Below are 72,089 nucleotides of genomic sequence, written 5' to 3'. Positions count from 1 at the left end.
AATTGATTGACAAACTAGACTCGTCACATCACCTCACGACCCTCAGTTGTATGACCATGCACAATTACTATCGAGTACCGAGGGTGATACCTCATAATGTACTCCTGATGTTAAATCTGTATTGTAGTTAACCGGAGGTGGATTAAGGAGGGTGATTCCTCCTTCGCCACTTTCGATAACGACTTTTTCGTGCAACCCCTCAAGCATGAACCATCAAGGGTGATTCCTCGATGGTCACATTGACGGTTACATCAATTGGAATCCGTTGAGGGTGATACCTTGGATTCCTCTGATGTTCTAGACACACGGTTACTTTAACTTCACTACTGGAACACGATTAGATGTGTGTAGCAGGTGGATTCCTGTGTGCTTGTGATGAGGCATGGTCGGGCATTCTTGGCCCTTCCCACACATCCTCGAGACGAGACGACGGGACCTGATATCGTGGATCATTGATCGCACCACATTTGGAAAAACATTAATGGGTTTGTATATGTGAACTTAGAAGGCCTCTAGCTGTTTCGCACTAACCTTCACGTGAGAATAGTTGTGGGTACTCAGCGTTGTTGTATGAGCCGGAACTGAGTGGTTCGCGTAAGCATTGCGCTTGTATAAGAGGTGCCAGGACTGATCTCGGCGGCCCATGCAACATGCAGGAGCGCAAAGGGCGATGGGCCCAAGACCCCTGCTCGCATAGGATTTAGTCCTGAAGGCTGGCCTCTCTACTGAGTCTAGGTAGTGGTATGAAGTGTCGATCGACCGAGCTCGGGCATGACCCAGGAAAGTGTGTCCAGCTAGAATTGATCGAGCGTTTTGGGAAATGTGGTACAAACTTGCAGGGAAGTATATCTATTCAAATAGCTTTGTCCATGATAACATACGCTCAAAGAGTATCATGATCTTCCATAACTAGAACTGGATATTTCTGATGTTAAATTGAAATGATGGCTCCAGGATTGCTTTCTTGCAGGGAGTCGAGGAAGGATCTTTGGGCATTTTTAAATAAATTTGCTGAAACATAACTATTACATATGTGTTACTGATCTACACTCTTCCAATGCTGCAAGACCCTGAAGATGTTAGTCTTTGATAGGACTAGGTCTTCCTCCTCTATGCTGGCATTTCTTGAGTTCAATCCTAGATATAGCCCTTTTGCTTTGATACTGATGCATATTTAGCATAATTATGATATCAGTCTTGTGAGTACTTTGGATGAGTACTCACCGTTTCTTTGCTCCCCTTTTTCCTCTTGATACGATTGTCGCAACCAGATGATGGAGCCCAGGAGCCAGCGGATCCCGCTGACGACTACTACTACCCCGATGGATCATGCTACTACATGGAGGCTGTTGAGTAGTTAGGGGTCTCCCAGGTAGGAGGCTTTGCCTTTTTGATCTGTTGTTTATGTTTGTGCTAGCTTTCTTAAGACAAAATTTGTTTACTTATGTATGTACTCATATATTATTTGCTTCCTCTCATTCGTGTGTATTCGAACTTTTGTATTCAAGCCCTCGAGGCTTGTGGCTTGTAATATGAAGCTGGTATGACTTTAACAAAGTCTAAAGTTGTGTTGTGATATCTTCCCATGAGTCCCTAATCTTGGTCATACGCATTTGTGTGTATGATTAGCGTACGATCAAAATGGGGGCGTCACAAGTTGGTATCAGAGTCGACTGCCTGTAGGTAGCCCCCTTCACAACTCCTTGGCCGAAGTGGAGTCTAGTACTTGAAAGTTTTTACTAGCATTGTTGTGTGGCTTATGAGCCCACATCTCAGTCGTGTGGTATTAGGATCTTTTACTCCACTTCTATACTCTGGGTTCTATTATCTCTTCTCTTTCAGGTTAAATTTTTTGCTAACTCTAACTCTAGGTTGTCATAACTACTTCCTCCCGGAGATCCCATCATTCCAGATGATGGCTTGGTTCATCAGAAGACTTCGAAGACATTCTTCAAAGTTATCCCGAGAACTTGTGCTCATTGCTTTTGTGATTTCCTTCCTCCGTCAACCCCTATGGATGGCTACATACAATTGTCGTTCATACTTTATTTTTCCAGTTGCTCTTGTTTTTACAATGTACAATGAATTATCTTACCAAGGATTCGTTCGTCCTCAGTTGTCATGGGTTTCGCAAGTCCTTGGAATTGCTATTCCATCTTCCAAAATCATCAGTAGCCTATTGCTCTTAACCTTTCTCACATGCTTGCATTATGGTTAATTCCATATGTCTAGCAGCATTCACTAAATCATTTGTGGTTGCCCTTTGATCTTATTGATTTAACCTGTGTGTGAATGTATGCAATCATCAGTTGATCCTCATAAATTATCTATCTGACTCAGACGTCTTTCCAAACAGGAGTTGGTTTTTGGCAAATTAACCTTGTTTGATTGTCCATCTAAGTCCATTCAACTTACTTGTATTTGTTCGGAGCATCTGATTCTGATACACCAATCTAGAAATCATAATTCCTTTGGTATTTAAGCATCAAAATATTCAAATGTTCTATAATCCGATGCCTTGCATTCTTTCTTCTTCTGATTGAGTATGGATAGTCACATCAAGTCCTTTGTGGATCGCCAGACCCATTGTTGGGTTATTATCCGATGGCCTCCTTCACATTAAAAATTCTTGTGATAGTCTTCCCCTGATACATGAAGCCATTGGTAAATTATGTGTTCTCCCTCTCGTAAGTTGTATCCTATGCTTTTGTGTGTCATGCTCTTCAAGCATGTGTTAATTATTCTTGAAGTTTGTGGTATATGTTCCTAAGTTGCCCCAATGGGTTGAACCTATGCCTTCCCTAATCCATGTGAACCCAAGAGTTTTCACGAGTCTAACTCTTCTGATGTTTTGCCAGATAATCATTCAAAGCAACTACTTTATCAAAGGCGAGGAGTAAATGGCAGGTGATGCATTGATAAAGTGGGAGTCGACTTTGAACCTTCTGTTCATGCCCATGGACCCGATGTATGTCTTATCATGGAAGCTCCTCCTACTAGTAAATTCCCTTGGTATAATTTGATCTGGCATCTGTGATCTTGTCCTTTGCAATCATGGTTCTCACCATGGTGTTCTGCTTTGATTTCACTCTCAGACAAGTTAAAGTGCTTGTCTTCCATAGGTCAATACACTAGTTTAACCTCTATTCTGATCTACCTCTGAGAACCAACCCTGGTATCTCAAGAATATCACGGAGCTATGTAACTTCTTATGAGCTCCTTTTCAACTATGATATTTCTTTGATTCCTTTTTCCTCTTGTTCAGAGTTGTTGGACACTCAAGGACACGGGTAACTGAATCAAGTACGCTTTGCGAATCAACAACTCTTAGTAATCTTCTTTGCTTACGAGTTTGTACTCGCTCATGTCATTCCAAGTTGTTAGGCTACATCTTCACCATCATTCTAGAGCTTGACCATGCTATTTGTGTCCTTCATCCCTAGAACACAATTCCCATGGTGCAGTAAGCTTGTGTCGAGCTTTCAACGTCATGTTGGTTGTCTTGAAAGGCAATTTCGATTCCGAGCTAGCAATATTATCTGTGGTTCCAACAACCTTTCGCTTAACCATTCCTTTGATTGATATAGTTGCTGAATGATTACATCTTAATAAAACTTCTCGACAAGTGTGTTTTGATCATCATCAGCATTATCAGCTCTTCGAGGGTATCAGTCGAATACATGATGAGGATTACCATCATTGCCCCTCGGTGATTTGTGTTATTATCGACAACCTTTCTGCCTTCCCTCGAACACAAACTTGTTCATGTTTTGTGTTGGGCCTTGAGTTCCTTGATATCCAGCTTATGATTGTGTTCTACCTTGGAGTATTACCATCTTTTATGTCAAGAATGTTGTGAGCATTGATGCACCTCTTAAGAATTCTTGATATAGTGATACTTCTCGCCATCACCATTCATTTGTTAGTCCCCGTGTTGATTCTAACCAGAATAACGCCAGATGAACCGTGATGTGTAAATTCAACACTTATGGCATAACAACTCTTTTACCATGGAGTTAATGACCAATAAGTCCATTCTTAGTGTGTTGGTTGTTGAATCAACATTCTAACATTGGTTGTGTTACTTAGTCCGGATTTTGGGTGCACCTTTCAATTAATGTTTAATTGTCGATGTTTCCTCGAGCTTATGTCAATATACCAATTGATCTGAAAATACTATATCCTTGTTCTTATAATTTTCGTAATTCTTCCCTATCAAAATCTTGAGGGATTGTTGCTGAGCCCATCGACCACACCCTCAAATTCTCCATGTTTCATGATGAAGCTCTTGGAAGCATTATCATTGTGCCTAGCTCATGAAGAATATGTTTGATATAAGGATTGTTTTCCTAAGGATCATGTGCATTCTTTCTGTCGTTAATATGAGAAATTTTTGTTTCACTTCCTCTGGGATCATCCCAAATCCTTCACGCATGTGCAAAGTATTATATGTTTTGAAGAATTGATATCTTCACTTCATATAACTTTCTTAGCACCCCAAGCTACTGACTTATTTGATCAAGGAAAAGAAGTTCCTTTGTAAGAGCTAATCCAGGCATACACAAGGACTTTGATACCCTCGATGATGGTTCCCAAATAATACTCGATTGCATTTCGTTGTAAGAATTCAATGTGAGCATGAATGTATTGACATTGTGTTCATGTGTCTTAAGATACAACTCATGATTAAAGATCCAAAGTTCATATCCCAAGAATCTTGCATCATCATCTCGTCAATTTTTGATGCCCATATTCTTCTCAAGCATCCCGAGTCTGAGGTACCCTGACACCAATCAGATCTGAATATTGGGCAGACATTATGGTTGGAATATTTTTTCCAATAAGTGTAACTTTGGTCTTAAGTAACCCAGTGTCGGGACCCCGAACCTAAGCCATAGGAATCCAGCCTGTAACACATCGCATCCCTTTGCGGTCTCACGCACGGTTAACTCCACGGCTGCAGGCTTACCTTAGCCGGGACCATTTGCGTCTTTTGGCTCACGTATGCAATAGTGTCGCTAGCATTCCGATGTCAAAGAACCCGGATCGACAAGTCTAGTCATAAACCAAAGAGGCAGTACCGCACAAGGACAGGCATACATGACCCAACAAAGCAGGTGTCGGTCATCAGCGAGTGTAGACGAGTCGTAGTAAGATACAAGGACTCCATTACATCGCGTGACATTTCCCCAAAGGGGACAGACACAGCAGCTAAGAAGGACACATGCCGATCGACCAATGTGTCCGGAGCAGTAGTGAACTACCAAGGCTCGTTGGATCACAAAGGGGCATTTCCTTGTAAGGAGTGCTACTAAAGTTCACGACTAGGTAATCGAACCCCATACATATCAAGTACGACACACGTATGCATGGCATACCGGTATGTATAGATACATCGATGGCATCACAACATAACCATAAACATACAAACTTTATTTAAGAGGCTCGGAAGACCCACACACATAATATTACACATTAAGGGTCTCACGACCCATAATAGCAGTCATTCAGTTACAAGCCAGCGGAAGAGTTTAAAACAGTTTGAGTACAGACAGGTGCACCTAGAAGGCACATGGCCTGACTATACTACAGACCCAACGTAGGGCCAGATCGTAGCTGGGACACCAGCTACTCGTCGTCGTCGATGTCTATGAAGAACCCTCCATTAGGGTCATTAACAACCTCTGCAACATTTATTAAACAAACATGAGTACGAAGGTACTCAGCAAGACTTTAGGATAACTAACTACTCATGCAAAGTATCAATAAGGTATTGTGGGGTTTCATGCGGAAAGCCAGCATTTGACTCGTGGCTAGACAACTTGCATTTTTAAATAATTTTTGACAACTTGATTTCTCACACACGAGTCGACTAACACCACAATAATACACCATCGTGGAATCATTCCGTCTCCATACGGAAATGCCGTCCATGACACTCACGCTTATCTTGACAATTTTATGAGTAGCCATTGAAGTTATCTATGAACAACATATGTCTCCAAGTAGTCCATATCCGCGGACGCGGCTATTCGAATAGATCATAACCCTGCAGGGGGGTACTTCGTCACACACGCTCTCGCCACTTATCGCCATGTGCACGTCATGCACCTCGGCAACCTTCAAGCGGAAGCCCAGCGAGGGAGTCGGCCACGACCATTAACCACACTGGTACCTAGTCCAGGTTTGTCGCCTATCTGAGGGTAACCCGCACGGAAGTCCGGCCGAGGTTTCCGCCACGGCCCCAAACGATGTGCGCAGGGTTCCCAAGCCCACCATCCGGGTGCCACTTGGTACACCGTGCCACTGCCTACCGCATCACAGCCCACCTCTCAGGTCAGCGCTATGCATGGCCTCCAGCATGACTACTTGCAACTCCTGGACCGAGCACTAAGCGATTAATAAGTCGAGAGGGTCAATTAAGTATCCCAACGTGTGGTAGTATCTAGTCTTGGATTACATACACGGAACTCAGTTCCTAAGGACGGTTCCAATGAAACAACCCGCCATGTACTCCTACACAGCCTTTCACCGGTACCTTTACCAAATCAGGTTCGACACACAACCTTTGCTTACCGAACACATTCTCACAATTTTGTTCATCTCCTAGATGATAGACCATACACAACTCTAAGCATAGCATGCATAGCAGGATAAGGCACATCATGGCTCAAGCAACTACCAGGTATGCTAGGTTGCAAGGTTCGGCTATTTACTGTGACAAGGATAGGTCATGCAAAGGAAGTGGGTTCAACTAACGTGGCAAAAGCATTTGAAGCATTTGATCCTAATGCAATAAGTAAGTGCAGGAGCAAGAACATGGGATTTATCGGGATGATCAAAATGGTTGCTTGCCTTGTTGCTCAGAGGAGTGACAATATCCGTCAGACAGATATTCGGTGGAATCCGGAGGAGCGGAGCCTACCGGAAGGAATGACAACAATCAATATCAAGCATATGCAATCAAGATGATGCATGAGCATGGCATGAGAATTCAAGGTGATATACTATTATAACTAACATGTATTAGGTTTGAAGTTGATTTGAATCACATTCAAATATCACTTCAAACGAGGTATTCTCGGATACCATTTTAATTGATTCGACCTGATGCTCAGATCAACTTGATGTTAACAGGCATGGGATGACATGTTAAGTTGCTGGTTTGTAATTAAGACAGTATTTGATCATGTCAATCATAGTGAAAATCAAATATTTTCCATATTCCATTTATAAAGTATTTATAAGAATTGACTTATTCATTAATCCACATGTTTGGGTTCTGTAACATTTTCAAACATGTTTGAAAATGAGATATTCAGATTCCTTGAATTTTTCTGATACTTTTTCATATATAAATTATTTCCATTGGAGTTACAGATTAATTTCTATGAATTTTTGAAGTTTTAAACATTTCTGGAATTATTTTTATACTGGAAAATCCCTTTACTACATCAGCATGACATCAGCAGGTCCAACTGGCCGTTGAAAGTCAAACCTGACCAGTGGGACCCACTGGTCAGTGTCTCTGGTCAGTTTTAGATTAAAATTGAACTTAATTTGCTGATTAATCTTACTGGACCCACATGTCAGTGTCTTATAAACTTATTTGATTTTATTTTTATTATTCTTAATCTTCCAGAGGCTGGCCCCACACGTCAGTGGCTTAGGCCAGCTGAGATCCACCGGCGGCGAGGTCGTCCTCGCCGGCGGGGAGCCTCCGGCGACCACCCGTACGGTGGAGGGCATCGGAAACTCGCCTCCGACGGCCAAACTCACGGTAGAGACCACGGGGAGAACGGTCACTCGACGACGCGCACGATGGAACAGGCCCCAGGGGCTGGGGTGGCCGGAATCAACGCCGGCGACGAGCTTGGTGGCGACCAAGTTCGGCCATCGTCGAAACCATCGAATACAGGGTCAAAACGCGCGGGGCTGGGCACCTAAAGCATCTACGTGATGTCCTGAGGCTGCTGGTGGCCTCAGACGGACCAACCCTTCACCGGAGGGCTACCGGCGACGAGCTGTAGCGGCGGTCCTCATCGGGCTCCGATGGAACTAAGCCTAAAGGAGGGGATCGACGGGGAGAGCTTAGGGAAAAGATGCGCAAGCTCACGAGGAGTGCAGAGGAGCGCTTAGACGGCTCGGGGAAGCACCGAGGGCGACGAATCGAGCAGAGCTCGCCGGCGCCCGAAGGTTGAAGACGACGGTGCCGAGGGCGTTGCAGGGCTCGGGAAGGCTTCGGCTTCTGCAGGGAGGACCAGATCGACGAGGCGGAGCTAACGGCACACTCAGAATGAGGATCCTATGGCTAGGGGCACGGGCAGCTCGAGCTCGAGCTCCTGTCAATGGCGGCACAGGGGATCGAGGGAACCGAGAGGAGAGGGGGAGGAATGAGATGGGGAATGGATAGCTACGAGCTCGGGGAGCTTATCCCCGTGCTTGCCAGCGCGAAGCGGCGGCCAGGCAGGCGCACAGGTGCGTGGCCGTGCCGGAGTACGCGGCGGCCACCTCCTGCTGTCCACTGGCGGGGGAGGAAGACGACAGAAGAAGATGGGCCGGGCCAGGTGAGCGTCAGGTAAGGTTTTCTCATATTCTTTCTGTTTTCTTTCTGTTTTAAATACTGAAATTGATTTGCTATTTATTTCAGCTCCCAAATAGTTTGTAAAAACTATGTTGAGCACCTTAGAATATTTGTTGGAATATTTCCAATCATTCCTAAAGTTTTCAACATTTTTGAAAGTTTAAAGTTTCTGATTTCAAATTTAAAACTTGAAACATGTAGCTTTTTGCATTTATTTAAAATGCTTAAAGTGTCAAGAAAAAGGTTTTCTTCATAGCTTATATACTTTCATGATTTATCAGAAAGTTTGAACTTTTCTTGAGGCCATTTTGGGTTCATTGATTTTAACTAGTTTGAGATTTCCTTTATTTAAAGAAGTGGCTAGGGTTTTGAGTTTTCCTTCACTACTTACTTCATTCTTGTTGAAATTCGTAGATGCAATGCAAAGAAAACATGAGCACAAAGCTAACTTGCTTAAAGTGTCAGGGATGTGACACCCAGTGCGGTGATGTCTTGTCTAGCACACCTGGCTGGAGGAGCTATTGTTATATTACCTTCCTTAGTAAGGTTAGAAATTCTTCCATGAGGAAATTGTATGACTTATTTTATAAGTTGTTCCTCATGGATCTTTTGTGTACCCAAAGTCCGACCTTTATCTGATAACCATGTCGATGCTACCCTCGAAGCACGAATGTGGTACTTCAAATGTCAACAGGAACATTGGAAGCACAATGCTAATATGTTCTTGATCAATTATCCAAATATTATTGTATGGGTAAACATCATGATTCTCCTTGCCCCTTTATCTAAATAGTTATGTACTTGATGACCTATCGTGTGTACCACACTATATTTTCCTTGGGAAAGGTACACTCTAATACTTGTGTGTGAACACATTTCCCTTCCCATTGGTCTGTTTAACCTTTCTTATAGTCTAACTTGTCTGAGGAGTGGTAATTCCCTGCTTTGGTAAAAACCATGGTGTAGGACTTTGTCAGTAATACCGTGTTACTATTGTGGATAACATTCCGATAGCCGCCGGTGGACGAGAACTTTGCCTATTGGCCCGCCTCGTTTCAACAAGCAGGAAAATGGTTCTATTCGTCCCCCGCCCTTGGTACTGACAATGTTGCCAACATACGTGACATCATATCCTTTGACATGATTAGCTACCAAGATAGTACAAGATGTCACCACTCTGCCTACTCTTGACCCACATGGTGGGCTCATAACCCACAGTTCCACACAATCGAAACCTGACTCTCTTGTACATCTTTGGTTCCAATGTATCCTTTGCGCTTGGCTTTATATGTAATTCCTGACCTGTCGTCCAAGCGATGATCTATCCTAGCATCAGACACATTATTCATTCTCGTTGCTCTGTACCCCCCTTTTCAACTTCTGATCAGGCATAGAATGATTGCCTCCCCTTTTGAAAAATGTGTACCATCACATCTCGCACTCAATGAATTCCCTAAGTTACAACTCAAGAGTTAATTCATGTCTTCTTCTCTGAGTTCACCGTCACATGCCCAAATTTATGTAGCTACGATCTTTGCAGAGTTTTCCGTCTTATCGCATTCGTAGGACGATGAAGATCCTGAAGGACTCATGACGACTTCATCAGGTTGACCTGAATGAGAGTAATGAATACATTAACAAGAAGGACCAACCTCTTCCATGAGAGCAACAAAGACAAGAAGACTCGTTAGAATTTCGTAACCAAACGTTCCCCCCTTACCTCTACCTCTTAATTCTTGGGACGAGAATTTCTTTTAGTGATGGAGAGTTGTAACACCCCTGATTGGCACCTACAGTAACCTAGATGACCAAGCTACACTCATTACCAGATTGAGCTAATTCTTTTTTCTAAACCATGTTTGATCATTTTGGAATCATATCTCTTTTCAAATTTCTTTTGAAATTCAAAATTCAGTTAGTGGTTTAAATATTTTGGCAAACCTAAAAACTAAAATCATGTTTGGGTTACTAATATAACCTAAGTATTTATAAAATATGAACCAACATTTGTCAAGTATTTTAATGCCTCAAAACAATTATAAGAGAGGCCAAATATATACCTACTAATAAAAGAAATAGGTATTCTTAGTCCATCATGCTATTTTATGGAAAAAAACTGATGGTTTTGACATTAAACCCGTAATACATATTGAATATATTTTTAAATACTCAGATCTTCTAAACCGCAACTCCAAATTTAACATATTATATATGGATTTTGATTAGAAAAATATTCAGAATTTGAATATGCATATTAAATATATGTTTTAAATACTCATACCTTCTAAACCGCAACTCCAAATTTAACATGTTATATATGGATTTTGATTAAAAAATATGTAGAATTTGAATACGATGTTATTTTATCTATTAACCATTTTAAAAATATTATCTAGGATGCAATCTTAATCAATAATGCATTACCCGTCTTTCTTTCATACCGGTATTGATTTGGATTGTGGATAAACATATCAGCAAAATCATGATTAGAGACGAAATTGAAGATCATTTGACCGTTTCTTTCTACGTATTAAATCTACATGCAAGCTTATTTAAATAGAAGACCTGTGAAATCTTGAACTACATTTTTAGGCTAAGATCGTCTTTGTTCGGGTCGTGGCTATAAATACTTCAATTTTGGACCACTTTTTATAAATTAAGAGAGTGTGGCATTGCTTTTTCCCGTTGCAATGCACGGGTCCTTTTCCTAGTCATTATTTAAATGACTTTTGCTTTATCAAAATTCCAAACTAATGGCTACCAAACTTTTTGTGACAGTGCTATATATTGCAAGTTGATTTATCGGCCAGGTTCCATATTTTTGCAAGAGTCAAATAGTGCAACTTTAATGTAAAGAGGAATTAACTAATAAATATAGATCAAACATTTGAAACAAAGAGAGAAAGCCCCATGATCCCCTCGGCCTTAGCCACCCAGTAGGCCCAAGCCATTCCCCACATCTCCCTCGTCTCGCTAAAGTGGCCAAAGTAGGGATGGCTGCCACGGTGACCCCCAGTCGCGCGTCGGCCTCCGGTGGCTAGCCCTCCCCTTAAAACGCTGGCGGTCGACCCCCCCCCCCACCCTCAACCCTAGCTCTGTCCCCATTCCCCTCACATCTCCCTCGCCCGCTCTCTGTTGTCACGGCCGAGTCGTCGCCATCGACACTGTGTCATCGTCCCTGGACCTTTGTCCCCGTCCTCCTCCCCAATGGCTTCCCCGTGCCTCATCTCCCATCTCCCGTGCACCACCAGTGAGCACCAACCATCTCTCTCCCAGCTTCTCTGCCCCACCCACTCGTCAGCTCGCCGCGTCCCGCCGCGCCCGCTGCTTCTGTCGGCCGTGCTCACCACATTCTGGCCTCGACATTACCTCCAGATCTCCCGCCCGTTGTTGCTGCTGATGAGCTGCTCGCCGCACACGCACCACATCCTGACCTCGTTGTTACCTCCAGATCTGCCGCCCGCTGCTATTGTTGATAAGTTGCACGTCGTGCGCGCATCGCCCCGTCGTTGCTACTGTGTTGTTGCCGCTACATCCGGCCACGCCCGCGCCATACCTCGTGTGTGTCGTGGACCCAACCGTTCCCCGCTCACCACTCGCGCATGTCCAGCCATGCATGCTCCGCTCGCTTGCCGCCGCTCACTTCACATGCCCCACCATGCCTTGGCCGCACCCTCCGCTCGACCCTGCCAGCTGCTGCTCCTTGCCATGGTTGGCCAAGGCCGAGTGGGTGTAACGCTCCCTTTGTGTGTGGCCAGTAGGCCACCAACATGTGGGGTCGACCCCCTTTTGTTTTAAAAAAACAAACAAAACAAAAGGAGTTAAAAATATATAAAAAATTACATTAAGGGAATTAATTAATTAGTAAATTAATTAATTAACACTTGCATTAACCTTAGGTCTATGACAAGAGGGCCCCACCCCCATTACGAGCCAACTTTGACTGGTCAACTCCTCACTGTAACTCGTGACTCGACCCCGTGGTCCCACTGTCATACATTGTGGTTAGAGTTGCACTAGGCGATAAAAGTATATTATGTTTTTATTTGAATTAATATGAATTTCAGAATTCCTAAATGTTATTAAAATTATGAAAATTCATATAAAATAATTTGTAACTCGGATGAAAATATTTTATACATGAAAGTTGATCACAAAAATCCCACAAATTCGAATATGTTATTCGTCCATCTGTCACATGCTCCAAGCATGATGAACATGGAAAGTTGGCATTAGGATCATATGTCCGGTATGTCACATCCCTGAAACCTCTAGTAGAGCCTAGCAAGTTTGAGCTCATGTTTTATTTCTTTGCATTCTAAGAAAATGAATTGAACTCAAGAAAGAAGTGAAATCAAAGCAGAACGCCAACAACTCTATAATAAAAAACAATTCAAACTTGTGACAAATCAATGAACCCAAAATGGCCTTCATAAAAGTCCATCATTTTTGATAAATCTTGGAAAACACAATTCAGGGTTGGTTTTATTTTAAAAGATACTTTTGGCATTTTATTTCAAACTCAAAAGCCACTGAAATCAATTAAATAATTGATTTCAAATATTTCTTAGTTTTATAAAATGTTGAAAACAATATATGGGATTGGAAATATTCCAAATATACCCCACATTTATTATCAGGGTTTTATAAAATATCTAAACATTTTATTTTAACCCTAAACTTAAATGTCAGAAAACAAACAAAGTAGAAAAAGAAAAAAAAACATAGGGGAGACTTACGTGGCGCTCACCCGGTTGGCCCAGCCCACCACGGGCACCCATGTCTTCTACCTCTTGCCAGAAGGCAGAGGAGAAGCAGGGGGCGGCGAGCTCGCGAGAGCGCCACGCCTCCTGCCTACATGGCCTCCCCGCCGAATTGGTGAGTGGGATAGGCTCAGAAGAGCCGTCCCGATCTCCTCCTCCTTCTCTCCATTTCTCCCTCTCTTCTCTGTTCCCTCTCTTCTCTCCCTGCCATGGCCGAGCTCGGTTGAGCAGGTCGTCGCCGTCCTCGCAGCTCCGGCCACCCCTCGCCTCCCTGACGTGCTCTTCACCTCCGCCTCTACGAGCAACCCCTGTTGACCAAGAGAATCGAGCTGAAGCCCTTGAATCGAGTAGCCACCGCCGTCTTCCCCATCTCCGGTCACCGAGATCCGCTGTCGTCGATCCGCTGCCAGAGAGCCCCTCCAACCTCGCTGATGCCAGGAATGGAACCCCTGTGAGCCTCCGATGCTTTCCCCTCTCTCTCCCGCTCGAAAACCCCCTCCAGAGCATCTCCCCGGCGAGTTCCACTTCCGGCCACCGCGCACGCTCGTCAACGGCACCTCTTTCAGCCACCCTAGCCCTCTTGCTACCCCCTACGAGAACGGTCGCTTCGCCAGCGTCCCGTAGCCGCAAGCCGCCTCGCAAATGGACCCCTGTAGCGCGTTCTAGCACAACTCCGGCGAGCCTCCGCCGCGCCCGTGGTCGCCGCCGGCCAGGCTCCGGCAACCCCTGACGTGGCCAGCCTAATTAACCTACTAACCCCCCCCCAGAGCCACTCAGAGAGGGCTCCACTGATGAGTCAAACCTCACTTAGTGCGGGTCAGCGCGGGATTAGCACCTGGGTCACTGACCAGTGGACTCCACTGGTCAGGTTTCACCTGGCCCAGGCGTTGTTGATTGTTGACGCAGTGACGACATCACAGTGATGCAGTAATAGCTTTTCTGACTTAATTTAAATCCAGGAAATTGCTAAAACTTGTAAAAATCATAGAAATTAAAATATAACTCGGATGAAAATATTTATATATGAAAAAATATGAGAAAAATCCAAATAATCTGATTATGGCATTTTCATGCTGGTTTGAGAAAGTTAACAACACCAAATAGGAAAAATGATGAATAGGGTAAATTTAATAAATAGTTTGTAGTTGGAATTTGATTCCTATTTGAATTCCACTTCAATTACTATGACCAAACAATGATCTACGAAACTCAGCACCCCAAAATGCCATCCTCATGCATGTTAAAAACAAGTTATACCTGAGCATTAGGTCGAATCAATTAAAAGGGTATCCGGAAAATACCTTGTTGAAGTGATGTTTGAATCCTGATTCAAACCCAGCTTCAACCTAAGAAATGGTAGCTATATTGGCCCTGCCACATTTCATCTCCATTTCTTGATCATGCATCATAGTGTTGCATTTCCGTGAAGTAATTGTTGTTCTTTTCTTGTTTGTCGGTGTTGTTTCCTCTCGGTAGACGATGGTTCCGACGATGTGATCGTTGACATTGATGAAGACTCATTGCTATCTTCAGACGTGTCAGGCAAGCAACCCCCCCCCCTTGAGCATATTGATATAAACCCACTCTCTCGCTCCTGCTCTCTTTTACTGCATTAGGACAAACACGATTCAACTGTACATGTTATCGGTTGTTGAACCCATTCCTCTGCATGACCTGATTTTGTCACAGTAAATAGTTGAAACCACTTAGCATGAGTAGCAACTACTTGATCCTTGTTGTGCTTACTCATCCATGTTTTTTTACAATGCCTTCTATGCTTAGAGTCGTGTCGGGTCTGATCCATCTGGGTGATGAATCGGAATGGTTGTGTTCATGTCCTACAGTGTGAGAGTAAAAGTGTGAATCCGATTTGGTAAAGGTAGCGATGAGAGGCCATGTAGGAGTACATGGTGGGTTGTCTCATTGGGACCGTCCTTAAGAACTAAGTTCTGTGTATGTTATCCAAGACAAGATACTACCACACATTGGGATACTTCATTGACCCTCTTGGCTTACTAATCGCCTAGATCTCTGTCCAGGAGTTGCAACTAGTTTCTGGTGTTTGTAGGAAAAGTGTTGGCGGCCGAGTTTAGCTCTGCCCGACAGGGTAGGCTTCTCTGCGGTAGATACACAGTGGCACGGTGTACCAAGTGGCACATCGTTTGGGGTCGTAGAGGAAACCTCGGCCAGACTTCCTTGCGGGTTCAGTCTCAAATAGGCGATAAACCTGGACTAGGGTCTTGTGTGGTTAACGGTCGTGGCCGACACCCACGCCAGTGCTTCCGCTTGAAGGTTGTCGAGATGCATGACGTGCACATGGTGATAAGTGGTGGGAGCGTGTGTGAAGAAGTATACCCCTGCAGGGTGATTTAATCTGTTCGAATAGCCGCGTCCTCGGATATGGACTACTTGGAAACATTACGTGGTACATAGACAACTTAAATGGATACTCTAAAACATGCAAGATAAGTGTGAGTGCTATGGAAGGCTTTCTCGTAGGGAGACGAGAGTGGATCCATAGTGGTGTATTGCATTGGTGAATATGTGGACTTGTGTCCGCTATCCCGCCTCAAAAAAAGAACTTGTAGTCGTAGTACAGGTTAGCCAAGAGTGAAAGCTGGCTTGTTGCAATCAAACCCCACAATCCTTTCATTGAAACATGATGCTTATGTAGATAGTTCTGATGTAAGACTTGCTGAGTACCTTTGTGCTCACGGTTGCTTTATTTATGTTTTTGCAGAGAAGACTTAGACTCATTAAAAGGTTCTACGCGATGTGTTCGATGTTGACCGGAATAGCTTGGGAATCCCATACAAAGGTCTGGCTCCTTTGGTAGGGTCGTAGTAGCTTTTCAGGCTCTTCCAGCCACTTTTAGTAGATGTCTGTACCCAGACATGTTTTGCTTCCGCTTGTTGTTTGTATGACTTGAGTGTCGGGTCACGGGACCCCTATTTGTAATAACACACTATGTTGATTCTTATGGGTCCTTAATAAAAGCTTGAGTCATAGAGTTATGTTGTGATGCCATGTTGTATCTACACATATTGTGTGTATCTTATGAAATGCATTATATGTGTGGGATTCGACACTTAGTTGTGTGCCTTTAGCAGTACTCTTTACAGGGAAATGCCTCTTTGTGCTTCTATCGAGCCTTGGTAGCTTGCTACTGCTCTAGACACATTGATTGACCGGCGTGTATCCTTCTTTGCTGCTGTGTCTGTCCCCTCGGGGAAATGTCACGCGGTGTAATGGAGTCCTTGTAGCTTGCTACGACTCGTCTACACACGCTGTTGATCGACACCTGCTTTGCTAGGTTATGTATGTCTGTCCTTGTATAGATGTAACACTTGGGTTTATAACTAGTCATGTCGACCCGGGTTCTTTGTCGTTTGAACACTAGCAACATATTCATATACGTGAGCCAAAAGACGCAAACGGTCCCGGCCAAGGTAAGGTGGCAGCGGTGGAGTTTACCATGCGTGAGGCCGCAAAGTGATGTGATGTGTTACAGGCTAGGTTCTTATGACTCGGGGTCGGGGTCCCGACAGTTTGGTATCAGAGCTTGACTGCCTGTAGGATAACCAAGCCAAACTGGTCGATGTTGAGTCTAGCAACTCTTTAGTTATATAAGGGAATTGTTTGTGGAAGGGAATGTAAGGCTCTTTTTACTTCTTTCCTTCTGTCATTCTTATTCTGAGTCACCCTCTTCTTTATTCTCGGGGTTTAAGAATTAGGCTTTCTCATCTATTCATTAGGTTGACGAGTTACTATGTTGGAGACTTATAGAAAAGTTGTTGTCTTCCTGGATCAGTGTCTCCATAAGAATTCAATTGTTATGTTGTTAGTTTTATTGCAGGTTGCCTCATATTTCATGCCCGTAGAGCCGTTATGCTGTCCGAGTTTTCCAAAGTTCCCAAATAGTCTGATGTGATTGCAAATTCCTTCCTCTTTTCCCAATGTCTTTTGGCCGGACAAAGCACACTAATAGTTGTTTTCAGGTACTCTATTACGTGGACGTTTTGTTGAAGTATTAGGAAAACATGTTACTCCGAAAACTACCCGATAGTCTAGATGTGTGCTATGTCTTCGAGTGCGATAATTCTGGCCATCATTTTAGAAAAACATCTCGTGATGTTATTTAGTTTTTAGGTATTCTATTTCTGGGTCTTGAATCCAAGGATCATTCTGCTCATCTCTGTTGATAGTGTTGCTAGTTCCTTTAGAATCATTAGTAACCTTGTTGTAGTTCCCAAGGTTCATGGTATATCATTCTTCCAACACCATGAATCATCTTTGGCAGAAGTTCTCCGTGAATTAAAGATCATGACAAGAGTGCTCGTGATGAGTTCTCTACTCCATATTGTGATTCTGCCTACCCCGCCCTTCTGCATGGGCTATCTGGAAGAATTATGTTGAACTCGTTCGACATTCTATTCCATGCATCCATAACTCAAGAAATCATGTGCTCTTGAGTTGGCCCTATCTAGTTGTATTTTGACCTTCATCATTGAGAGGTTAGTCAAGAGTAGTTGTGCATTCTTGTTATCAATGTCTTCTATTCCTATGGTCTGTCAAGTTGTGCTATTTCCAATTGAGTGGGAGAAGTAAACTCCAGTACCTCATCCATTTCTTGGATTGGGTCAAAGTAGTTATACTCTGCAGATCAAAATGCCAACCCAGCTTTTGTTCTGTTCTATCTTGGAGTATTACCCTCTTTTTGTCAAGAGTGTTGTGAGAATTGCACCATCTCTTAGGAACTCTTGATGTAGTGATACTTCTCGCTATCATTGTTGATCCCTCGGTTTTCCTGTTGGTTGTAACCGGAATATCGACAAGTGAACCATGATGTGTGAAATCAATACTCCTAGCAATGCCATTGTTTAGTAGTTAATGGACAATAAATTCACTCTTATGGTGATGATGATTGAATCATCATCCTAAGATTGACCGTGCTACCTAGTCCATGTTTCATGGTGCACTTTTCGATCAATGAGTTAGGATTTTGTCAATCCCTCGCTCTATTGATCACATCATCTTGCCCTAAAAAGCGAGATTGTTCCCGAGCTTAATAATATATCGGTGGTTCGTGATTTTCCGAATATCTTCTCGGAAGTATTACCAGGTTGTTTCCTGACTGTTATGATAGAGATCGTGATCAAGTTGGTTTCTCTATAAGCCATCTTCTCCAAGAATTCGTATTGGATACCCCGAGCTAGTTGGTTAAGCTAAACAACAACTTGGAGAGTTGGAAGATAAAAGCTTCGCCTAAACTTAGCTCATTTAAAAAGGATATTTTTCCTGTTGTGTGAGTCTGAAGAAAGATGATATTTTCATCGGTTGATTCGTGTGATCAATTGTTGCATATATTATCTTGTTCAATTTTGATTTGAGTATGGGCTATTGTCAAATCAAACTCACAACCAAAGATTTTCGTAACGGTGTCTTACTCAGGGTTTTCCTTGAGCCTACACTATTGTATTCTTTGATCTGACCAATGCTATTATCTTGCTCACATAGTTGTGGAAATCCATTTATATGGGTATCTTGATGAATTGTTGTTGAGCCCATCGGCAACATTCTCATTTGTTCCATGATTTATGTTGGACATTAAGCTAGTGCAGGAAACTTTGTAGACATTGTCTTCGTGTCTCGTGCACGAGGTATATGTTAGGTGTAAGAAGTGAATTCCTATAATTCATGTGCATCTGATGCAAGTTGTCGCCGTGAATTCGAGAAAAGTTAATTTGTTTTCTTCGGAATCATCTCAAGTCAGTCATGCACGTGCGAAGTATTCTATGGTCTGAGAGATTAGCTACCTCCATTCCATATGTATCTCCTAGCACACCAAGCCACTGATTGATTTGTTCAAGGAAAATAAGTTAAGTGCCATTCCTGAAGGTACCAGACGGACTTGCACATGTCTTCGTCATCCGCAATGATGGTTCCCAAACCAGAACGCGGTAGTGTTTGTTGTAAGACTTTTCATGTGTTCATCATTGTCTTAGGCAGTGTGTTCACGTGGGTCTTGCAATCCAGCTCATGTTTTGGAGTTGTCCTCCGTAGTTCATTTCCTGAGAATCTTGCAACGTTATCCCATCGATTTCTGTTGCAAACTTTCTTTTCAGACATGTTGAGTCTGAAGCATCGTGTCACCAACCAGAGCTGAATCTCAGGCAGTTAAAATGGTTGGAACTTTCCCCAAGAATTATAATATTGGTCTCTATGTAACCCGGTAAAGTGATGGTGTGGCTAACACACCTAGCCGGAAGATTTGATATTATATCTTGCATCAGCAACCTTAGCCATCTCCCCGTGAGGTTTTGTATGACTTATTTTGGAAGTTGTTCCTCATGGACTCTATTTAAGCCCCGAAGTTCGACCTATATTTGATGTGCTAGATATAAAGCATGACCTATAATTGGGTTGTGCTAGTACATCAAGGAGAACATTAGAAGCGGAGTGCTAAATGTCTCTCGGTCGATCAACCAGATTTCGTTCCCTTGGCACAGCTAAGGTGAAATCTCAGGAAGTGTTGTCTTCCTTTGCATCTGCATCCTCCGCCATTATTCATCAGGGTAGTATGATGTGTCACCAGGATCCTTGGCACGGATGTTGGTAAACCTTGATGAATATGGAAATGCTCAAGTTCTTGAGAACACGCTCAGACACTAGGTTATATCCTCGGTAATACTTGGAATGTGCCTTCCGTTCGCCGAGTTGTTCTATAACTCTAGTTTCTTTCCAACTGAGTATGCCATTCTTTCAAATTCCTTCAACAATCATTTGTGAATTGCCTTACTTTGGTATGAAGAGTTTCAATGATCTTTGGATCAAAAATAATTCTTTTTGCCACTTAAAGGAATACCTCTATGAGTCATCTTCTAAGGTGCCCCGTTATGGTATGAAGGGCAATTTAATCCTCGCTACTTTAAAAACCTCGTCACCATCTGTCTTAAGCGTGGATTTGTTGCCTACCAATTGAACCTTTGTATTATGCCTCACTTCCTCGTTTCCATCATGAGTGTTGTGTTTCAGCTCATGGGACGTCTCTATATCTCATTCTATGAGCTGATCATGAGTTGCCCGATCCTCGAGAAGATCGAGTCTTGTAGAGTCCATCTGTTCCTTTGTTGTCATGTTAGATGAAGACCTCGAAGACAAAGATGTCAAGATCAACATGGTACGATGAATCAACATCCTCGATAGAAGCAAATGGATCGTGAAGATTGTGATAGTTTAGTGTCCCCTCTTCCACTTCCCGACTACGCTTGAATCTCGGGACGAGATTCTTGTTTAGTGGGGGTGAGTTGTCACATCCCTAAAATCTCTAGTAGAGCCTAGCAAGTTTGAGTTCATCTTTTCTTTCTTTGCATTCTAAGAAAATTAATTGAACTCAAGAAAGAAGTGAAATCAAAGCAAAACTCCAACAACTCTATAATCAAAAACAATTCAAACTTGTGACAAATCAATGAACCCAAAATGGCCTTCATAAAAGTCCATCATTTTTGGTAAATCTTGGAAAACACAATTCAGGGTTGGTTTTATTTTTAAAAATACTTTTGCATTTTATTTTAAACTCAAAACCACTGAAATAAATTAAATAATTGATTTCAAATATTTCTTAGTTTTATAAAATGTTGAAAACTATATATGGGATTGGAAATATTCCAAATATACCCCACATTTATTATTAGGGTTTTATAAAATATCTAAACATTATATTTTAACCCTAAACTTAAATGTCAGAAAACAAACAAAGTAGAAAAAGAAAAAAAAAACAAAGGGAAGACTTACCTGGCGCTCACCCGGTTGGCCCAGCCCACCAGGGGCACCCCTGTCTTCTACCTCTTGCGAGAAGGTAGAGGAGAAGCAGGGGATGGCGAGCTCGCGAGAGCGCCACGCCTCCTGCCTACCTGGCCTCCCCGCCGACTTGGTGAGTGGGATAGGCTCAGAAGAGTCGCCCCAATCTCCTCCTCCTTCTCTCCATTTCTCCCTCTCTTCTGTGTTCCCTCTCTTCTCTCCCCGCCATGGCCGAGCTCGGCTTGAACAGGCCGTCGCCGTCCTCGCAGCTCCGGCCACCCCTCGCCTCCCTGGCGTGCTCTTCACCTCCGCCTCTACGAGCAGCCCCTGTTGACCAAGAGAATCGAGCCGAAGCCCTTGAATCGAGCAGCCATCGCCGTCTTCCCCATCTCCGGTCACCGAGATCCGCCGTCGTGGATCCGCTGCCAGAGAGACCCTCCAACCTTGCCGATGCTAGGAATGGAACCCATGTGAGCCTCTGATGCTTTCCCCTCTCTCTCCCGCTCGAAATCCCCCTCCAGAGCATCTCCCCGACGAGTTCCACTTCCGGCTGCCGCGCACGCTCGTCGCCGGCAGCTCTTCCGGCCACCCTAGCCCTCTTGCTACCACCTGCGAGAGCGGACGCTTCGCCAGCGTCCCGTAGCCGCAAGCCGCATCGCAAATGGACCCCTGTAGCACGTTCTAGCACAACTACAGCGAGCCTCCGCCGCGCCCGTGGTCGCCGCCGGCCAGGCTCCGGCAACCCCTGACTTGGCCAGCCTAATTAACCTACTAACCCCCCCCCCCCCCGAGAGCCACTGACAGAGGGCCCCACTGGTGTGTCAAACCTCACTTAGTGCGGGTCAGCGCAGGATTAGCACCTGGGTCACTGACCAGTGGACCCCACTGGTCAGGTTTGACCTGGCCCAGGCGCTGTTGACTGCTGACGCGGTGATGATATCACAGTGACGCAGTAATAGCTTTTCTGACTTAATTTAAATCCAGGAAATTGCTAAAACTTGTAAAAATCATAGAAATTAAAATATAACTCGGATGAAAATAATTTATATATGAAAAAGGATCAGAAAAATCCAAAGAATCTGATTATGGCATTTTCATGCTGGTTTGAGAAAGTTAACAACACCAAATAGGCAAAATGATGAATAGGGTAAATTTAATAAATAGTTTGGAGTTGGAATTTGATTCCTATTTGAATTCCACTTCAATTACTATGACCAAACAATGATCTAGGAAACTCAGCACCCCAAAATGCCATCCTCATGCATGTTATAAACAAGTTATACCTGAGCATCAGGTCGAATCAATTAAAAGGGTATCCGGGAAATACCTTGTTGAAGTGATGTTTGAATCCTGATTCAAACCCAGCTTCAACCTAAGAAATGGTAGCTATATTGGACCTGCCACATTTCATCTCCATTTCTTGATCATGCATCATAGTGTTGCATTTCCGTGAAGTAATTGTTGTTCTTTTCTTGTTTGCCGGTGTTGTTCCCTCTCGGTAGACGATGGTTCCGACGATGTGATCGTTGACATTGATGAAGACTCATTGCTATCTTTAGACGTGTCAGGCAAGCAACCCCCCCTTGAGCATATTGATATAAACCCACTCTCTCGCTCCTGCTCTCTTTTACTGCATTAGGACAAACACGATTTAACTGTACATGTTATCGGTAGTTGAACCCATTCCTCTGCATGACCTGATTTTGTCACAGTAAATAGTTGAAACCACTTAGCATGAGTAGCAACTACTTGAGCCTTGTTGTGCTTACTCATCCATGTCTGTTTACAATGCCTGCTATGCTTAGAGTCGTGTCGGGTCTGATCCATTTGGATGATGAATCGGAATGGTTGTGTTCAGGTCCTACAGTGTGAGAGTAAAAGTGTGAATCCGATTTGGTAAAGGTAGCGATGAGAGGCCATGTAAGAGTACATGGTGGGTTGTCTCATTGGGGCCGTCCTTAAGAACTGAGTTCTGTGTATGTTATCCAAGACAAGATACTACCACACATTGGGATATTTAATTGAACCTCTTGGCTTATTAATCGCCTAGATCTCTGTCCAGGAGTTGCAACTAGTTTCTGGTGTTTGTAGGAAAAGTGTTGGCGGCCGTGTTTAGCTCTGCCCGACGGGGTAGGCTTCTCTGCGGTAGATACATAGTGGCACGGTGTACCAAATGGCACCCTGATGGTGGGCTTGGGAACCCTGCGCACATCGTTTGGGGCCGTAGAGGAAACCTCGGCCAGACTTCCTTGCGGGTTTAGTCTCAAATAGGCGATAAACCTGGACTAGGATCTTGTGTGGTTAACGGTCGTGGCCGGCACCCACGCCAGTGCTTCTGCTTGAAGGTTGCCGAGATGCATGACGTGCACATGGTGATAAGTGGTGGGAGCGTGTGTGAAGAAGTATACCCCTGCAGGGTAATTTAATCTGTTTGAATAGCCGCGTCCTTGGATATGGAGTACTTGGAAACATTACGTGGTACATAGACAACTTAAATGGATACTCTAAAACATGCAAGATAAGTGTGAGTGCTATGGAAGGCTTTCTCGTAGGGAGACGAGAGTGGATCCATAGTGGTGTATTGCATTGGTGAATATGTGCGCTATCCCACCTCAAAGAAAGAACTTGTAGTCGTAGTACAGGTTAGCCAAGAGTCAAAGCTGGCTTGCTGCAATCAAACCCCACAATCCTTTCATTGAAACATGATGCATATGTAGATAGTTCTGATGTAAGACTTGTTGAGTACCTTTGTACTCACGGTTGCTTTATTTATGTTTTTGCAGAGAAGACTTAGACTCATTAAAAGGTTCTACATGATGTGTTCGATGTTGACCGGAATAGCTTGGGAATCCCAGACAAAGGTCTGGCTCCTTTGGTACGGTCGTAGTAGCTTTTCAGGCTCTTCCAGCCACTTTTAGTAGATGTCTGTACCCAGACATGTTTTGCTTCCGCTTGTTGTTTGTATGACTTGAGTGTCGGGTCACGGGACCCCTGTTTGTAATAACACACTATGTTGATTCTTATGAGTCCTTAATAAAAGCTTGAGTCATAGAGTTATGTTGTGATGCCATGTTGTATCTACACATATCGTGCATATTGTGTGTATCTTATGAAATGCATTATATGTGTGGGATTCGACACCTAGTTTTGTGCCTTTAGCAGTACTCTTTACAGGGAAATGCCTCTTTGTGCTTCTATCGAGCCTTGGTAGCTTGATACTCTCTAGACACATTGATTGACCGGCGTGTATCCTTCTTTGCTGATGTGTCTGTCCCCTCGGGGAAATGTCATGCGGTGTAATGGGGTCCTTGTAGCTTGTTACGACTCGTCTACACACGATGTTGATCGGCACCTGCTTTGTTGGGTTATGTATGCCTGTCCCTATACGGATGTAACGCTTGGGTTTATAACTAGTCATGTTGACCCGGGTTCTTTGTCGTTTGAACGCTAGCAACATATTCATATACGTGAGCCAAAAGACGCAAACGGTCCCGGCCAAGGTAAGGTGGCATCCGTGGAGTTTACCGTGCGTGAGGCCGCAAAGTGATGTGATGTGTTACAGGCTAGGTTCTTATGACTCAGGATTGGGGTCCCGACACGGTAGTAGCCAAAGATCCAGGAAATATTGTCAGATATTTTCCCATTTTGTCTGTGATGTGTAGTACTATGTTAACTCATCCCTAGCACTTCATGTTTCCATGCCATGCATCTTGTTGTATCTGCTTGTTTGTATTTATTGTTTCTTCCCTCTCTTTTGTACGGTAGACCCAGAGAGTGACGCTGTTGTCGGGTACGACTATGCCACTGATGATCAGCCTTTTGTAGCAAAGCAACAAGGGAGGCAACCCCCCTTGATCATTCTGATATCGCCCATTCTTTCTCCCTCATGCTTGCATCAGATTTTGCTACTGTTGTAGATAGTTCCTATTCTTATGCATGGCGTGTTTTTGTTAAATTACTGTTGTACCCTAGTACATATTAAATGCTTAGTATAGGTTGATTATTGATCCCCAATGACCCCACTTAGCCCGAGTTTCCACTACTTCATCATCAAAGACTTGACGACTTGAAGACTCGGAGACTCAAAGAGTCGATCAATCGATCGACAAACTAGACCAGTCACCTCACCTCACACTCCTTAGTTGTATGACCCTATAGAGCTACTATCGAGTACCGAGGTTGATACCTTGTTATGTACTCCTAATGTTAACTCTATAGTGTAGCTAACTGGAGGTGGATTACGGAGAGTGATTCCTCCTTCACCACTTCAGATAAGGACTATGTCGTGCAACCCCTCAAGCGTGAACCATCGAGGGTGATTCATCCCTGGTCACCTTGCCGGTTACACTGATTAGAATCCTTCGAGGGTGATACCTCTGATGCCTCTGATGTTATAGACACACATTTACTTTCATTTTACTACTCGAACATGATGCGATGTGTCGAGAGGGTGGATTCCTGCATGATTGTGACGAGGCGTTGTCGGGTATTCTTGGACCTTGCAACACATCCTCAATACGGGGCGACGGGACCACATATCATGGATCATTGATCGTCACCACAATTAATAGAACATTAATGGGTTTGGATATGTGATGTGAGAAGGCCTTCTACCTCTTGAGCTTGCGTTGGTTTTTCCCTTGAAGAGGAAAGGGTGATGCAGCATAGTAGCAGTAACTATTTCCCTCGGTTTGAGAACCAAGGTATCAATCCAGTAGGAGTATCAAGACAAGTCACCAATGTACCTGCGCAAAAACAAACAAACTTGCACCCAACGCTATAAAGGGGTTGTCAATCCCTTCGCGATTAATTGCAAGGTGAGATCTGAAGGTGGAAAGTGCGACAAAGTAAAAGTGTAGAGCTGAAAATATGATGTGAAGTAGACCCGGGGTCCATAGTGTTCACTAGAGGCTTCTCTCATGATAGCAAGTATTACGGTGGGTGAATGAATTACTGTCGAGCAATTGATAGAACCGTGCAAAGTCATGATGATATCTAAGGCAATGATCATACATATAGGTATCACGTCCGAGACAAGTAGACCGATACCGTCTGCATCTACTAATATTACTCCACACATCGACCGCTATCTAGCATGCATCTAGTGTATTAAGTTCATAACAAACAGAGTAACGCCTTAAGCAAGATGACATGATGTAGAGGGATAAATTCATGCAATAGATATAAACCCCATCTTTTTAACCTTGATGGCAACAACACGATGCGTGCCTCACTACCCCTTCTGTCACTTGGTGAGGACACCGCACGGTATGAACCCAAAACCAAGCACTTCTCCCATTGCAAGAATTATAGATCAAGTTGGCCAAACGAAACCTACAACTCGAAGAGAATTACAAGGATACGAAATCATGCATATAAGAGATCAGAGGAGACTTAAATAATATTCATAGATAATCTGATCATAAATCCACAATTCATCGGACAAACACACCGCAAAACAAGATTACATCGGATAGATCTCCATGAAGATCATGGAGAACATTCTGTTGAAGATCCAAGAGAGAGAAGAATCCATCCAGCTACTAGCTACGGACCCGAATGTCTGTGGTGAACTACTCACGCATCATCGGAGACGCAATGGTGTTGATGAAGAAGCCCTCCGTGTCCGAATACCCCCTCCGGCAGGGCACCAGAACGTGCCGGAGATGGGATCTTCAGGAGACAGAAGCTTGCGGCGGTGAAAAAGTATTTGCGTGGCTCTCTATGGAAGTTTTGGATATTTAGAGAATTTATAGGCGGAAGAAGTAGGGAAAAGGAGCCACGGGGGGCCCACAAGCCTGCTAGGCTCGCCCCAGGCCACGGCTAGGGGGCTTGTGACCTCCCCCGGGGTCCTTTGCCTTGGTTCTCAAGTCCCGTGTTTATCTTCTGTTATGGAAAAAATCAGTCCGCGGGTTTTATTCTGTTTGGACTCCGTTTAATATTCTCCTTTGAAAAAGGTCAAAAACACGGAAAAAATAGAAACTGGCACTAGGCACTGAGTTAATAGGTTAGTCCCAAAAAAGATATAAAATAGCATATTCATGCACACAAAACATCCAAAGTTGACAAGATAATAGCATGGAACCATCAAAAATTATAGATACGTTGGAGACGTATCAAGCATCCCCAAGCTTAACTCCTGCTCGCCCTCGAGTAGGGAAGTGATAAAGACTGAATTTTTGATGTGGAATGCTACCTAACATATTTGTCCTTTGTAACTTATTTCTTGTGAAATGAATGTTCAGATCCGTAAGATTCAAAACAATAGTTTACTATTGACATGAAAACTATAATATTCAAGCAAACTAGCAAGGTAATCATGAACTTTTGAAATAACAAGGCCAAGGAAAGTTATCCCTACAAAATCATATAGTCTGGCTATGCTCCATCATCCCCACACAACGAATTTAAATCATGCACAACCCCGGTATTGGCCAAGTAATTGTTTTCGCACTCTTACTTTCTCAAACTTTTTCAACTCTCACGCAATACATGAGCGTGAGCCATGGATACAGCACTATAGGTGAAATAGAGTGTGGTGGAGGTTATGAGGCAAAAAGGAGGAGATGGTCACATCGACTCGGCGTATCAACGGGCTATGGAGATGCCCATCAATAGATATCAATGTGAATGAGTAGGGATTACCATGCAACGGATGCACTTAGAGCTATAAGTGTGTGAAAGCTCAAAAGGAGAACTAGTGGGTGTGCACCCAACTTGCTTGCTCACGAAGACCTAGGGCAATTTTGAGGAAGCCCATCATTGGAATATACAAGCCAAGTTATATAATGAAAATTGCCACTGGTATATGGAAGTGACGAAACGAGAGACTCTCTACCATGAAGAACATGGTGCTATTTTGAAGCACAGGTGCGGAAACAGATAGTAGCATTGTCCCTTCTCTCTTTTTCTCTCATCATTTTTTTTGTTTGGGCTCTCTGGCCTCTTTTTTCATTTTTTTGGTGGGCATATTTGGCCTCTTTTTTTAATTCCTCACATGGGACAATGTTCTAATAATGATGCTCATCACACTTTTATTTACTCACAACTCAATACTCAGAACAATGATGACTCTATAGGAAATGCCTCTGGCAGTGTATCGGGATGTGCAACGATCTAGCTTAGCGTATACCGTTGAAACATCTCGCTAGCTATCTTAAGATCATTAAATGGCAATATGTAAGTGACGGCACAAGTCATGAGACGGAATGGTGGGAGTTGCATGGCAATATATCTCGGAATGGCTTATGAAAATGCCATAATAGGTAGGTATGGTGGCTGTTTTGAGAAAGGTATATGGTGGGTTTGTGTACCGACCAAAGTTGCGCAGCACTAGAGAAGCTAGCAATGGTGGAAGGTGAAAGTGCATCTATACCATGGACTCACATTAGTCATGAAGAACTCATATACGTATTGCGAAAGTTTTATTATTAATCGAAACAAAGTGCTAAACGCATACTCCCAGGGGAAGGGTTGGTAGGTGTTAACCATCACGCGATCCCGACGGCCACACAAAGGATGACAATCAATAAATCAATTATGCTCCGACTTCCTAACATAGCGGTTCACCATACGTGCATGTTACGGGAATCACTAACTTCAACACAAGTATTTCTAGATTCACAACACCCTACTAACATAACTCTAATATCACCAAATCCATATCTCAAAACTTAATTGTTAGGAATCAAACTTCTCTTACTAATCAATGCACTTGAATATGGAAGTTTTTATTATATCCTCTTTGGATGACTATCATCTTTAGGACTACTTTCATAGCACAAGCCAATTTCCAAGTTACTGAGAGAGAGCACTCTCAAAAAGATATAAGTGAAGATCGAGAGTTTTTATTTCTTCAAAATATGACACCACCGTGCTCTAAAAATATTTAAGTGAAGCACTAGTGCAAAGTTATCTAGCTCAAAAGATATAAGTGAAGCACATGCGAGCTAAATTGCCTAACTCAAGAGATATAAGTGAAGCTCAATGAGTATTCTAGCAAATTCACGATGAGTGCATGTCCCTCTCAAAAAGGTGTGCAGCAAGGTTGATTGTGACAAAACAAACAGAAAAGACTCCTATAATACACGATGCTCCAAGCAAAACACATATCATGTGGTGAATAAAAATATAGCTCCAAGTAACGTTACCGATGGATTGAAGACGAAAGAGGGGATGCCTTCCCGGGGCATCCCCAAGCTTAGGCTTTTTGGTGTCCTTGAATTTGGCTCAGGATGCCTTGGGCATCCCCAAGCTTGAGCTCTTTCCACTCTTTATCCCATTGTCCATGAGAACATCACCCAAAACATGAAAACTTCACAACACAAAACTTAAACAGAAACTCATGATATCATTAGCATAAGAAAACAAACTACCAACTCTTTAGGTACTGTAGTAAACTTGATTTCTATTTATATTGATGTTAGATTACTGTATTCTCACTTTTCCATGGCTAGTACCCCCCGATACTATCCATAGTTTCGTCAAAATAAGCAATCAACACAACAAAAACAGAATCTGTCAAAAACAAACCAGTCTGTAGCAATTTGTATACTTCGTATACTTCTGATATCTCAAAAAATTTGAAAAATTATGAAAATTAGGGCAATTTGCATATTAACCAGCAGAAAAAAGAATCAACTCAAAATCTCTTTGTGTATAGGAATTAAAATAATTTCGTGAGCGCAAAGTTTCTGTCTTTTTCAGCAAGATCAAACAACCGTCACCAAAACCAGTCATAAAGGTTTTTTTTGACCGGCTACTATAGGGAAACCCCCCCCCCCCACAGCCTTTTTTTTCTTTTATTCCGATATAAAGGAGCAGTATGTACAAGAAGAAATTAGAATGTACAAAAGGTATGGGAAGCTAAGGTTCCAAACCTCAAGGAGGCAAAAAGGAAACCCATTTAAGGAGATCATCCCTGAAACTAGCCTTAATCCTATGAGCTAACAGGGAAATATCATGGATGAAACCAGATCTCCATTTTTTGAACTTTGGCTGCTCCTGGTTAAAGATCTTGGCATTTCTGACAGTCCAGATGTTCCAACATGCAGTGAATACGACCTCAGCAAAAAAGGGGTTATGGAAGTCTCGCTTAGCAGCTACAGTAGCACTCCACATGGATGGACCCTGCCATGTGATCTACAGGTAATTCCAGACCCTCGTACTGAAAAGACAGTTGAAGAAAAGGTGATCTCTGTCTTCCTTGACTCTAGCATGGCATAGAACACAGATATTGGAGTCTGAAACATTCCAATGACGTCGTTCAAGCATGTCTTGGGTGTTAAGCCTGTCCATGATGAGCATCCAGGCAAACATCTTGATCTTCATGGTACAACAGCTCTTCCAGATCCAGTTGAGTAAAGGGTTTGGTGTAATACTGCTATGAATATGAGTATAGTATCTCTTGGCTATGTAGGCCTTAGCATCCTTTCCCCATACCCGTCTGTCAGAGGCCTGGTGGTCAATATGCAGGTCTTGAAGCAAAGATTGAACTGAAAGCAACTCCTGGTAAACTTGATCAGACAGTGGTAAGTGGAACATAGAGAGCATGCTGTCATCGTAAAAGGCTTTTTAAAGACCTCTTGAGCTGTGCATAAAGGATCAGCCACAAAAGAAAAAAAGCCTTTGGAATCTAGCAGCCAGGGGCCTAGTTGAGTTTCCAATCAACCAGGAGTCAGACCAAAACAGGAAGGAGTCACCCTTGTTAGGCTGAACATATGTGACTGATCTGAATTTGTCAAGCCGTTTACAGATATCCTTCCACCAAAAAGAACCACAAAGGGCAGTTCCCTGAGGTACTGTGTCATGATAGTAAGTGTTCCAGATTAAGTTCACCCATGGGATATCAGCATGATTTAGAAACTTATCAACATGCTTGAGCAGTAGTGCTTCATTCTGGATTGCTAGATTCATAATTCCTAGCCCCCTTTATTTTTAGGTCTGCACACCAGTTGCCAGGCAGAAAGAGAGGGTGCATGATCTTGCCCATTTTTCCTCCATAGACATTGCCTCTGAATTCTTTCAAGCTGCTTCAGTATGCCTGGTGGGATATCCAGACTGCATAGAAAGAAGATAGGCACATAAGACAGTGCTGAGTTTAAATACTGTAATCTTCCCCCATGAGCCAGGAAAGATGAACTAGCACTGAGCCTTCTTTCCATGTTATCAACCAGTGGCATGAGATCAGTGATTCTTGGTTTAGTTGTCCCAACTGGAAGGCCAAGGTATGTGAAGGGCAAAGATCCCACTTTGCAGCCAATGAAGTCTGCCAGGTCCTGGAGTTGCTGTGGAGAAGTATTGACAGGTAGAAGGGCAGATTTGTGGTAATTCACATGTAATCCAGTGGACTGGGAGAAAAGTGAGAGCATTTTCTTGAACTGTAACAATTGAGTTACATCAGCAGGTAGGATGATAAGGGTATCATCAGCATATTGCACTATAGGAAAATCCTTATCATGACAAGGTATGGGCAGATGAATCAGACCCTCCATCAGCAGTTGGTTAACCAGAGTCTGTAAAAAATCAGCAGCAATAGCAAAAAGCAGTGGGGACATGGGATCTCTCTGCCTGGCTCCTTTCTTTCACATAAATTTCTTTCTAGGCACACCATTGATCAGGACCGAAGATGAGCCAGAAGTTAGGAGCTGCTTGACCCAAAGTATCCATCTGTCATTGAAGCCTTTGTGTTTGAGAATCTGAAAAATGAACTCATGCTCCACAGAGTCAAATGCCTTTTCAAAATCCAGCTTGAGAATAACTATTGGCTTCTTGGATTGATGGCATTGGTGCAGGTACTCCAAAGTCCATCCAACACAATCTTGAATGGTTCTAGACTTGATAAAACCATACTCATTCTTATGAAGACACTTCACAATCTGCAACTGTAACCTATTAGCAATCATTTTGGACAGAAATATGAGGCCCATCCCAGTAAGTGATATTGGTCTGTAATCTCCCACTTGTTCAGGTGATCTCTTCTTGGGAATCAGAGTAATATAAGATGAGTTCATGTTCTCAAGTGGAGCATGACCAGCATGAAAGGCAGCAGCAAGTTGATAAAACTCAGGGGAGATAATGTGCGAGCATTTCTTGAAGAAAAGACCGTCAAAACCATCAGGTCCAGGAGCTTTGTCAATGGACATTTCCTGAACAGTCTTGTCCATTTCAGACTTAGAAAACGGTTATGTGAGAATATCCAGTCCCTCCACCTTCTGAAGCAGAGATTGTAAATCAAAGGCCATGTTAATGCCAAGAGAAGTTCCCATTCTATCCTTAAAGGATGCCCAAAAACATGCAGCAATTCGATCATGATCAGATATGATGGACCCATCATTTAACTTGAGAGATGCAATGGAATTCCTCCTATATCTCTCAGTTGCCATAGCATGAAAGAATTTAGTGTTTTCCTCACTAACTTTAACAAATCTGATAGTGGCCCTCTTTTTCCAGTATAAGCACTGGAGATGCAAAAGGTGCTCCAAGTGTAACTTAACAATATTCCTGAAGTTAGCCTCTTGTCTGAAGAGTGTCCTCAATTCCTCGAGCTCATCCAAGCACAACACAGCTTGATTGCATCTGGAGATGAAAATTTTCAACTGGGATAGGTTTGTCTGCCATTTTTTCAGAGCCTGCCTGAGATGTTTCATCTTATCCATAATGACAGCAGTAATATGTGTTTTCCTGGAAGGAATGAGCCAGGATTGCTGAACACACTCCATGAAGCCCTCCATTTCAACCCAGTAGTTTTCATAACGAAATAAGTTACACTTAGAGATGGAAGTGTTGACAGTGACCACACAAGGAACATGATCAGAAGCTGTCTTTGCAAGGGGGAGCACTTGTGTAAGAGGATATGAGGAGATCCAGTTGGCTGATGTGAAAAACCAGTCAAGCTGCTCCAGAAGAGGGGAATCTTGCATATTGGACCAAGTGAAAGATTTGCCTTTAATGGATAGTTCTAGTAATCCCAGATGCCCAATAATTTCATTGAAGATGAACATATCATTTACATTAGCCCCAGGGAGGTTTCTGTTGTCAGGTGATCTAATGAAATTAAAATCTCCAAGAAGCAACCAATTAGCCCCAGTGGGTATATGAAGATTGTATAGCCAGCTAACAAATAGATCTCTAGTTTCACCTTGACAAGGACCATAGACATTCACCAAAGTCCAGGATTCACCAGTATGATTTGAGGTAAAGGAGATGATCAAACCATAGGGTGTGCATTCAACTAACTGACCAGTAAGAATGGAAGAGTTCCAAAGAGTGATAAGCCCCCCTGATGCCCCCCTGGAGGGAGAGTGGGCAAAATGATCAAATCGTTTAGGACAGAAACACTTGACAGTACGAAACTCAATTGACTGCATTTTGGTTTCCTGCAAGCACACCACGGAAGCTAGGCTCTCATCAATCTTGTTACGAACCGCACGTTGCCTATGGTCCGAATTTAAGCCATGCACATTCCAACACAGCACACGCCAACTTCTCGTAGAACGATTATCCATTGGGCAATATATATAGAGCAAACGCAGGAATATGTAATAACCCGTGCGACCAAGGTTCAGTTAACCAAAATACAGAGCAAGCAGAAGTCTCACAGTACATGGAGCCAGTACAGTAACAAATTAACATAAGTGAACTAATCATCAGCAGATGATGGCACGGAATCAGCAGGATCTTCCATAAGTCGATCCACAGTTAGCTTCTCAGGGGCAATGCCAAGCGTCTGCCGACCGCCTATATCACCGGAATAGGAGTGGCAGGAGGTACTTGCACATCATCAGACTCCTGCGCTGGAGAAGGCATTGGCTTGGCTTGGGCTTCCTCTTCTTGGGGACATGCGCTGGCAGCTCCTGCAAGATCGGTTTGAAGACATCCCGCTTGATGGAGCCGCGGGTACATCGACGAACAGAGGAGTCGACGATGGGAGTGGCCTTCTAGCGGGTCCCCTTCTTCGTTGGAGCAGGAGATTGAAAGGAGAAGTCCTCTGCAGACGAAGATGGGCTAACAGGGATTACCTCATCCACGGAGAGTGTGTTGCCAACAGGCTCTGGTGGTGGTAGCGCTGGAGCAACAGAGTCGAAGGCCGCCGCCCATGATCGCTTGGGGATCACAATGGGCGCCACCATTGGCATCTGCAGCTGGCGAGGCACGTGCATGGAGGTAGCAGCTCCCATTAAAGCATCAAAAGTACGTGACCAGGATAGAACTGGCGGCAGAGGAGGCCCATAAAAAACCCTGGCAGCCCCAACAAAGAAGTTGCCAGACTGAATCTGAGTGGGTTTGTATGGGACAATCGCCAAAGGATTGTCATCTTGCGCCTCCTCCACCCCTAGCACTTCTTCCTCCGGCTCAGCAGCAAGAACCTGAACAACCGGTGCCATATCAGCGTCAGGGGCGACAGGGTTAGCCATTACCACATCCAGGTTGGGAGTCGGGGGGGCTTGATCAGCAGGTTCCGCCTCAATGTCACCCTGCGGCTGAGGGTCGAGGTCGACAAGCTCATGAACCGAGTCAGAGGAAGAAGGACTCGGTTGATCAATCACCATGGACTCCTGATCCTGAACCGGATCAGCAGCAGATGCTTCTGGGGCCGCTTCAGGTTCCCATCCTCCTCCATCAGCAGCTGCCGGCGGCTGTCCCCAACCACCGTCATCAGCAGCAGCGGGTACCACTGGATCTTCAGGTGCTAGCGGCATCGCATTCCATCCCAAAGCAGGGTACGGGGGCAGAGCAAATTGCAGGTTGTCATTGACGAGATGTCCAGGAAGCGGGTGAGGGTTGCCATTGAGGGGCATAGGGTCCTCATCATTGGGCAGTACTTCGGCAGGCGCCGCCCCCAGGATGTAGACAGGTGCAGACCAGGACACCTTGCCCCCCCCCAAGCAGCATATTCAGGGAAGTTGATACTGCGAGGGACAAGACGGTCGTCTGGGAACAATGCAAACACAATGGAGCGAACCAAGTAAGGATCATCGCTGACCCAATGATGGAACTCTCCGAAGGTGTTGATAGCAGCCCTTAAGTCTTCAGTATTGCGGAAGTCGAGGGGGACCCCCAGAAGCATGAGGCACCCATGGCGAAAACCCTCTTGTCCACAGAAACCAACACCCTGATCATGTCACAAGAAGCACACCACAGAGTTATGGGCAACTTCCTGAGGAACCATGTGAACCGCAGTGTAGCTCTCCGCTGCATCTCTAAGTTCAAATAGCCCAACGCCCTCAATCCATGGTTGGGCTGATCGAACATGAAGTCCTCGGTGAATAAGAAGAGCGACTACTTCTTGCCGTACCTGTACCAAGTGGTCAGCCGGGGGCGCAGGGTGGACGTCAGCAATTACAAAGCGCTCATGACGCCTGGTGATGGGGACAACAGGCGTGGTGTAGGTCCGAGGCAGCCGGTCAGGTCCTCTGTCGATGATGTTGTGGCCCGGCGGGAGAAAGAACTCAGGGTCGAGCTCGAAGTTCGCCATTGCGGGAGGCGGCGGCGGAGTGGTAGGCAGCGTCTCGAAGGGAGTTCGTGGATGCGACGGTGATGATACAGGGCGGAATTGTGCTGCAGGCGTTGCGGTTTCGCCAAGAGTATCGGCAGTTCCCGAGATATCAGCGACAGGGGAGGTGGTGGGTCTCTTACAGTTCCAAGTAAGAAAATTATTACGCATAAAAGAGGCTCCTCTAGATCGTGCGTGACCCACAGCTCTGTCAGCGTATCCAGGCAAAGCCGTGCAGTTGGCAGCTAGATGTCCCCGAGCATTACAAATCGAGCAAGAAAAGATTTCTTCAACCATGCCATTAATAAGTTCATGAAAGGCCAGATGGGCTTCTTGTGAGGAGGGAATATCCATCCTAGGATTAGGTTCGGGCCGAGATAAGGAGGTAACCTCAGCAGGCTCATTAATGAGCATAAAAATCAGCCCAGAGTCCAAACTTTCCACCAAAAATTGATTCTCATAATTCAAAACACCATGAATCTCGGCGGGATCAGCTGCAGCACCTTGTTGCACGGGAGAAGTTCCGTTAATTTTGGCAATTTGAAAATCAGCTCCGGGAGATCCGGGGGGTGACTGTCGGCGAGAAACCGTGCCGAACGTGATATGCGGCGTGGCCGGCGGTGGCGCAGAGATGATGACACATTCAGGAGAAGGCACCGTATAACCAGCCTGTTCAAGTGTGAGTAGCTCATCGTGGGAAACAGGACATCTATAACCCTTGCAAACCTCATATTGTTGGAGGGATGCGAATGTGAGCTTCTTACGAACATATGATCCAGATTTAAGAGAAGATTTTAGAGGTCTGGAATGCATTGCCATCATACCTAGTGAGGCTCTCCTCTTAGATGGACTCACAATAATCCATTCAGCATCACATTGCTTCTTCCACAGAGAGAATTCCCGACGCCAATTCGGACCACCATGGCCCCAGAGATGGAAAAAGCACTTAAAACTTGAGCATTTGAACGAGCGTAGATCCAAAATATGAAAACCAACTTGCATGCAGGACACTTTGAAGGAGAAAACCGAATCTGTCACTTGAGAGACACGAAACTCAATGGCAGAGCCCCCAATCACAGATTCCAGAGCTGCGGCGACCGTGTCCTCAGAGAGACGGAAAACATGGCGACCAAAAGAAACCACCATGATGAAGGAGCGGCGGTGCTTCATAGGGTGCACCATGATGAAGGAATGGCGATAAACATCCTCGGCGAAAGCCAAACCATGAGAAAAATCCAGATCCAACGTGGAACCACCCATGCAAGCCATGCACGACCACGTGAGGGGGTCGGGAGGGTTCACCTAAGCAATGGAGCGACGATAAGGGTAGATGCGCCGGCTAGAGCACCAGATCGCCATGGAGTCGCCGAGGTGGGAGGTGGGAGTCGCCATCGCAGGACAAATTCTGTTCGAGCTGTTGTTGTTGTTATTGTTGTTGTTGTTAGTCATAAAGGTTTTACTTGTCTCAAACGCAAAAAAGAAACACAAGAAACACAATCATAACAGAATTATGATGGTGTGGACACAACAAAACAGAGAGCGAAAAAGCAAATATAAATTCATTGGGTTGCCTCCCAACAAGCGCTATTGTTTAACGCCCTTAGCTAGGCATAAGGCGATAGAATCAAGTATCGTCGTCTTTGGTGCTCAAACCATAAGTAGCCCTCATCATGGATTCATAAGGCAATCTTATTTTATTTCTAGGAAAATGTTCCATGCCCTTATTTAATGGAAATTGAAATCTAATATTCCCTTCCTTCATATCGATGATAGCACCAATAGTCCTAAGGAAAGGTCTACCAAGAAAGATGGGACATGTCGGATTGCAATCAATATCAAGCAGAATGAAATCTACGGGTACATAGTTCCTATTTGCAATAATAAGAATATCATTGATCCTTACCATAGGTTTCTTAATAGTAGAATCCACAATATGCAAATTAAGAGAGCACTCATCAATCTCGTTGAGGCCTAGAACATCACATAAAGACTTTGGAATAGCGGAAACACTAGCACCCAAATCACACAAAGCATTGCATTCATAGTTTTTAAACTTGATTTTGATAGTAGGTTCCCACTCATCATGAAGTTTTCTAGGAATAGATATCTCCAAGTCAAGTTTCTCTTCAAGAGATTTCATCATAGCATCAACGATATGATCGGTAAAGGCCTTATTTTGGCTATAAGCGTGTGTAGAGTTTATCATGGATTGCATCAAGGAAATACATTCAATCAAAGAGCAACTATCAAAATTGAATTCCTTTAAATCCAAAGTAGTAATTTCATTACTACTCAAAGTTTTGATATCCTCTACTCCACTTTCAGTACTTTTAGCATCAAGATATATAGACTCCGAATCATTGGGGGCGTTTCTCAACCAAAGTGGATTCTTATCCAGCACCATCATAATTAGGTCTGACATTAGAAAACAAGGATTCAAAACAAGTCACACCCAGCACTTTGAGATCTTCGTGATTCTCATCACATATTTCAGGTTTAGCAGCCATTTTATTGACTAAGGTGGCATGTTTATCAGAAATCTGGCCTACCAATTTTTCAAGACGAGCAAACTGAGAATTTAACGCAAGGAATTCATTGGCCATATCATCAACTTCCTTATTCATAAAAGCCATAAAAGAATTTTGCTCCCTTAGTTCTCTATGATAGTAACTATTATGATCAAACTGTGTAGACATGAAGCCTTTAACACTAGTTTCAATCTCTTCCAACCTTTTATAGTAAGCATCATAATCATTTGGTTGGGCCATACAGGTCTTAGCAGGCAGACAAGCACACAAGCGAACAGAAAGCAAACGAAAGAAAGGGCGAATAAAAAGGAAAATATTTTTGTAAATTTTTGTTTTTCACAAGTGGGGGAGAGGAAAACAAGAGGCAAAAGGAAAAAAAATCCAAGAGATGAGTTTGCGATAGTTACTTGGATAAGCTTCACTTAGAGTAGTCTCCGGTGCCAGAAATTGACACGTTGAAGGGAGACTATTCTTGACCTGATACTCCCCGGCAACGGCGCCAGAAATTCTTCTTGCTACCTCTTGAGCTTGTGTTGGTTTTTCCCTTGAAGAGGAAAGGGTGATGCAGCACAGTAGCAGTAAGTATTTCCCTCAATTTGAGAACCAAGGTATCAATCCAGTAGGAGTATCAAGACAAATCACCAATGTACCTGCGCAAAAACAAACAAACTTGCACCCAACGCTATAAAGGGGTTGTCAATCCCTTCACGATTAACTGCAAGGTGAGATCTGAAGGTGGAAAGTGCAACAAAGCAAAAGTGCAGAGCTAAAAATATGATGTGAAGTACACCCGGGGGCCATAGTGTTCACTAGAGGCTTCTCTCATGATAGCAACTATTACGGTGGGTGGACGAATTACTGTCAAAAAATTGATAGAACCGTGCAAAGTCATGATGATATCTAAGGCAATGATCATACATATAGGCATCACGTCCGAGACAAGTAGACCGATACTGTCTGCATCTACTACTATTACTCCACACATCGACCGCTACCCAACATGCATCTAGTGTATTTAGTTCATAACAAACAGAGTAACGCCTTAAGCAAGATGACATGATGTAGAGGGATAAATTCATGCAATAGATATAAACCCCATCTTTTTACCCTTGATGGAACAACATGATGCGTGCCTCGCTACCCCTTCTGTCACTGGGTGAGGACACCGCACGGTATGAACCCAAAACCAAGCACTTCTCCCATTGCAAGAATTATAGATCAAGTTGGCCAAACGAAACCCACAACTCGAAGAGAATTACAAGGATACGAAATCACGCATATAAGAGATCAGAGGAGACTCAAATAATATTCATAGATAATCTCATCATAAATCCACAATTCATCGGATCTCGACAAACACACCGCAAAAGAAGATTACATCGGATAGATCTCCATGAAGATCATGGAGAACATTCTATTGAAGATCCAAGAGAGAGAAGAAGCCATCTAGCTACTAGCTATGGACCTGAAGGTCTATGGTGAACTACTCACGCATCATCGGAGAGGCAATGGTGTTGATGAAGAAGCCCTCCGTGTCCGAATTCCCCCTCCGACAGGGCACCAAAACGTGCCCCGGATGGGATCTTGCGGAGACAGAAGCTTGCGGCAGCGGAAAAGTATTTCGTGGCTCTCTCTGGCAGTTTTGGATTTTTAGAGAACTTATAGGCGGAAGAAGTAGGGCAAAGGAGCCACGGGGGGGCACAAGCCTACTAGGCGCCCCCGAGGCCGCGGCTAGGGGGCTGGTGCCTCCCTCGGGGTCCTTTGCCTTGGTTCTCAAGTCCCTGCGTATCTTCTGTTATGGGAAAAATCATTCCGCGGGTTTTATTCCGTTTGGACTACGTTTAATATTCTCCTTTGAAAAAGGTCAAAAAACAGGAAAAAAAACAGAAACTTGCACTTGTCACTAAGTTAATAGGTTAGTCCCAAAAAAGATATAAAATAGCATATTCATGCACACAAAACATCCAAAGTTGACAAGATAATAGCATGGAACCATCTAAAATTATAGATATGTTGGAGATGTATCAAAGCCTCTTGCTTGTTTCGCACTAACCTGAACGCGAGAACATTTATGGGTACTCAGTGTCGTTGTATTAGCCGAAGCTCTTCGGACGTCGGCATTGGAGTGGCGCGTGCCTGAGTAGTCCGCGTAAGCATAGATCTTGTATAAGTGGTGCCAGGACTAATCTCGGCCACCCATGCAACACGAAATAGTGCAAAGGGCGATGGGCCCAAGACTCCTACGCACATAGGAATTAGTCTGGCAGGCTGGCCTCTCTATTGAGTCTAGGTAGGGCTACGACGTGTTGCTACCTCTTGAGCTTGCGTTGGTTTTCCCTTGAACAGGAAAGGGTGATGCAGCGAAGTAGATAAGTATTTCCCTCAATTTGTTGAGAACGAAGGTATCAATCTAGTAGGAGGAACAAACAAGACTCCAATAGAAGTACCTACACAAATAGTCAAACACTTGCACCCAACGCTATAAAGGGGTTGTCAATTTGATAGATATGATAGAGATAGATATAAAATATTGATAGATCTGAAAGTAAAACTAAAGTAAATAAATTGCAGCTAAGTATTTTTGGTATTTTTGGTGTATAGATCTGAAAATATGATATGGAAAATAGACCCAGGGGCCATAGGTTTCACTAGAGGCTTCTCTCATAAAGGAACTTAATATGGTGGGTGAACAAATTTATGTCGAGCAACTGATAGAAAAGCAAATAATTATGAATATATCCAAGGCAATGATTGTGCATATAGGCATCATGTCCGTATCAAGTAGACCGAAACGATTCTCGAGCTACTACTATTACTCCACACATCGACCGACTCCTGCCTGCATCTAGAGTATTAAGTTCATGAAGAACAGAATAACGCATTAAGTAAGATGACATGATGTAGAGGGATAAACTCAAGCAATATGATGAAAACCCCATCCTTTTACCCTTGATGGCAACAATACAATACGTGCCTCGCTACCCCTACTGTCACTGGGTGAGGACACCGCAAGATTGAACCCAAAACTAAGCACTTCTCCCATTGCAAGAATTACCAATCTAGCTGGCCAAACCAAACAAATAATTCGAAGAGACTTGCAAAGATATGAAATCATGCATATAAGAATTCAGAAGAGACTCAAAAAAATTTCATGGATAATCTGAACATAAACTCACAATTCATCGGATCTCGACAAACACACCACAAAAGAGTATTACATAGGATAGATCTCCATGAAGATCATGAAGAACATGGTGTTGAAGATCAAAGAGAGAGAAGAAGCCATCTAGCTACTAGCTATGGACCCGTAAGTCTGTGGTGAACTACTCACACATCATCGGAGGGGCAATGGAGTTGATGTAGATGCCCTCCATGATCAATTCCCTCTCTGGCAGATTACCGGAAAAGGCTCCCAGATTGGATCTCTCGGGAATAGAGGATCCCAGTGGCGTAAAAGTATTCTCGTTTCTCTTTTTGATGTTTCTGGAATATTTGAGAATTCATAGGCCAAGAATTAGGGTTAGGCGAACTGTAGGGGGCCCACAAGCCAGGGGGGCGCGGCCACACACCCCCAGGGCTCGCCCTGCAGGCTTGTGGCCTCCCGACAATTTCCTTGCCCCTACTCCAAGTCTGTTGCGTGTCTTCTGGTCCAGAAAAATCTTTCCGGAGATTTTATTTCGTTTGGACTCCTTTTAATATTCCTTATCTGCAATATTCAAAAACGTGGAAAAAACAGAAACTGGCACTAGGCTCTAGGTTAATAGGTTAGACACAAAAATAATATGAAACATCATATTAATGCATATAAAACATCAAAAGGATATAAAATAATAACATGGAATAATCAAAAATTATAGATGCGTTGGATACGTATCACGTGTCGATCGACCGAGGTCGGGCATGACCCAGGAGTGTGTCTGGCCGGAGTTGATCGAGCATGTTGGGAAATGTGGTGCACCCATGCAAGGAAGTATATCTATTCGAATAGTCGTGTCCACAGTAATGATGCTCAAAGAGTATCCTGATCTTCCATAACTAGAACTGGATACTTGTGATCTTAAATTGAAATGTTGGCTCCGAGATTGCTTTCTCGCAGGGAGTCGAGGAAGGATTTGTGGGTGTTTTTAAATAAATTTGCTGCAGCGTAACTATTACATACGCATTACTCATCTACACTTTTCTAATGCTGCAAGACCCTGAAGGTGCTAGTCTTCGATCAGACCGGGTCTTCCTCCTCTATTCTAGCATTTATGTAGTTGAGTCCAAGATATAGCCCCTTTCCTTTGATATTGATGCATATTTAACATGGTTCTGGTGTCACTCTTCCGAGTACTTTGGATGGGTACTCACTGTTGCTTTGCTCCCCTTTTTCCTCTTGATACGAGTGCCGCAAACAGATGACAGAGCCCAGGAGCCCGTTGTTCCTGTTGACGACTACTACTACACCGATGGAGCGTACTACTACGTGGAGGCTACTCAGTAGTTAGGAGGCTCCTAGACAGGAGGCCTTGCTTTTTTGATCCATTGTTTATGTTTGTGCTAGCCTTCTTAAGGCAAAACTTGTTTACTTTTGTCCGTACTCAGGTATTTTTTGCTTCCGCTGACTCGTGTGTATTCGAGCTTTTGTATTCGAGCCCTCGAGGCCCCTGGCTTGTAATATAAAGATGGTATGACTTTAATTTATGTCTAGAGCTATGTTGTGATATCTGCCCATGAGTCCCTAATCTTGGTCGTACGCATTTGCGTCTATGATTAACGTACAATCAAAATGGGGGCATCACAAAATGGGATCTCCTTGAAAGAATTAAACGCAACTCTAGAGATTGGGAATTCGACAAAGTTAAAGAGTGAGGTATAAATCTTAAGTTTAATTGTGTTAAATCTTTTATGGAAACTGATACTTTCCATATGTTTAGCAATAAATATGGTCTTGACTCTAATATAGTAGCTTCTTTTTGTGAATCATTTTCTACTCATGTTGATCTCCCTAATAAGAAGTGGTTTAAATACCATCCACCCATTTAAAAACCGTTAGAGGAATATGTTAAAGCTAAGAAGGAAGAAGTAATTGTTAACCATGTTGATCTAGTTGTTCCTACACCTTACATTGAAAAACCACCTTTTCCGTTAGAATTAAGGAACATGCTAAGGCTAGAACTCTGGTTAATAAAAGTTATGTTAGAACACTTAAACATTCTGAACAAATAAATGTTGAGCTAATAATGCTATGGTAAAAGACCTACTAGTTGATAACATTGATGGACAAGTTATTTATTTCTCTGATGATGCTGCAAGAATTGCAAAACAGGTTGAAATCCTCAAGATAAGTTAGACAAAAAATAAACCTCTTGCTGGCATGCTTGTTGTTTCTGTTAAAAGTGGAGATCATTGTTATCATGGCTTGTGTGACATGAGTGCTAGTGTTAGTGATATACCTTTTACTCTATATCAAGAAATTATGAAAGACATAGCACCCTCTGAGATCGAAGATGTGACCATTAAACTTGCAAACATAGACACCATTTCACCACTTGGGACTGTTAGGGATGTTGAAGTATTGTGTGGAAAAGTTAAGTACCCTACTGATTTCTTAGTACCTGGTTCAGAACAAGATAAATTTTGTCCCATAATATTTGGCTACTCACAAGGTCAAAGTAAGCTCTGGTGATGTGTCTCATGAGTTTAATTTCTCTAAGTTTGGTAGACAACCACATGATAAATAAATACCCAGTAAGGATGAAATTATTGGTATTGTTTCTATTGTCGTGGCTCCTACTAATCCATTAGAATAGTATTTGCTAGATCATGAAAATGATATGCATATGAATGAAATAAATGATATAGATGATATATTTCTTAGACAAACACATATTCTTCCACATAACTTCCCAGTTGTTACCTTAGGGGATCCTCCTCCACCCAAGGGAAATATCATGTTTGATTACTTTGAAATATAGCTATCTTGATGAAAACAAGATATATCCTATTATTATCAGTACTAACTTCACAGCATGAAGAAAAACGATTACTTAAAACTCTAAAGAAGCATATGGCTACTATTGGATATACTCTTGATGATCTTAAGGACATAAGCTCCACTCTATGTCAACACAAGATTAATATGGAACCAAAATGCTAAACCTGTCATTGATCATCAATGCTGCTTAAATCCTAAGATGAAGGAAGTGGTAAGAATTTAAATACTAAAGCTTTTGGAGGAATGTATAATTTATCCTACTGTTGATAGTAGATGGGTAAGTCATGTTCATTGTGATCCTAAGAAAGGAGGTACGCCTGTTGTTCCGAATGATAAAAACGAACTTATTATAGAAAGAATCATAAGTGGTTGTAGGATGGTAATTGATTTCACGAAATTAAACAAAGCTGCGAGAAAATATCATTACCCCTAGCCTTTTATTGATCAAATGTTAGAAAGGTTATCTAAGCACACACACTTTTGTTTTCTTGATGAATATTCTGGTTTCTCTCAAATGTCTCAAAACAGGATCGAGAGAAAACTAGTTTCACATTCCGCTTTGGAACTCATGCCTATAGACGTATGCCTTTTCGTTTATGTAATGCACCTGCTACCCTTCAAAGATGTATGAATGCTATACTCCTTGACTTTTGTGAAAAGATTGTTGAGGTTTTCATGGATGATTTTGTCATGTACGAGACTTCTATTGATGATTGCTTGAACAACCTTGATCGAGTTTTGCAGAGATGTGAGGAAACTAACCTTGTCTTGAATTGGTAGAAGTGCCACTTTGTGGTGAATAAAGGTATAATACTTGTGCATAAAATATCTGAACGAGTCATTGAGGTAGACAAATCTAAAGTTGATGCAATGGAGAAAATGTCATGTCCTAAAGATATCAAAGGTATAAGAATTTTTCTGGGTCAAGCTGGTTTTTATATGCGCTTCAATAAACATTTCTCAAAGAATTCTATACCACTAACTAATATTCTTCAAGAATATATTTTTTATGATGATTATGTAGAAGCCTTTGAAATACTTAAGAAATCCTTGATTTCTGCACCTATTATACAACCACCTAACTGAAATTTATCATTTGAGATTATTTGTGATGCTAGTGATTATACTCTTGGTGATGTTCTAGGGAAAAGAGTAGACAAAAAATTAAATGTTATTCATTATGTTAGTAAAATCCTAGACATCGCTCAAAGGAATTATGCTACTACTGAGAAGTAATTTTAGGAGTTTTGTTTGCATGTGATAAGTTTAGACCTTACATAGTTGATTCCAAAGTTACTATCACACTGATCATATTGCTATTAAATACCTTATGGAAAATGTTGGGTCCTTTTTCTTCAAGAATTTGACTTGCATATCATAGATATGAAGGGAGCTGAAAACTCTGTATCGGATAACTTGTTTCGGATGGAAAATGTTCTTGATGACCCACTACGTATTGATGATAATTTTCGTAATGAGCAACTCGTTGTTATAAATGCTTCATATAGTATTCCTTCGTATTCAGACTATGCTAATTACATTGTTGCTAAATATATACAACCTAGTTTTACATACAAACAAGAGAAAATGATTTTCTATGATTTAAGACATTCTTTTGGGATGACCAACATCTTTACAAAGGAGTAGATGGTGTTATTAAATGTTGTGTACCTGAGCATGAAGAGGGACATACCCTACGTAAGTGTCACTCCGTGGCATACGTAGAACACCATGCTGGTGACAAATCTGCACATAAGGTACTACAATCTGGTTTTTATTGGCCTACTATTTTTAAAGATGCTCGTAGTATGTCATCTCTTGTTATGAATGTCAAAGAATTGGTAACATTGGTAGAAGTCAGGAAATAGCTAAGAATTATACACTTCCTATTGAACCATTTGACGTTTGGGGCTTTCATTATATAGGACTTTTCCTTCTTCTAATGGGTATACTCATATTCTAGTTGATGTTAATTATGTTAGTAAGTGGGTAGAAGTTATTCCAACTAGTAGTATTGATCATAACACTTTTATTAAAATTCTTAAAGGTATTATTTTCCTGAGGTTTCGAGTCCCTAGATATTTAATGACTGATGGTGGTTCACATTTTATTCATGGTGTTTTCGGTAAAGTTCTAGCTAAATATGATGTTAACCATAGAACTACATCAACCTATCATCCTAAGTCTAGTGGTCAAGTTGAGATGAGCAATTGAGAAATAAAATTAATTTTGCAAAATACTGCGAATAGGTCAAGAAAGGATTGGTCTAAGAAACTTGATGATGATTTATGAGCTTATAGAACTGCTTATAAAAATCCCATGGGAATGTCCCCTTATAAAATGGTTTATGGGAAAGCATGGCATTTACCTTTTGAGCTAGAAAATAAAGCTTATTGATCAATCAAAAAACTTAACTATGAGTTTAAACATGCTAGTGAAAAGAGGTTATTTGATATTAGTTCATTAGGAAAATGGAGGACACAAGTGTGACATCCCAGTAGATAAGCTACAGTAATCACACGTTGATGGTGTCATGTGAGAGGGATTAACTAAGCCAAATTGCCATTTGTCAAAAATCAAAGCCAAATTTCAAATTTAAAAATAAAGTCACATAAATGTTTTCCTCAAACTTCAAAGAAAAATCTTGGTTGGGTTGCAAATATTGATTAAGTAATTTTCATGTTGAACCCAACATTATTTGGCCCACCAATTAACCCATGGGAAATTATAAAGTGGTCCAACCGCAAATAAAATAGCCTTTTCAAAAAAAACAAACATTTAAGATTTTCTGAATGACTAAAAACTTTGTGTGCTACTTTAAAAAAGTGAAAAATAATTATGTGCTAAATTTTGCTTTTAACTAAATTTATTTAGTAGCTCAACAAAATACAAAGTTCTAGAGGAAATAAAGGAAAATAATTAAAACGAAACGGGCTAAAACTTATTGCACTACCGGGCCTCTAGTGCATAGGAGAGCCCAACCCACCTCGGTCATCTCTTACCTCCCGCTACAGTGGGAGCAGGGAGTTGTGGCGTCCATCCAGGCCGCCATGGCCACGGATGGCATCGTGTCGGCCATCCCACAGCTCCCCGTGTGGATAAGAGTCGCCGCCGTTGTCGTTCGATGTTGATTCGGCGGCCGTCGTCGTTCTCGCGCCCCTTGAGCTTGTCCAGGAGAACCGCCACAACCCTCTTCGTCCATTCAGATCACCAAATCGAGTCGAGGCAGACCGTATGCTCGCCATCGACATTGTCTTCTCCGCGTACATCGTCTTCGTCCATCACCGATTGCCACTGCTCCGGTCCACCTCCGAGCTCCTCGTGAGCTTCTCCCTCGAATCCCCCTTTTCCCTGTCGAATCCGTCCCCGTAGCCGTAGTGCCGTACGTCGCTGCGACCGAGCTTGGCCGGAGCTCCACTCACCGTGCGGCCACTGCTCGCGACTGCCTGTTGCCTTGGCCGTGCGCACCCGCAGTTGGTGGAGCCACTGGCCGCGCCCACCTACGCGTGGCCGCGCCCCTGCGCGCACCCCGTCGCAGCCCGAACGGCCCGCCGCTGCTTGTCGCCGCTCGCCCTGCTCCGCTTTCTGCTGCTGCTACTGTGCGCGTGCACTTGTGCGTGGCCTCGCCGCAGCCTGGCTGCATCCGCATGTGTCACTCGTAGCCGCGCCTGTCTGCTCTTCTTGCCGAGCGCATCCGTTGCTGCTTTCCACTGCATCTTTCTAGCTGCGTCGCTGCTGCTCTACATGCTACTCGCCACTGCTGCTCGTTGTGTGCTGGCGCTGCTTGCTCTTGCCTCTAGCCATTGCCATGGCCACGGCCACGGGTGTGCTTCGTGTGTGTGGTGTGTGAGTCTGTTTGCGTGTGTCTGTGCACGGCTGGCTGTGCCACCGGTCGGCCGTGAGCTTATTAATTATGTTAGACTAGTACAAATGTCCGTCCAACGAGCTCTTTCTCAAACCTTCATGTGTAATTAACTATACCGGAAGAAGGAGACACGTTATAAGCAGTTAAAACTTTGCTCTTCTACAAACTACAACAAAAGATTATGAAAAATTTATTAATCCAATTATTCAATAGAAGATAATGGTACAGTTGTGGGTAATGGAACATACACATTCTATATGTTACCCTGATTTTTTAATTTGGAGGCAGTTGACAAAAGAAATTTTAGATAAAAATGACCATTTTGTGTAAGCAAAATAACACAAATAACAGGAAGAAATAGGATACAGAGATTACCACAATGTCACTACATAATCTGACTTCATCTACCAAGACTAATAGTTGTTCTCTTTTAGTGATAATTTTCTATCTGGGAGAGTTGCAGACTTGTTCGTAACAAAGACAAAATAATTTTTCTGAATCATTAATTCTATGCACCACCTATCATTCAAATAGGAATATGCAGCACTATGATTGAAGAATAGTGAACCTGCCCGAAAAGGTTGGATGAGTCATAGTTTTGTTGGGGCTAGAGTACCTCCATGAACCCACATCATAACCATATTATGTCATTCAGCAATCGAGCAGTGTGGTTGAATCCATCATAATCGATGTCCTTGCTGTTGGGTCCATGTCTTCCCGCCTAGAGGGACCCCATCCTGATAGAAGTTTTCGCCGTTGAATTCATGCCTTCCTGCCTACCCGACAACACGCTGATATGAAGTTCTGGATAATATACTCTTAGAGTGACATTTTTCTTTCAAAAATATTAACCAAGTAACCCTAAATCTAAATGCAGAGTTGCAGAATATACATAAACAAAGCATATTCTGATCACATGTCTATATAAACAAATCATTTTCCATGTAAAAAGTCTATTTCGGTAAAATAACATTTTTTGCTCAGTACAATAGTAAAACCATCTTACAGTTTCATCAGTGGGCCATGGTTCAGCTGGCCATGCCAATATAAATATTATGCGGTATTTTAATGTTATAGAGTACCTCTTTAAGCAACTTGGCTTCATAATATATTTGTATTATGTAAATTAACATATTTTTCTCGAGCACATTTCATGGTAACACAAATTTTACTATATTAGTTCTAAAAGAATGTTACTAGCTTGATGTCATTCTCTAGTGCAAAATGATAAACCAGTGAACAACTTACACTTTACTCAAGAACAGCAATAACATATAATGTATCATGTCCCACAGAAACACCCACTATGTTGTCTTCTTTATTGTGTTTTTCAACCAACACAGATTTAACTTTTCTCAGACTAAGGGCTAAATAATCTATTCCTTGTCTTAGGTTCTGGTACTTCACAGTGTATTCAATGTCTGCTAGTGCATCAACACTGCCAATTGTCTCACTCTTCGATTTCATGACGCCCAACAACTTGCCACAAAGACAGCTAGTATCTTCAAGTAACGGTAAGCCTTGCATGTGCAAGTTGTCCACTCTAGCGTGAAGTTCCAGGACAAGACGATGTGAGGATAAACTTAATCCATTCCCACTGCTTTGTAGACGATTTGAAATCCCTATGTTCTCTTGCTGAAGAGACTCTACTTCAAGGTTACAGGACTGAATTTCTTTTCTCAGCTTTTGCTGAACTCCAGTAAGTCTCAAAAGTTCCATTTGCATCCTGGTGATGCTTTCGCTACTTCCAACAGATCTATTTCCTAATTCAACACTAAATCCTTGCCTGAGCCCATTTATTGTTTTTTCCTGCTCATTAGATGCCCCTTGTAACCTTGCAATCACCTTGTGCAGTGCCCTACTGTTATCTTCTTTGGATTTTAAGCATTCTTGGATTTGGTCCCTTTCTTCTGCAGCTTTTGTAAAGCTATCATGCAACTCTACTGAGGATCTGTAAAGACTGGTGTGCTCACCTTTAACTTTGTCCATCTCATCATTCAGTTGTTTGTTTTGCAGTTCCAAACTTCTAATCTTGTTAGAAGCCTCAACTCGGTTCGATTCAAACAAAGTAACTTCTCTCTGAAATGACACATTCTGCTCTGCTAGCTCCATTACTCTATCCCGTAGTCGCTGTTGTTCGGCTTGAAATCTTGCCAGCCTGGCTGACCAATCATTTGACCTTTTGTCAAGCTCTCGTTCCATCAGTCTTCTCATTCTCCAGGCTTCTAACATTCGCTTTTGAGCTTTTGAGAATTCTTACAGAACTATGCCACGCAGGAACGCTGGTGAACAAGGCGGAGGACGTGCTGCTCCATCGCCGGATCCTCGCCGAGTGTGCCGACCCCGACAATCGCCCTGTCTTCCACGCCCGATTCCTAAGGGTAAATTCATCCATCCATTAAACTCATGAAATCTTCCCTGCACACTATCGCTTACGGTATTATCATGCTCCTCTGCTTCCTTGCGCAGTACCTTCAGCAGGACAAACCTCTGGCTCCAAATCAAAACGGTAATTGTGGGGGATCCCTGGCTTCCATGCTCACGTCGAGGTCGATGTAGTAGCTGCATCCCCGGTGGGCGCGGACACAGACAAACAAACAGAGAGACAGGTGTTGGTGAGGTGAAAACGCGGGCCTGGAAGGGGGGTGAGCGGAAAGGACGGACCTTGGCGGGAGGCGTTAGTAGTTGTCCTCGAGCACGCGGTCAAAGAAGGGGTCGGCGAGCGCCTCCTGGTTGCCGACGGCCCGCAGGCGGTCGTAGATCTCCCTCCTGATGTCGGACAGCAGCACCCCGCCGCCGCCGCGGCCGTGGCCGGAGGCGGCGGCGGCGGGGGTCGGCCAGCAGCTCTCGCCCGCGCCCTCCCTGTCGCCGCCGTCGGCCATCCGGCTGCCCGCGCGCGGGGGGCTACGCGGCGGCCATCGCGGCGCCCTTTATGGCCGAGAAGGGAGTAAGGGGAGACGGGGTCGAGGTGGATGGTGACGACGGCGACGTACGTCAGTGGGTTTGGGATGGGGTGGGGGTGGCAGGCGGGGTAAGGGGTGGCGCGGCGGATCGTCGGAGAGAGGATCCCGCGGAGGAGGACGATGTAGATAAGGTGAGCTCGAGCTGTTTTTCTTTTTAATCACTGAAATGTTTTTCTTCTTCACTTAAATCTGGACGGCGGGTTGAATACCAGAAAACAGAAGGACTATTTTGCAAAACCGCCAGCGACGGACGGCAGAAGCGCTCCGCGCTTTATTATTAGGGGAGATTAGGTGCTAATTAGTCTAGGCTAAGTAGGGCCCCTTTAGTTAGTAGTTTAATTATTTATTTTAGGTAGCCTTGACCTGATGACATGTAGGCCCTCAAATTAAATAAGTTAGATTTATTTATTTGTTTGGGTATAATATATGACATGTGGGGCAGATCCCTTTTAATTAGAAAAGGAGGTTTAAAAATAAATATGTTAATAAGTTAATTAATTAATTAATCAATGATCTAACTAATTAGCTTAATTAATCTGGTAGTCTATGACACGTGGGTCCATTGACCCCGTTGACCAGTCAAACTTTGAATCGTCAACTGCTCACAAGGCATGCTCACTGCACCCCCCTAGTTCCACTATCACAAACTATGGCTTGAGTAGCACTAGTTGAGAAAAGAATACCCTATTTATTTTTGAGTTAAATAATTTCAGAATATTGTTAATTCTTTGTAAACCCATAGAAAACGATAAACCATAACTCCGTTCGTGTGTCACGTGTCCCTAGCATAGCAAACGTGGAACTTTTCCATCCGTTTCGCCTGTCCGGTAGTAGCCACAAACCCTGTAACTATCGTCAAATATTTTCTCGATCCGTGTATGACGGATGATACACTGTTAGCTCATGCCTAGCCCTGTAGTTTGCCATGTCATGCATCATGTTGCATCTATCCATTATATTTATTGTTTCTTTCCCCTCTTCTTACCGGTAGACCCCGAGACTTACGCTGCTACCGGGTACGAGTACCCTCCTAACGACAAGCCCTTTGCCGCAGAGCAACAAGGCAAGCAACCCCCCCCCCTTATCATTCCTATATCGCCTATTCGTTCTCCCTCTTGCTTGCATTAGAATTTTTGCTACTATTGTACTTAGCTCCCATATCTGATTCATAGCCTCTTTTTGATAAACTGCTACTTTATTCTACCGCACCTTAAAAATGCTTAGTATAGGTGGCTCAGTAATCCCCTTTGCCCCCTTAGTCCAGTTGCCCCTGCATTTTCATCAAGTCTCGATCATCTGATCGATGAGCCATGACCCGTCGCAGCACTCACACCCCCTAGTTATACGACATTGCAGAGCTACTATCGAGTACCGAGGGTGACACTTTGTTACGTACTCCGATGTTAGCGTAGTAGTGTAGTTGACCTACGGTGGTTCTCGGAGAGTGATTGCTGCTTCACCACCTATGATAACGACCCTGTCATACAACCCATCAAACGTGGCCCATCGAGGGTGATTCCTCCCTGGCCACCTTGACAATTACATCGTTCGGAATCCATCGAGGGTGATACCTCGGATACCTATCATGTTACATCCGCACAACTACTAGACTTTGTTACGGGGAACTTGATGAATGGTGAGTTGCGGGTGGATTCCCGCATGGATGAGATGATGAGTTAATTAAATGTTAATGGATTTGGGTATTTGATCTGAGTTAGTCGGGAGACCTTTTCGCACTAACCTTCACGTGGGATAAGTTATGGGTACTCAACGTCGTGGTATCAGTCGAAGCTCTTCACACGTCAGCAATGAAGCGGCGCGTGCCCGAGTGGTCTGGATAAGCATTGTTCTTGTATAAGAGGTGCCAGGACTGACATCGGCTTCCCACGCATCATGCAGGAGCACAAAGGGTGATGAACCCATGACCCCTGCGCGCTTAGGATTTAGACCGACGGGCTGACCTCTTAGTTGAGCTTAGGTAGGGTTACGACGTGTTGAATTTTCGAGGCTGGGCATGACCCAGGAAACTGTTGTTAGGGCATATTTATGCCTAAGTAATTTTGGTGATTGATGACAGTACCTTAAAGGATTAATCGTGTGCATTAAGCTTTCAGATAATACATGACAAAGGCACAAGACGATTCGGCACCCTCCGTGGAACAGAAGCACGGTGTCCCCTACGATTCTCTTTGGTGGTTTTTGAGTCGTAGGAACGCCGTACTATTAAGAGGGGATCCGTATTGGAAAGGTTTAGGTGGAATCAATCTTGCACTCACACACTTTATCTCCATCCCCTTTCCCTGCAAGTTTGGAGCTGTTCCCATCTCTGGTTTCTCTCATCTTGCAAAAAGGTCTCCTAACGATAGTACCGCTGGGCCTAGTGGTATTACAGCTAGAGTTGGCGGTAGTACCGCTAGCCCTAGTGGTAGTACTGCTAGAGATGGCGGTAGTACCGCTGGCCCAGCGGTAGTACCGCCCCTGGTCAGCGGTAGTACTGCTCCAGAACTTTAGTACCGCCATCCTTGCGGCTGTACTTCGTCGGACTTTTTGTGAATACTTTCTTGGCGGTGGTTGGCCCGGTAGTGTCTTTGCGCTACCATGGGCTCAGCGGTAGTACCGCTGCAGCCAGTGGTAGTAGCGTTGGAGTGCCATCGGTAGTACCGTTGCAGCTAGCGATAGTACCATTGGGCTCGTGCTGTGAGTGGGAAAACGGTTGGATTTCGCCCCCCCCCCCACTATATAAAGGGTTCTTCTTGCTCAAGAACCCTACCTTCGACCCTCCCAAGCTCCATTGTTGCTCCCTAAGCTCAAAAGTACCCGATCTCTCTCCCTAGCCAATCAAACTTGTTGATTTCCGAGGGATTGGTTGAGAAGGCCTAGATCTACACTTCCACCAAGAGAAAATTGATTCCCCCCACTAATCCCTTGTGGATCTTGTTACTCTTGGGTGTTTGAGGAGCCTAGACGGTTGAGGTCACCTTGGAGCCCCATTCCATTGTGGTGAAGCTCTGTGGTCTTGTTGGGAGCCTTCAAGCTTTGCGTGGAGTTTGCCCCAACCTTGTTTGTAAAGGTTCGGTCGCCGCCTTCAAGAGCACATATAGTGGAATCACAACACCTTGCATTGTGTGATGGCGTGAGAATAATACGGTGTCCCTAGTGGCTTATTGGGGAGCATTGTGCCTCCACACCGCTCCAACGGAGATGTACTTCCTCTCAAAGGGAAGGAACTTCGGTAACACATCCTCGTCTTCATTGGTTCCACTTGTGGTTATCTCTAATCTTTACATTGTGTATGATTTTGTTGTTGACTATCTCTTACTTGCCTTAGTGCTTATAGTTGGTAGCATCATATAGGTTCATCACCTTGTTGTCATTTTAGAAAACCTTTATGTTGCTAACCCTAACTTGTTAAGATTAATTAAAAAGTGGTCGTTGCCTATTCACCCCCCTCTAGTCAACCATATCGATCATTTCAATTGGTATCAGAGCCACGTCTCTTTATTAAGGGTTTCACCACCCGAAGAGTATGGAAGATGATGAGGGAGTTCCCCATGGGCAACCCGAGGCCATGGCCTTGACTTTGGTCACAAGGGACGACTTGAATACGGCTTTGGCCGCCCTCAAGAAGTCCTTGACGAACGAAGTCAAACCCATGCTTAAAGAGTTAATTGAGGGAATTAAAGGTTCACCCGAACCGGCGTTTGTGGTTAAACCCGCCAACACAGATTTGGAGGCCAATTCCTCTAAGGAAGCGGCTAAAGGTATGCGACCTTCTTCCCCTCTCGAAAATGATGGGACTGGAACCTATGCCTCAGTTCCACCTCCCATGGTCTATGGAGGACATGTTCCCACATCGCGTCTTAACCCTGTTGGTCCTCCTCCTAAGCTTGTTAAGGGTGATTTTGCTAACTGGGTGTTTTCTATTAAGTCTCATTTGAATCACAGCTCAACAAATTTATGGAGAATCATCGAGCAAGGCTACTATCCTCATGATCCAAGCAACCTCACTCCAAGAGAAGAAGCGGACAATCAATATAATCACTCCGCATTGTTTATTCTACAGTCCGCAGTACCTCCTGAAGATCTTCCTCACTTGCGCCCCTTCACTCTGGCTAAGGACTGTTGGGAGCACATTATGGTGATGTACAAGGGAAGCTCAAGCATTCAAAGGTCCAACTATGAAGTGGTACCTGATAAGGCCGATGAGTTTGTGATGAAGGAAGATGAGGACCCTTGTGATCTCTATCGAAGGGTGACTGCTATTGTTGTTGCTCTCGAGGATTATGGGAGCAAGGATGTGGATGACACATGGATCAAGCGCAAGTTTCTCAAGGCCATCATGCCTTTCAACAAAGCCATGTCATTAGTCATTCGCCAATGACCAGATTTCCACTCCTTGTCTTCCAGTGAGGTGTTGGATGAATTCATTGCAATGTCAATCATGAACGAGACCGCTGACAATGCACTTTCTCGGGTTCGGTCAAAGACAACTTCACCCAACCTTTCTTTAAAGACAAAGGCTGCTTCTGAAGAAGAAGAAGAGGATGAGGAAGAGGAGAGCTGCCCTGAAGACACTAAGTATGCTTATCACGAGCAATTGGCTCTTGCGTCAAGGCAATTCTGGGGCAACAAGAGGAACTCAAGACCCAACTTCATCAAGAACAATTCAAGTGGGTTCAAATCCAAGAAATGAGTGAGGACATGCTATAACTGCGGTAATGTGAGTCACTTCGTAGCAGAATGTCCCTATGAGAAGAGGGAAGACAACGGGGGAAAGCTCATTCGCGAAGACAAAACCAAGTCATTCCCGAACAAGAACAATTTTGTCAAGAAACCCCACCCAAAGGGTATGGTGGCACTTGAAGAGTACCCCTCCGATGATGATGACGATGACGATATGGTGGCAACTGCGACTGTCGCCATTGCCACCCCTTCTCCCAAGAATGTGTCTCTCTTCAATGCCCCCAACGATAACCACATCGCCAAGTGCCTCATGGCCAAAGGTATCGATCAGGTAACACCCAGCATTAAGACCAACATCACTACTGCTCCTTCATTGTTGAATTGTGTTGATGATAGTGATGTTGTGGAACTTAATGAGCATGATCTTGACAAACTTCTGTGCATGATCAAAGGAGAACCCAAGAAGCACTTTGTTGCTCTTTTGGAACAACTGGGTGAGGCTAATGACCTCATCGAGTCTCATGAGGAGACCATCTCTGAGCTGCAAGGACATACTCGTGACAATGCCGATGAGATTGCTGAACTATCTATTGCACTAAAAAAGGAGCGCACTCTTCGTTTGGCTCTTGAGGAGTCATACAACGATGACTGCGCTAAATTGCAAAAGGAACTAGATCATGCTACTGTTCTTACTCGTATGCTTAAGTCTGAAAAGGATGCTCTTGGGGTTGGCCATGACAGACTCAAAGTGGAGTTCGACACACTTGACAAAGCTCACAAGGTCTTGAAAGGTGCTCATTTCTCCCTGAAAGAATCTCATGATCAACTCCAAGCAAAACTTACCAAGGAGATCTCTACTTGTCCTCCTTTCGTTTTAATTGATAATGCTTGTACAACTAATCCTTCTTGTGAGCATGTACATCTTGTGGAGGAAAATGCCAAGTTGAAGGATAAACTTGAGAAGGGCCTTGTGTCATGCATCCAAGGCGAGAAGAACCTGAACGACCTCTTGAGCAATCAAAAGGGTGTGGTAGGAAAGGAGGGACTTGGACTTACATCCAAGTCAAAAAGAAAAAAGGAAGAACATGAACAAATGATCCCCTACCCTCATGGACATCTTTGTCGAAGAGGGCGAAGGGACTCAGGAGGTGAACAGGAACAAGGTGGAGAATGGTAGCGTCAAGAAGGGCAAAACCATTCCTACCAACACAGCCGGTAAACTCAATCCTTCCTATGTTTTATGTCATGCTGGTGATGGGCATGTTTATGCCAGATTTGTTGGTTGTTACTATGAGTTCATTGAATGGGCTATTTGGGTTCCTAAGACCCTTGTCTCCAACATTAAAGGACCCATTCAAAAATGGGTACCTAAAACCAAGCCTTGATCTATTGCAGGAGTTTGCTTTCGGTGTGGTGTCATGGTTGCTCGATAGTGGCAACAAATCATATGACCGGAAGCAAGGACTTAGTGGTGGATGTGCATCCTTCCCCATCTATGCCCACCCATGTCCAATTCGCCGATGCATCAGCGTCAAAGGTATTGGGATTTGGTAAGGTGGTCATCTCTCAAGAGTTATCTATTGAGAAGGTCATGCTTGTTGAGTCCCTTGCTTACAATTTACTTTCGGTTCGTCAACTTACAATTATGGGCTTTTCCACATTCTTTAATCTTGATACTGTGGTCCTTTTGTGGAGCAAGACTCTTAAAGTAGCCTATGTTGGATATGTCGAAAATGGTCTCTATGTGGTGAACTTTTCAAAGCGACCCACTAAGACTGCGACTTGTCTAATGGCTAAAGTTGATGTGGGCTGGCTTTGGCATCGCCGACTAGCTCATGTCAATATCAGATCTTTGCAAAGTCTCCTCAAAGGGGACCATGTTTGTGGACAAACGAATGTGAGTTTTGCGAGAGATCGTGCTTGCAGTGCGTGCATTGAAGGAAAGATTCATGAAACTGATCATCGTCCAACGACTCTCATTTACACTAAGAGGCCGTTGGAGCTCCTTGATATGGATCTCTTCGGTCCTCCATCATTTGATAGTCTTGCGGGCATAAAGTACTGCTTGGTGATTGTTGATGACTACTCAAGATACACCTGGGTATATTTCTTCAAGAGGAAGAGTGAGACTCAACAAACTGTCATCAACTTTGCTAATGAAGCTCAACGTCAACAGGAAGCAAAGATTTTGATGATTAGGAGTGACAACGGCACCGAGTTCAAGAACTACACCTTGGATGAGTTTCTAGGTGATGAGGGAATAAAACATCAATATTCAGCACCATATACCCCTCAACAAAATGGTGTGGCAGAAAGGAAGAACCGGACGTTGATGGACGCTGCAAGAACAATGATGGCGGAATCCAAATCTCCATATAACTTTTGGGCCGAAGCCATCAACACAACATGTCATGCGTCCAATTGGCTCTATATCCGCAAAGGCTTGAACAAGACCCCATATGAGATTCTCACTGGAAACAAACCCAATCTCAAGTACTTCCAGGTATTCGGGTGTAAGTGTTGCATTCTCAAGAAAGGTGCACGTTTAGCTAAATTTGATTCTAGAGCACAAGAGGGCATCTTTGTTGGTTATGCTACAGACTCTCATGCTTACCGTGTCCTCAACAAGTCCACCAGGCTCATTGAGGAAACATGTAACGTGGAGTTTGATGAAAATAATGGCTCCCAAGTGGAGAAAGTGGTCTGTGTGATGTAGGTGATGAAATTCCTCCCCAAGCCATAAAAAGAATGGGGATTGGTCAAATACTCCCCATTGAGGAACCCCTTGTGGCCGAAGGAGAAGGACAATGCTCTACTCAAGTGGAACCATCATCCTCACAAGCTCCACACGCTTCCGATGAACAAAGAGAAGACCCTCAACCAGTTGAACAAGCTCAAGGACAAGATCAATTGCAAAAAGATGGCGATGTGTCTCATGATGTACAAATGCTTACACAAGGTTCCGAATCTGCTCAAGATCAAGTGCAACTACAAGATCCAGACCAAATAGAAGCAGAATATCAAGAGCAAGAGCAACCACAAGAACAAGGACAAACCAGTGAACCTGCTCAAGTCGAAAATCAAGTTGATCAGGATGTTGTCTCTCAATTCCCTTCTGCGATGCCTAAGAGGGCTATTGGTGCCAAGGTAGGATCAAGACGCAAGGGCAAGATAAGTAATCAAGTCGATGCTCCCCAGTTATCCAATGCAGAACTCTTGGAACGTCGTGAAACCAAGATTGCGAACAAGCTGAGAGTCAAGTCACATCTTATGAAGAATGTGCTTGGCAGTTTGAAAAGGGAAGTATCCACTCGTCAACAAATTTGGAATTATTGTGAGCATCACGTGTTTGTTTCGTATTGTGAACCTTAACAGGTATAGGAAGCGCTCGATGATGAGGATTGGCTTATGGCCATGCATGAAGAACTCAACAACTTCGAGCGTAATCAAGTCTGGAATTTAGTGCCAAGACCAAAGGAGGAACATAATGTCATCGGGACCAAATGGATCTTCAAAAACAAGCAAGATGCCAATGGGATTGTGATTCTAAACAAGGCAAGATTGGTGGCTCAAGACTACTCCCAAGTCGAGGGTATCGACTACGGTGAAACCTTTGCCCCTGTTGCTCGTCTAGAATCTATTCGCATGCTGCTTGCATTTGCTTCTCATCATAATTTTAGATTACAACAAATGGATGTGAAAAGTGCTTTTCTTAATGGTCCTTTAAATGAGTTGGTCTATGTCAAACAACCCCCGGGGTTCGAACATCCCAAGCTCCCCAATCATGTGTACAAACTTAATAAGGCACTCTATGGCCTTAAACAAGCCCCACGTGCGTGGTATGAGTACCTTACTGAGTTGTTACAAGATCGTGGGTTTGAAATTGGGAAGATAGATCCCACTCTTTTTACTAAGAGGGTCAAAGGGGATTTGTTCATAATGAGTACCTTACTATGTGTTGATGATATCATTTTTGGTTCCCCTAACGAATCTTTCAATGAAGAATTTGTTGCACTAATTACCGAGAAATTTTAGATGTCTATGATGGGTGAGTTGAAGTTCTTCCTGGGGTTCGAGATTAAACAAGGCTTAGAAGGGACCTTCATCAAACAAGCCAAGTACACTCAAGACATGCTCAAGAGGTTCGAGCTAGAGGATGTCAAGCCGGTCAAGTTTCCCATGCCAACAAGATGCAAGCTTGACAGTGATCCCAATGGTAAAGTAGTGGATCAAAAGGTATATCGCTCCATGATTGGATCCCTTCTTTACCTTTGTGCATCTAGACCGGATATCATGTTGAGTGTAGGGATTTGTGCACGGTTTCAATCTGAACCAAAAGAAAGCCATTTTATGGCTGTTAGCGAATATTTCGATATTTGGCTCATACCCCAAACTTTGGTCTATGGTATCCCAAAGGAGCAAACTTCAACCTAGTGGGCTATTCTGACTCAGATTGGGCAGGAGACTGTGTGGAGAGGAAGTCAACTTCTGGAGGATGCCAATTCCTTGGTCGTTCACTGGTAAGTTGGTCTTCAAAGAAGCAGAATTGTGTCTCACTATCTTCCACCGAAGCTGAGTATGTAGCAGCTGCAAGTTGTTGTGCACAATTGCTATGGATGAGGCAATATTTAAAGGATTACGGTGTCACTTGTGACAAAGTGCCTCTTCTATGTGACAATCAAAGTGCTATCAAGATTTCCCTCAATCCGGTGCAACATAGCAAGACCAAGCATATTGATATTCGCCATCACTTCATTCGTGAACATATCAAGCAAGGTGATATTGAGGTTCACTTCATCAACACTGAAGAGCAACTTGCAGATATTTTCACTAAGCCCCTAGATGAAGCAAGGTTCCGGGAGTTAAGGCATGAGCTAAATATCATTGATTGAAGTAATGTGGATTGAAACTAGGCACTTTGCACCTCACTTCGCATTACATCTTGTTCTAGGTGTAGGCATGGACATAGGGGGAGTGTTGTTCTCTCAATGAACTTTCCCTCCCCCCATTATGCATAAATCAATCAAGTCTTTCACTTTGGCCATTATTAAATGGCACTTGTGCTTCAAAGACGAGCGTTGGTCATGAACCCAATGATAATTATTCGCGGTGTCATACCTTTATCTCAAACATAGCTGGCTCGGACCACCGCCCCCACCTTTCTCCCGTGTTGAAGAAAGGATACAAAATGGCTAGTCAGTATATCTTGCTGGTGTTATATTTTGTTACACTGACTAGTCGTTGCCCACATCATTTCCACAAATTCCTATGTCTCGTTGTGCCTTTTTGAGCGGTACTACCGCCAGGGGTAGCGGTACTACCGCCAGGACCCCAGCGGTACTACTGCCAGGACCCCAGCCTATCGAGGCTTGACTAGGGCTTTTTAGGGCTGTCTCAAGGGGGAGTGGTACTACCGCCAGGACGGCGGTACTACCACTAGGACCCCAGCGGTACTACCGCCAGGGTAGCGGTACTACCGCTATGACCCAACGGTACTACCGCTGGGCCCGTACCCCTTGGACTATATAAAGGAGGGGGAGACCGTTTTTCTTGCCGTGCTTCTTCTTCCTCATGGGTCTCTCTCCCTCTTCACCGAACTCCCCCTGTTTAGATCTTTCTCTGCGGAGCCCCTCCTGTCCTTTCCGTTGGAGGGTTTGTTCCCCTCCTCCTTCCTCCGTCAAGTGCCATGGACGCCGGTAAAGCTCCTCCCCTCCTTCTCTTGGTTGATGTGTTTGGTTCTAGGGTTAGGAGCTTGCTGATTTGGATCCATGGATATGATTTGTGCTTAGTTTTTCGATGGAACGAGGGAGATATCTTAGGGGAGTTTAGGTCTTATGTTCTTCATTGCATATATTTTGACATGCCCTAGTTCTCCATGTTTTAGATCTAGTAGCTCTTATCATACATCTCATGGATTTGATCTAAAACTTGGATCCCATTGACTAGGTTTGTCTCCATCTAGATGATCTCGAGTTCCACATGTGTTAGGGCTATGGTGATTCTTGTAATGAGTTTATTTATTAGCCGTGGATCTCTTGAAATGAATCTAGTAGTTTTTGTGGGTTCAAGTATATCCAGATCTAAAAGTCAACCCCCCTAGCGGTACTACCGCCAGTCTCGCGGTACTACCGCCACGAGGATATATTTTTTTCTTTTTCCTTTGATTTCTCTTGGAAGTATGTGTTTCTTCTTATGATTTTCTTGACCATTGCCATGACTCCTTTTGTCGCTCTTTTTGGTGTGTGTGTCTTGTGTGTCACAGGTGGTGCTCGTCGCTCGAATCCTGCACGTAATACCCAACCTAAGAAGTATCGCACTCCAGAGGCTCTAGAAGGTTCCGCCACTTCCAGTCTGAATCCTAAGAAGAGGTCCTTCAAGAAGACTGCTACCAAGAACAAAGGGGTCAACGTTCGCACTATGGCCCCTAAGGATTTTCTGGCACTCCGCACCCGAAATCCCTATGTTGAAGACAAGGCTCAGCTTAAGAACGTCGATCATGTTTGGTCACGGGAACAAGCCATGATCTATCGTCACATCATCAAGCCCTTCAAGAAGATCTTTGTCCCATTGCAGCGGATCGACCTTGCTCACCTTCGGCGGAGTCCGGACTACTTTGGTGAGGCTCTCTCCTTGATTGAAAAGCTTGGCCTTACATATATCATCACCTTCAGACAGGACTTTGATCCAGATATCGTGGCCCAGTTTTATGTCACTGTTCACTTTCAACATGATGACGAGCGCACCATGACTTGGATGACCAGTAATCAGAAGCTGACTGGTTCCTGGACGGAGTTCATGTAGTTCCTCAAAGTCGACTTTCAAGGGGAAGAAAATGCTCTTGGGATGCGTCCTCATGCTCCTTCTTCGTCTACTGCCACCCCCAAAGACAGGCTGCAACAACATTACATCAAGAAAGGTGTGCTCCCCACGCATCTAGATATCATGCATCGGGTCTTCCGCAACTCTCTATTCCCTCGTACTAGCAACAAGGACGAGGTGCATGGTCATCTGGCTGAGATGCTTCTGCTATGTCAGGAGGCAAGGACTAAGGAAACTGCGCCTCTCGGCATTGCTCATGTGATTTTCCATGAGCTCTGGAATTGCATCATGAACCGTAAGGTTCCCATCTACGGGCCTTACGTGTTTGCCTATATTCAGAAGAGGTGGCACGATATCTATCTGATAGATCCCTTCCCTATTCAGACTCACTATTTAGTGCATGATCCTATCAAGCTCCGTATAAAGGACAAATGGGCCAACCCATCAACTTCTTCTCAGCCCGTGGATACGGACACAGAGACTGTTGCTGGAGGAGGACCTGCTTCACATACCCGCTCTTCTGCTATGCCATCTTGGGTCGTGAAGCTGAAGGATCAGATGAAGACTCTCTTCTGTATGCATGCCAAGGGACAGTATCAGTCTCATGTGGCCCAGAAGGAGAACCGTCAGAGGAACAAGCGTGTCTTAAGGACCCTTGATGTGGCTATCTCAAGCGGCTCAGAGGACGACATCACTCCACAGTCTTACTGGATGAGGGCTCAAGGTTACCAGTGGACTAGGTCTGATGCTGAGGAGGAGGCTTCTAAGGAGGACATTGAGGAGGAGCAGGACGAGCAGGATCCGGATGCCACGGATGCGTCTGGGGATGAGGAGGATGAGGAGTGACCACCTGTGTCTTAGGTGTGCCCCCTTTTTGGTGTCTTGTGCCAAAGGGGGAGAGAGTCTAGGAGCTGGATTTGCTTTGCTTTAGCTTTGCTTTTATCTTTATCGTGTTTGCTTTGAACTTGGTTTGATCGTATTTGCTATCTTTGCTACGTGTGATGTTAGACTTGGTTTTATTGTGAGACCTATTTTTATCATATGTTGTTTTTGGAAATATGCCCTAGAGGCAATAATAAAATGGTTATTATCATATTTCCTTGTTCATGATAATCGTCTATTGTTCATGCTATAATTGTATTAACAGGAAACAGTAATACATGTGTGAATAAATAGATCATAAAGTGTCCCTAGCAAGCCTCTAGTTGGCTAGCTCGTTAGTCAATAGATGATCATGGTTTCCTGATCATGGGCATTAGATGTCATTGATAACGGGATCACATCATTAGGAGAATGATGTGATGGACAAGACCCAACCCTAAGCATAGCACTAGATCGTATTGTTCGTATGCTAAAGCTTTTCCAATGTCAAGTATGTTTTCCTTCGACCGTGAGATTGTGCAACTCCAGGATACCGTAGGAGTGCTTTCGGTGTATCAAACGTCACAACGTAACTGGGTGACTATAAAGGTGCACTACGGGTACCTCCGAAAGTGTCTGTTGGGTTGGTACGAATCGAGATCGGGATTTGTCACTCCGTGTGACGGAGAGGTATCTCTGGGCCCACTCGGTAGAACATCATCATGAGCTCAATGTGAATAAGGAGTTAGTCACACGATGACGTGCTACAAAACGAGTAAAGAAACTTACCGGTAACGAGATTGAACAAGGTATAGGCATACCGACGATCGAATCTCGGGCAAGTTCTATACCGACAGACAAAGGGAATCGTATACGGGATAGATTGAATCCTTGACATCGTGGTTCATCCGATGAGATCATCGTGGATCAAGTGGGAGCCATCATGGGTATCCAGACCCCGCTAATGGTTATTGGCCAGAGAGGTGTCTCGGTCATGTCTGCCTGTCTCCCGAACCCGTAGGGTCTACATACTTAAGGTTCGGTGATGCTAGGGTTATAGGGAATTGTGATATGAGGTTACTGAAAGTTGTTCGGAGTCCCGAATGAGATCTCGGACGTCACGAGGAGCTCCGGAATGGTCCGAAGGTAAAGATTGATATATAGGACGGATGGTTTCGGACACCGGAAGTGTTTCGGGCATCACCGGTAACGTACCGGGACCACCGGAGGTGGCCCCGGGGGTCCACCGAAGGGGGGCAATGACCCCGGGAGGTAAGGTGGGCCAAGTGGGGGAGGGAACCAGCCCCTAGGTGGGCTGGTGCGCCTCCCCACTCAGCCCAATGCGCAGGGGAGAGGGAAGGGGGGCAAACCCTAGGCACTGGTGGACCTTAGGCCCACCAGGTGGTGCGCCACCCCCTCCCACCCTAGCCGCCGCCTCCTTTCCCATCTGGTGGCTGCCGCACCACCTAGGGAGGGAACCCTAGGGGTGGCTCAGCCCCTCCCCCTCCTCCTATAAATAGAGAGGGGTTTTGGCCCTTGGAAGACATACTTCTCCCTCTCCCTCGGCGCAGCCCTGCCCTTCTTTCTCCTCCTCTCTGCTGGTGCTTGGCGAAGCCCTGCCGGGAGACCTCGTCTCTCCATCGACACCATGCCGTCGTGCTGCTGGAGTTCTTCCCCAACCTCTCGCTCCTCCTTCCTGGATCAAGGTGCGGGAGACGTCACCGGGCTGCACGTGTGTTGAACGCGGAGGTGCCGTAGTTCGGCACTAGATTGGAATCGCTGCGAGTACGACTCCATCAACCGCGTTCTAGCAACGCTTCCGCTTAGCGATCTTCAAAGGTATGAATATGCTCTTACCCCTCTCTCATTGCTGGTCTCTCCATAGGAAGATCTGAATATGTGTAGGAAAATTTTGAATTTATGCTACGTTACCCAACAGTGGCATCCGAGCCAGGTTTTCTATGCGTAGATTCTATGCACGAGTAGAACACAAAAGTTGTGGGTGATGATTTGTCAATTTGCTTGCCGCTACTAGTCTTATTATTTTCCATCGGTATTGTGGGATGAAGCGGCCCGGACCGACTTTACACGTACGCTTACGTGAGACTGGTTCCACCGACAGACATGCACACCGTGCATAAAGGTGGCTAGCGGGTGTCTGTCTCTCCTACTCTAGTCGGATTGGATTTGATGAAAAGGGTCCTTATGAAGGGTAAATAGCTTTGGCATATCATCGTTGTGGCTGTCACGTAGGTAATAAGGCGTTCTTGCTAGAAACCCAAATCAGCCACGTAAAACTTGCAACAACAATTAGAGGACGTCTAACTTGTTTTTGCAGGGTTTGACATGTGATGTGATATGGCCAAAGTTGTGATGTTGCATGTATGATGTATGAGATGATCATGTTATTGTAATAGGTTTCATGACTTGCATGTCGATGAGTATGACAACCGGCAGGAGCCATAGGAGTTGTCTTAATTTATTGTATGAGATGCAATGCCATGTGCTTACTACTTTTACTTCATTGCTAACAGTTAGCTATAGTAGTAGTGATAGTAGTAGTTGGCGTGACGACTTCACGGAGACACGATGATGGAGATCATGATGATGGAGATCATGGTGTCACGCCGGTGACGATGATGATCATGTGATGCCTGAAGATGGAGATCGAAAGAGCAAAGATGATAATGGCCATATCATGTCACTATATGATTGCATTGTGATGTTTATCATGTTTTACATCTTATTGCTTAGAACGACGGTAGCATAATAAGATGATCCCTCTTAAAATTTCGAGAACGTATTCCCCTAAGTGTGCACCGTTGCGAAGGATCGTTGTCTCGAAGCACCACGTGATGATCGGGTGTGATAGATTCTAACGTTCGCATACAACGGGTATAAGCCAGATTTACACACGCGAAACACCTAGGTTGACTCGACGAGCTTAGCATGTACAGTCATGACCTCGAATACAAGAGACCGAAAGGTCGAACATGAGTCGTATGGTTGAATACGATCAACATGAAGTTGCTCACCATGGTGACTAGTCCGTCTCACGTGATGATCGGACACGGGTTAGTCAACATGGATCATGTATCACTTAGATGACTAGAGGGATGTCGATTTAAGTGGGAGTTCATACTTAATTTGATTAAATGAACTTAATTGTCATGAACTTAGTCTAAAAGTTGTCTTTATAAATATTGTAGATGGCCAACGTCAACCTCAATTTCAACGCATTCCTAGAGAAAAACAAGCTGAAAGATGATGGTAGCAACTATGCGGACTGGGTTCGCAACTTGAAGCTCATCCTTGAAGCAACTAAAAAGGCTTATGTCCTTGATGTGCCGCTAGGTGACCCTCCCGCTCCCGCAGTAGCCCAGGACATTCTGAACGTCTGGCAAACGTTGAGTGATGACTACTCTCTGGTTAGGCGTGGCATGTTATACAGTTTAGAAACGGGGCTCCAAAGGCGTTTTGAGCAACACGGGGCATATGAGATGTTCCAGGAGCTGAAGCTAATTTTTCAAGCTCATGCCCGTGTCGAGAGATCTGAAGTCTATGACAAGTTCTTTAGCTGTAAGATGGAGGAGAACAGTTCTGTCAGTGAGCACATACTCAAAATGTCTGGGTTACACGGTCGTCTGACTTCACTTGGAGTCGAACTTCCGGATGATGCTATAATTGACAGAATCCTCCAGTCTCTCCCACCAAGCTACAAAGGCTTTGTGCTTAACTACAACATGCAAGGGATGGAGAAGACCATTCCCGAGTTGTACTCGATGCTCAAGTCTGCAGAAGTAGAAATCAAGAAAGAGCATCAAGTGTTGATGGTCAACAAGACCACTAGTTTCAAGAAGGGCAAGGGTAAGAAGAACTTCAAGAAAGACGGCAAAGCTGTTGCCACGCCCGGTAAGCCAGATGCCGGGAAGAAGAAAAAGAATGGACCCAAGCCTGAGACTGAGTGCTTCTATTGCAAGGGAAAGGGTCACTGGAAGCAGAACTGCCCCAAATACTTAGCGGACAAGAAGGCCGGCAACTTTAAAGGTATATGTGATATACATGTTATTGATGTGTACCTTACCAGCGCTCGTAGTAGCTCCTGGGTATTTGATACCGGTGTTGTTGCTCACATTTGCAACTCAAAGCAGGAACTGCGGAATAAGCGGAGACTGGCCAAGGACGAGGTGACGATGCGCGTCGGGAATGGTTCAAAGGTCGATGTGATCACCGTTGGCACGTTACCTCTACATCTACCATCGGGATTAGTCTTAAACCTTAATAATTGTTATTTAGTACCAGCTTTAAGCATGAACATTGTATCAGGGTCTTGCTTAATGCGAGACGGCTACTCATTTAAGTCAGAGAATAATGGTTGTTCTATTTATATGAGTGATATGTTTTATGGTCATGCTCCGCTGGTGAATGGTTTATTCTTGATGAATCTCGATCGTGATGTTACACATATTCATAGTGTGAGTACCAAAAGATGTAAAGTTGATAATGATAGTCCCACATTCTTGTGGCACTGCTGCCTTGGTCATATCGGCGTTAAGCGCATGAAGAAGCTCCATACTGATGGACTATTAGAGTCTCTTGACTTTGAATCATTTGACACATGCGAACCGTGCCTCATGGGCAAGATGACTAAGACTCCATTCTTAGGTATAATGGAGAGAGCAACCGACTTATTGGAAATAATACATACTGATGTGTGTGGTCCAATGAACGTTGAAGCTCGCGGTGGCTACCGTTATGTTCTCACTCTCACCGATGATTTGAGTAGGTATGGGTATATCTACTTGATGAAGCACAAGTCTGGGACATTTGAAAAGTTCAAGGAATTTCAGAGTGAGGTCGAGAATCAACGTGACAGAAAAATTAAGTGTCTACGATCTGATTGTGGAGGAGAATATTTGAGTCACGAGTTTGGCACACACCTAAGGAAGTGTGGAATCGTTTCACAACTGACGCCACCTGGCACACCGCAACGCAACGGAGTGTCTGAACATCGTAATCGCACTTTATTAGGTATGGTGCGATCTATGATGTCTCTTACCGACTACCGCTATCATTTTGGGGATACGCATTAGAAACTGCAGCATTCACTTTAAATAGGGCACCGTCTAAATCCGTTGAGACGACACCGTATGAACTATGGTTTGGCAAGAAACCTAAGTTGTCGTTTCTTAAAGTTTGGGGCTGCGATGCTTATGTGAAGAAACTTCAACCAGAAAAGCTCGAACCCAAAGCGGAGAAATGTGTATTCATAGGATACCCTAAGGAAACTATTGGGTATACCTTAGTAAGTGGGAGGAAGGTAGAACTTGATGAGGTAATTACACCCCCTCTCGAACAGGATAGTAGCGCAGCGCGGGAAGTTGTTGTTGTGGCGCCTACACCGACTGAAGAGGAAGTTAATGATGATGATCATAAAGCTTCGGATCAAGTTACTACTGAACCGCGAAGGTCCACAAGGGCACGCTCCGCACCAGAGTGGTACGGCAACCCTGTGATGGAAATCATGTTGTTAGACAACGGTGAACCTTCGAACTATGAAGAAGCACTGGCGGTCCCGGATTCCAACAAATGGCTTGAGGCTATGAAATCCGAGATAGGATCCATGTATGAGAACAAAGTATGGACTTTGGTGGACTTGCCCGATGACCGGCGAGCCATAGAAAATAAATGGATCTTCAAGAAGAAGACTGATGCAAACGGTAATGTAACCGTTTACAAAGCTCGACTTGTCGCAAAGGGTTTTCGACAAATTCAAGGAGTTGACTACGAAGAGACTTTCTCTCCCGTAGCGAAGCTGAAATCAGTCCGAATCATGTTAGCAATTGCCGCCTTTTATGATTATGAAATTTGGCAAATGGACGTCAAAACAACGTTCCTTAATGGGAACCTTAAGGAAGAGTTGTATATGATGCAACCAGAAGGTTTTGTCGACCCTAAGGGTGCTAACAAAGTGTGCAAGCTCCAGCGCTCCATCTATGGGCTGGTACAAGCATCTCGGAGTTGGAACATTCGCTTTAATGAGGTGATTAAAGCGTTTGGGTTCATACAGGTTTATGGAGAAGCCTGTCTGTACAAGAAAGTGAGTGGGAGCTCTGTAGCTTTCCTCGTATTGTATGTGGATGATATATTATTGATGGAGAATAATATGGAGATGTTGGAGACAATAAGGCCTATTTGATCAAGAGTTTTTCAGTGAAGGACCTTGGAGAAGGTATATACATATTAGGCATCAAGATCTATAGAGATAGATCGAGACACCTCATAGGTATTTCGCAAGGTACATACCTTGACAAGATATTGAAGAAGTTCAATATGGAAAACTCAAAGAAAGGGTTCTTGCCAGTTTTGCAAGGTATGAGGTTGAGTAAGACTCAGTCGCCGACCACGGAAGCAGATAGAGATAAGATGAGTTATGTCCCCTACGCATCAGCCGTGGGCTCTCTAATGTATGCCATGCTGTGTACCAGACCTGATATAAACCTTGCCATAAGCTTGGTAGGGAGGTACCAAAGTGATCCCTGTATGGAACACTGGACAGCGGTCAAGAATATCCTTAAGTACCTGAAAAGGACTAAGGAAATGTTTCTCGTTTATGGAGGTGACGAAGAGCTCGTCGTAAAGGGTTACGTCGACGCTAGCTTCGACACAGATCCGGATGACTCTAAGTCAAAGACCGGATACGTATATGTGTTTAATGGTGGGGCAGTGAGCTGGTGCAGCAGCAAGCAAGAAGTCGTGGCAGCATCTACATGTGAAGCGGAGTACATAGTTGCTTCAAAAGCAGCTCATGAAGGAATTTGGATGAAGGAGCTCATCACCGACCTTGCAGTGGTTCCAAGCGTGTCGGGTGCAATGACACTCTTCTGTGATAACACTGGAGCCATTGCCATAGCCAAGGAGCCTAGGTTTCATCGGAAGATGAAGCACATCAAACGCCGCTACAACTCCATCCAGGACCATGTCCAGAGTGGAGTGATAGATATTTGTAAAGTACACACGAATCTGAATATTGAAGACCCGTTGACTAAACCTCTTCCACGAGCAAAACATGATCAACACCATAATGCTATGGGTGTTCGATACATCACAATGTAACTAGATTATTGACTCTAGTGCAAGTGGGAGACTGTTGGAAATATGCCCTAGAGGCAATAATAAAATGGTTATTACCATATTTCCTTGTTCATGATAATCGTCTATTGTTCATGCTATAATTGTATTAACAGGAAACAGTAATACATGTGTGAATAAATAGATCACAAAGTGTCCCTAGCAAGCCTCTAGTTGGCTAGCTCGTTAGTCAATAGATGATCATGGTTTCCTGATCATGGGCATTAGATGTCATTGATAACGGGATCACATCATTAGGAGAATGATGTGATGGACAAGACCCAATCCTAAGCATAGCACTATATCGTATTGTTCGTATGCTAAAGCTTTTCTAATGTCAAGTATCTTTTCCTTCGACCGTGAGATTGTGCAACTCCCGGATACCGTAGGAGTGCTTTGGGTGTATCAAACGTCACAACGTAACTGGGTGACTATCAAGGTGCACTACGGGTACCTCCGAAAGTGTCTGTTGGGTTGGTACGAATCGAGATCGGGATTTGTCACTCCGTGTGACGGAGAGGTATCTCTGGGCCCACTCGGTAGAACATCATCATGAGCTCAATGTGACTAAGGAGTTAGTCACACGATGACGTGCTACGGAACAAGTAAAGAGACTTACCGGTAACGAGATTGAACAAGGTATAGGCATACCGACGATCGAATCTCGGGCAAGTTCTATACCGACAGACAAAGGGAATCATATACGGGATTGATTGAATCCTTGACATCGTGGTTCATCCGATGAGATCATCGTGGAGCAAGTGGGAGCCACCATGGGTATCCAGACCCCGCTGATGGTTATTGGCCAGAGAGGTGTCTCGGGCATGTCTGCGTGTCTCCCGAACCCGTAGGGTCTACACACTTAAGGTTCAGTGACGCTAGGGTTATAGGGAATTGTTATATGAGGTTACCGAAAGTTGTTCGAAGTCCCAGATGAGATCCCGGACGTCACGAGGAGCTCCGGAATGGTCCGGAGGTAAAGATTGATATATAGGACGGATGGTTTCGGACACCGGAAGTGTTTTGGGCATCACCGGTAACGTACCGGGACCACCGGAGGTGGCCCCGGGGTCCACCGAAGGGGGGCAACGACCCCGGGAGGTAAGGTGGGCCAAGTGGGGGAGGGAACCAGCCCCTAGGTGGGCTGGTGCGCCTCCCCACTCATCCCAATGCGCACGGGAGAGGGAAGGGGGGCAAACCCTAGGCACAGGTGGGCCTTAGGCCCACCAGGTGGTGCGCCACCCCCTCCCACCCTAGACGCCGCCTCCTTTACCATCTGGTGGCTGCCGCACCACCTAGGGAGGGAACCCTAGGGGTGGCACAGCCCCTCCCCCTCCTCCTATAAATAGAGAGGGGTTTTGGCCCTTGGGAGACAGACTTCTCCCTCTCCCTCGGCGCAGCCCTGCCCTTCTTTCTCCTCCTCTCTGCCGGTGCTTGGCGAAGCCCTGCCGGGAGACTTCGTCTCTCCATCGACACCACGCCGTCATGCTGCTGGAGTTCTTCCGCAACCTCTCCCTCCTCCTTGCTAGATCAAGGTGCGGGAGACGTCACCGGGCTGCACGTGTGTTGAACGCGGAGGTGCCGTAGTTCGGCACTAGATCGGAATCGCTGCGAGTACGAC

The 72,089-nt window shown here is 44.1% G+C and overlaps 1 protein-coding gene across 1 annotated transcript; it reads right to left on the bottom strand.

Moving 5' to 3' along the window:
• Window positions 1-49,239: 49,239 nt before the first annotated feature.
• On the bottom strand, window positions 49,240-50,785 carry LOC123397766 (paramyosin-like). Its single transcript, XM_045092298.1, has 3 exons — window positions 50,676-50,785; window positions 50,484-50,573; window positions 49,240-50,386 (listed from the first exon to the last, which is right to left on the bottom strand). The coding sequence occupies exon 3, from the start codon at window positions 50,241-50,243 to the stop codon at window positions 49,263-49,265; it is 981 nt and encodes a 326-aa protein (XP_044948233.1). The 5' UTR covers window positions 50,244-50,386; window positions 50,484-50,573; window positions 50,676-50,785; the 3' UTR covers window positions 49,240-49,262.
• Window positions 50,786-72,089: the final 21,304 nt, after the last annotated feature.

The sequence above is a fragment of the Hordeum vulgare genome, chromosome 5H (assembly GCF_904849725.1).
Source record: "Hordeum vulgare subsp. vulgare chromosome 5H, MorexV3_pseudomolecules_assembly, whole genome shotgun sequence".
Taxonomy (NCBI): Eukaryota; Viridiplantae; Streptophyta; class Magnoliopsida; order Poales; family Poaceae; genus Hordeum; species Hordeum vulgare.
Note: the sequence above shows the minus strand (reverse complement) of the source record. Positions and strands in the feature narration are given on the sequence as shown.

Excerpts from the sequence above, each read along its gene's own strand:
- LOC123397766 (XM_045092298.1), bottom strand. The coding sequence starts at position 50,243 with ATGTTAGAAGCCTGGAGAATGAGAAGACTGATGGAACGAGAGCTTGAC.